The sequence below is a fragment of the Canis lupus genome, chromosome 8, assembly GCF_048164855.1.
Source record: "Canis lupus baileyi chromosome 8, mCanLup2.hap1, whole genome shotgun sequence".
In the NCBI taxonomy this organism is placed as follows: domain Eukaryota; kingdom Metazoa; phylum Chordata; class Mammalia; order Carnivora; family Canidae; genus Canis; species Canis lupus.
The window spans coordinates 68,083,880-68,155,069 of record NC_132845.1 but is presented as its reverse complement, the minus strand read 5'-3'; the positions used below and the strand labels follow the sequence as shown (position 1 = coordinate 68,155,069).

The 71,190-nt window shown below is 42.3% G+C and overlaps 4 protein-coding genes across 4 annotated transcripts; 3 read left to right on the top strand and 1 right to left on the bottom strand.

Moving 5' to 3' along the window:
* Positions 1-3,649: 3,649 nt before the first annotated feature.
* AZGP1 (alpha-2-glycoprotein 1, zinc-binding) lies at positions 3,650-9,857 on the bottom strand. Its single transcript, XM_072837032.1, has 4 exons — positions 9,699-9,857; positions 7,143-7,403; positions 4,859-5,134; positions 3,650-4,258 (listed from the first exon to the last, which is right to left on the bottom strand). Exons 1-4 carry the CDS (start codon positions 9,772-9,774, stop codon positions 3,924-3,926), a joined length of 948 nt encoding a protein of 315 aa, XP_072693133.1. The 5' UTR covers positions 9,775-9,857; the 3' UTR covers positions 3,650-3,923.
* Positions 9,858-29,412: 19,555 nt separating this feature from the next.
* On the top strand, positions 29,413-40,193 carry GJC3 (gap junction protein gamma 3). The gene is made up of 3 exons (XM_072837139.1): positions 29,413-29,511; positions 35,701-36,476; positions 36,788-40,193. The coding sequence occupies exons 2-3, from the start codon at positions 35,702-35,704 to the stop codon at positions 36,793-36,795; spliced, it is 783 nt and encodes a 260-aa protein (XP_072693240.1). The 5' UTR covers positions 29,413-29,511; position 35,701; the 3' UTR covers positions 36,796-40,193.
* Positions 40,194-41,728: 1,535 nt separating this feature from the next.
* Positions 41,729-57,888, top strand: TRIM4 (tripartite motif containing 4). Its single transcript, XM_072837118.1, has 6 exons — positions 41,729-42,199; positions 46,973-47,068; positions 47,722-47,952; positions 52,487-52,509; positions 52,746-52,843; positions 56,250-57,888. Exons 1-6 carry the CDS (start codon positions 41,807-41,809, stop codon positions 56,834-56,836), a joined length of 1,428 nt encoding a protein of 475 aa, XP_072693219.1. The 5' UTR covers positions 41,729-41,806; the 3' UTR covers positions 56,837-57,888.
* Positions 57,889-68,890: 11,002 nt separating this feature from the next.
* On the top strand, positions 68,891-70,664 carry OR2AE1 (olfactory receptor family 2 subfamily AE member 1). The gene has a single exon (XM_072833988.1). The coding sequence runs from the start codon at positions 69,071-69,073 to the stop codon at positions 70,028-70,030; it is 960 nt and encodes a 319-aa protein (XP_072690089.1). The 5' UTR covers positions 68,891-69,070; the 3' UTR covers positions 70,031-70,664.
* Positions 70,665-71,190: the final 526 nt, after the last annotated feature.

Genomic DNA, 71,190 nt, shown 5'->3' with positions numbered 1-71,190 from the left:
CCTTGAACCAGAGCAGGTGAGAGCGAGGAGTATCGAGTCAGGACTGAAGAAGGGAGCAAATCAATTTTGGGCAGTCACGGGCAGGAGGAGCAGATCCAAGGATGCTTCAGGGAAGCGTTCGGTTGGATCTTTTGAGCTTGGGCCACCTGGGTTCCATCCTCTCCCTAGCCAGCTCTTAGTTTAGGAATGATCGAAAGCAGTTATTCACCTGCCAGGTAGAAAGCATTTCTGCTTCCTGGAGCTCTGCTTTTTATCGGGGATGTAAATCCAGTGGCCTTAGCTTCCTTGGTTCCAGGGGAGCGCGTGCATTTCCTGGCGCTCAGGCGGGAGGAGACCCCGCCCAGGTGAGCACGATCAGCCTGCACCTTTGCCTTTGGACCACGATGGGGGCGCGCGGGGGCGCCAAAGCTGCGTGGGGAGGGCCCCGGAGGAGGGTCTGGAAGGACTACCTCCTCCGAGGGTGGGCAGGCACCGTGGGGCCAGGTAACGGGAGGATGCGCAAGTGGGGCGTAACTGAGACCCTCGCTTGAAGCTCGGGCTAGAGGGAGAGAAGGCGGAGGTCTGAGCTGTGAGAGCGAGGAAGGACACAGAAAGGAGTAGGGCGGATTGGTTTGGAGGCTGGTTCTGGGTGGGGGTGGGAGTGGGGGAGCTACCCTGGGAACCAGCGCAGGGACTGGGAGTACCAGAAATACTATTCTACTATTCCGGGTGGGTCATCTTGAAAATTCTTCCTCGGATGAGAAGCAGGAAGCTGCCAGGTGCTCCAGCAGTAGGGATCAGTGGGGCTGAGGCTGGGGGCCTGTGTGCGACAGGACAGCCTGCAGAGGGGCGTGCTGCCGGGAAGTGACTCAGATCCACTTGGGATGCGAATATGAGTCGTGTCCCCCTCCCCGCCTCCCCCCCGCCACCCCCCCCACCCCCCCCCACCCCCACCCCCCCCGCCACCCCCCCCACCCACCCCCCACCCCCCCCACCCCCCCCCCTCCCCCGCCCAGCCGGCCCCAGCTCATATCTCACCCATCAGCAAGCTCAAGGCTTATCAGGTCCATCTACAAGTCCTGGAGGCTTGATCTCCAGAATACACCCTGAACTCTTGCTGCTTACTACCTTTGCAGCTGCTACCATACCAGTCCAAGTCCTTCCCTAGACTTGTATCTAGTCTTATTTCCGCCCTTGTGTCATCATTGTCCCTTCCTCACAAAGCAGCCAAAGGGATGTTTTAAAAACCTAACACAGGGATGCCTGGATGGCTTAGTCGGTTAAGCATCTGACTTCTGCTCAGGTCATGATCCCAGGGTCCTGGGATCCACCCCTACATGGGGCTCCCTGCTCAGTGGGGAGTCTGCTTCTCCCTCTCCCCCTCTCCCTGCTCTTGTATGCTCTTTCACAAATAAATAAATAAGATCTTGGAAAAAAAAACAAACCTAAAGCAAATCCTATCACTGTCTTGGTTAAAACTTACCAGGTGTTGTCATTTGCAGTAGAAACTCCTCCCCAAAGCAAAGCCCTGCACAGTTAGACTGCTATCTGCCTTTTCAACATCTTCTTTTATGACTCTTTTCCTGTTCATGGCGCTCCAGCCCACTGGTCGTTATTCTGCCTTTTAAACACCATGCCTCTTCCTGCCCTGGGGACTTGGCATTTGCTGTGTCCTCTGGCCCAAATGCTCTTCCCCTAGATATTCCCATAATTGATTCCTTTGCTTTCACATGGAAAGGAACAAAGAGGAGAGTGGTCTGGGATGCTGAGGTAGCGTGGATGTTGGCTTCATTCAGTTTCTTTCTGGAAATCTTCCCTGATGTTCCTGAGAGGCATCTCAGCATGGAAGGAGAATATATTGGAATTAGTGATCACAGCCGTGGTCACAAGGAGCAGGTAAGGTCTGCGTTGAATCTTGACAGAGGGTATTGTTTCAATAAGCAGAATTGGGGTAAACTCCATGCAGAAAGCAGTGGTACCTATTTGTTCTGCTTGGTCTTCAGTGCTTATGAGAGTACCAAGCAGAAAATAAATACTCAATATAAAATTCTGGAGTGAATGCACTAATAAATGAATAAAGGAAATAGAAAGAAAACTCTAAATGTATCTGTTTGTCAAGTTCTAGTGACAAGCCAGGTTGAAAAAGCAGCATTAAGCCAAACTGAAGAGGCCCTTAACAGAGACTAGGGTTAAGTCTTGTATCCCATTGCCATCTCTCCTGACTAAATCTGAGCCCTCCATCCCTGCAGTCTTGCTGGTGAACTATCCCCAGAGGAATCTTCAAGAGAGACAAGGTAGTACTAAGTGACTGAGGAATTGCCAAGAAGGGGACAGTCTGTGGCAGTGAGGTCCTCCTGGGGTGAAGCATCCTTAGAGTATACTTGAACTTGGTACTACCGGCAGGAGAATATGTTGCTGGTTCTCTGTTGGGTGGGCAGGAGGTGCTTGTGGACAGATCCATGTTTGCTCTCCTGGGCCCTTATACTCCCTGGTGTGCCTGGTAATGCCCACAGCACAGTCCAACCCTCAGTCGTGTCCCTTGTCAGGCCCCTGTGGCTCTCCCCTCAGCCATCTCATGCTTGACTGGTCAGGAACAATCTTTTTACCTCTCCTTGGCCAGCTGTCTTGGCTTTCACTCCTTCTCTGGAATCTGAATCCCTCCAGAAGTTTCTGTGAGTGTCTGAGTGGCTCTGTGTCCCTCTCCCCCTTCCCCTCCAGTTGGGCAGGACTGGGGTCTTCTGAGGTTCCCTCCTCTGGCCCAACCCTAACCCATGTATCCTGTCACAGGGGAACGGGAATCACATTCTCCTCATCCTGGCCTGTTCCTGTGGACTTTGGGTTTCCTTATCGATCTGACATTCTTTTGCTGTCATGTGGTTTTCCTTATTTGTTCAGTGTCATGTGTTTTGAAATATCACTGGGTATATTTTTCCCTCTTGACTATCTGGATTGTTTTCTTCTGCAGCTTCTACTGTTCAAACAGGCCTTTTTTTTTTTTTTTTTTTTTTTTTTTTTTGGTCCCAGAAGAATGGAATGGAATGTGGATTTCACATAGACTTTCTCAGCTTTGATTTCCAAACTGGGTCAAAGTATCAAAAATAAAAAGTAGAACCTTTGAATTTAGGCTTTCAAGAAAGATAAGGGTCAGCTCAGAATTCTGAATGCTGGGGATGATTTCCTTAAGGAGCTCAGCAGGGAAGGGAAGGGAGTCCTGATCATGCAGATGGGCTTCATAGGAAGGTCAGGTGTGAGAGCTCTGCTCTGTCCTTTGGGTTTGTTGTTGTTGTTGTTTTGTTTTAAGATTGTATTTATTTATTCTTGGAAAGCACAGAAAGGCAGAGACATAGGCAGAGGGAGAAGCAGGATCCCTGTGAAGAGCCCAATGTGGGACCTGATCCCAGGACCCCGGGATCATGACTGAGCCGAAGGCAGACGCTTAACCACTGAGCCACTCGGCAACTGAGGCACAGAAGAGGCATGGGTTTGTATTAAAGAGGTTCTATGACCTGATAAAAGAAAGGACATCCATAGTGGGCTCCTGAGCAAGGCCCAAGGGACCAGATGATCCAGGCCACACTGCACTGGACACCCCAGTGTAGGAAGCCCTGTAAACGTTGCCTCAAGTCTATAGCAAGAATTTCAGATGAATCAAAGGCTTCAGAGCACAGGATGAATGGTAACATCTACTCATATTTTTTATATGATCTCAGTTTTAAAATACCTTTCTACATTATGTGCTAGGCAAGGTGATTACTGTTGATTTGATTCGACAGATTAGATGATGGGGTTTTGCAGTTGCTTCCAAAAGCTGTTTGGAAGTGAGTCATCTCAGTGGCTTGCACTCAAGTCTTCCAGCTCTGAATCCACCACCTGATCCCTGGCCTCACTGGTAATGCAACAGCAATTTCTAGAGCTCATCTTCTTAGGTCTCACAGGAAGGGTGGCTACTGCACCTGAGTGTCCTCAGAGCCTTCCGCCCTCACTGCTCCCTGCCTCTTGTCCCACAGCACAGTGAGGGGCTGGGACAGGCTGCTGTGCTTCACGAGGCAGGAGTAGGAGAAGGAGGCTAAGTCCTGAGGGGAAGCTGACATCACCACCCAGGCCTGGTAAGTGTTGTTTCCACTGGGAAGAAGGGCTCCCCCCGACTTAGTCTCCTGTGTATCATCCGCCTGAATCCAGTGCAGATCAATTTCTTGTGGGTAGAAGCCAGAGACCCAGCACTTGAGTGTCTGAATTCCTTCCGGGGTCCCATGGCTGGTGATGGACACGGAGGGGGGTTCTGTGGGTGGGGGCAGAACATGGATATGGAGGGCCTGCCCTCGATGGCTCCCTGCTCATATCCCTTCCCTCCCACTTTCTGGGTGTCAGTGATGAACAGAACTCCAAGCTCTGTATCTGCCTCCCCAGGGAACTTCTATGAAGGTCAGGGAAGCCAAGGGTTCCCATGAGCCTCCCCTGGGCTTTCCCTGTCCCTCCACTGTGTATTGACTTCTGATAACAAGAAATTGTGAATGCCCCTATACATTTTTATATTTTCCCCCCAAACTTCTGAGTGAGCTTTGGGGCTCCCTCCTCCCCCAGTCTCAGCTCCATGCCTTGGTTCTGCCTGTGGCTCTATCCATCAGACCCATCCCTGCTCTGTCCCATAGGACCCTTGTTCTCACTGCTTCCCAAACCAAAGTCTCCACTTGTGACAACTAGGCTGTCACAGGCAGGCATTTTACACACCTGCCTCTCTCCACTGCTCAGCCTAGAGGTATCATCATAGAGACACTGCTGTGGCATTGGCCTGAGATGTTCCCCAGGCTCCCAGCTTGAGATCACCTTTGTCTTTCTCAGTGGGGTGCAGAGGAGTAGGATGTAGGAAGCAGGTGGATACCTTGTCGGTCCAGGTAGGTCTTGCCGTATTCTAAGTACCTCTGCAGCATCACTGGGCACTCCTCTTCCAGGTAAGCCTTGGCCCGCTGCACATAGACTTCTTCCGCTTCCCACTTCTTCTTGGTGTTCAGAGCTGCTGGGTCCTGGGGGACCCAGGCTGGGATTTCTTTGTTGAACTCGATGAAGTTCCTTCCATCATAGGCGTACCTCCAGAATGCTCCACTGTTTTTGTTATTCTGGAGCTCACAGCCAAACATTCCCTGAAAGGTATGAGACCCTGTACCCTCCCCAGGCCCCCAGGAAATCAGTCAGCCCAGCATTGACTGTGTTTTAATAACTTTTACTCCTCTGCAGTTTGCAAAAACAACAGGAAGAAAGGTTTTAGAAATCTAAGCATGTGGTCCCTTCATCTTGGCAAATGGGTTATGAGCCAGACATAAAGCACAAGATGGAAAGTTGCTTTGGTTTGGTATTTTAGGCCCATCTGAGCTGAGGTGCGTCCTTCCCGGCTGGGGAGGGTCAGAGAGTACAGACCATGCACAGTGTTCCCAGACACCCCCCCCCCGCCCCCCATATCATCTCATCATCTCTTTTAGTGAACTGTGGATATACTAGGAGCTCTTAGGAACCTGATACAACCCCACCAAAGTACCATCTTTGAGTTAAATAGAAATTATTTAGAGTTTTATACCAATTATGAAATTTCTCCTTTTTTCTCAGTTCTAAGGGGAGCTGATGTCACCACTTGGGTGAGCATGATGTGACCACTGCTTCCCTCTTTTCTGGGGTTTGGTATCTTCACTACAGATCTCTGAAGCCCCTGCCTCAGCCCAGTGAGCAACAAGTCTTGGAAACTGGCTTCCTCAGGGAAGGGGACACAACTGGAGTTTACCCGGTACTGGTTAGCACTCTGCACAGGCTCTGATCTCAAGCTACCTGGGCTCAAAGGCAGATCTCTCTCCACCGAAACTGGCTTGGACTTGAGCCTTTAACCCTTCTGCCCTTGGGTCTTCTCATCTTGGAAACAGCAGTGGCCACAGTGCTGCTTTAAAGATTTTATTTATTTATTCATGAGAGACAGACAGAGAGGCAGAGACACAGGCAGAGGGAGAAGCAGGCTCCATGCACGGAGCCTGATGTGGGACTCGATCCCGGGTCTCCAGGATCAGGCCCTGGGCTGAAGCCACCAGGGCTGCCCCACAGTGCTGCTTTAGAGGTTGTTGTGAGCGTTATGGGTGTTAACACCTGTGCCTGGCACCTAGTAAGTGCTCAGTAAATGTTAATTATTCTCTAACATCCGCCATTCATCTCTTTACCCTCTTTACTCATAATTACTTGCAGCATTTTATTCCAGCCAATTGAATGTCTGCTGGTGCCCTTTCTGCCCATCTTTTGATACCCTATAATGAGTTAGTATCAACAGTTCACCAACCTGTGAGTGGCTGATTTAGAGGGCGGGGATAGGGGTGAGGGTGGGTGGTGTGGCTCAGGAGAGCCAGGCCCAGGGCTCTGTGTGCTGTGGCTCCTCCTACTCCTCCCACCACAAGTCCAGATGAGCCTTCCTGAGTCTGCTCCTTACAGACAGCCTTCCTGAGTCTGCTCCTTCAGGATTCCATGTAACTCTAACAATGTGTGGCTTTGAATTCAGTCCCTACTGACCTGCTAGTATGGACCACAGTTCGTGTGAGACATTTTCTCTCCATCATTCAACAGATTTCATTTGAGCAGGTTATTATTGGCAGTCCCAGGTGATGGGTGATCAAGACAGACAGTGTTCTAACCTTCATGGAATTTACATTTGTAAGTTTTATGGAGTCTCTTGGCAATTCCAATTTTGCGATCAGACCAGATAATTAAGAACATGGTCACTGTCAAATAGCTAGGGACTGGCTGGGCCACCACGTGAACCCAGGTCTGACTGACCCCAGGATTAGCTCACTGTCTGCCCAACATCCCTGGTCAGGGGAGTCTGACACCTTCTAAAGTAGGATCAGCCTCAGAGAGGTTGGGGTGTGCAGCTTAGAGGTCACGCATGCCTGGATGAGAGCTGACTCGAATATCCTTTCCTGTGGGAGCTGAGGCCTAGGAGTGAGGGTGAGGAGGTGATGGGGCAGGAGGAGAGCAGATGCATTCTGGTCAGGGGATGCAGAGTGCCTGCATATTTCTATTCTGCTTTCCATTCCTCCTTCGGGATGGAGATTATTTCCATCCTGCTGACCCCTTCCCACTCACACCTGCGGGCCTACCTCTTGAGCTAAGACCCTCCACCCCAGCAGTCCACTGACCTTCTTTGTCCTTGTAATATTCCATGATGTCCTTCAGGGTCACCATGAAGATGTCCTCCCTTGCCTTCTGAAGTTTACTCTCCTTCTCCCAGTCCTCTATTCCTTCCATCTGGCTCCATGGGTACCGGGGTATGGCTTTCCCGGTTTCACTGTCATAGTGAAAGAAGTCCTGATCATTGAGGTAGGCAGTGGCCTGGAAGCTGGGGAAGCCATCACTGGGTCTGGATAGCCCAGTGTAGAAGAAGCTCAGAGAGTAAGGCCCTGAAAAGGAGCAGAAGACTTTGAGGTGTGCGGTCCATGCAAGGGAGACCCAACGTGGGCAGCAGAGAGTCAGGAAGGGGGCCCTGGCTCCTGGGTGTTTTCCTCCCTGGCCCTCAGCCTTATATCTCTGGAGGCTCACTCAAGTTTAAAGGGCCCTAGTTCTATTCTGGGGATGGCACTTCAGAGACCATTCTGTGTCTTCACTCCATTGTTTCTTCTTGGCAGATAAGAAGATAATATTTCTCAGCCTCCTTGTATGTGATTGAATTCTGTCAAAAGGGGATGTGAGTGGGAGCAATGTCTTTCTTCCAGTCTGAGGTCCTATGAATGGGTTTGTTCTGTCTTTCTTTTATTTATGTGATGACTGTGGAGACTTCAGGATGAAACAGGAGTCCCCAGATGCAAACAGCCTGGATTACTCAGTCACCCCAGAGAAGAGAGGAAAGTTGCCTTATTTGTATTCAGTTTATATGATAAACTGAATATATAAATTATATATTTATATATAATATATATAATATTATATATAATATAAATGTTTATATTTATATTATTTATATTTTATATAAATAAACACTTGCTAGGGTAAACCACTAAAAACTTTCTTACTGGAGCATAACCTAGTCTAATACATAGAATTTGAATGTGTAGGAAAAATTTATCATAAAATTCAGGAGATGACCTAGAATGGATTGACACAGGGTAAGATCAGGATCTGGATCCCAGAATTCCCAGGGCTGTACCTTGCATTTTGCTATAAGACAGGGGCTGGGAGAGGGGGGACATTTCCATAATTAATTCATGATATAACTCATGAGTGTTATAATGTTGGAGGTCAGATGGCAGATTCCTAATTCGAGTACTGAAATTATTCTTGCTAATTAATTTTTAAATGTGATGAACTTTTAACACTATAGACCGAGAGTAAAGCAGATTACCCTTCATAGTGGGTGGGCCTCATCTAATCAGTTGAAGGTCAGAAGAAAAAAGCCCAGTCGCCCAAAGAAGAAGGAATTCTGCCTCCAGACTGCCTTTGGACTCAAGACGGCAACATTGACTCTTCTCCAGGGTCTCCAGCCTGCAGATTTCAATTGTGCCAGCCAATTTCTTAAAATCAATCTCTGTCTCTTGTTTATACTTCCTGTTTATTCTTGTTCTCTGCAGAACCCTGACTAATAAAGATTTTGGTGTAGGATGTGATTAACATTCTAAAATAAAATATATAGGGGTGTGTGGGTGGTTCAGTCAGTTAAGCATCTACCTTTAGCTCAGGTCCTAATCCTAGGGTCCTGAGATTGAGTCCCATGTTGGGCTCCCTGCTCAGTGGGGAGCCTCCTTCTCTCCCTCCCTCTGCCTGCTGCTCCCCCTACATGGGCTCTCTCTCTTTCAAATAAATAAATACATACATACATACATACATACATACATAAATATTAAAAACATATATTCTCATAGTTTGTAAATATAATGAATTTCAGACATAAACAGTTTAGCTTACATTTCTTCAAACTGAAATTTGTGGCCAAGAAACAGCCTCATTTCCCTATTCTAGTGTTGACTCTAGTGCTTCCCAGATTCCAGCTGGCTGCTTTCCCCCTAACTTGCCTTCAGGGCTAATGGTAGAACTGTGGTCTGACAGTGGGGGAAAGAGACAGACTTCCTTCTACAACCCTCCAGTTAACTTGCCTTCACATCTGGCCCTTAGAGTTACACCCTCTTTATTCTGAGAACCAGACAGATTCATCCAGCCGCTGGAAGAAAAGACGGAACAAGAAGTTCTATCTGTGTGGCTCCTGCTCTGTCCTGGTGTGTGACCCTGACCTGTCATTTCACCTCACTGGTCTCAGCTTTGCTTATTTGTAAATTAAGGGTTTTAGATTCTGATTCTATTTAGTTATTTTTAAGATTTTATTTATTTATTCATGAGAGACACACAGAGAGTGGCAGAAACATAGGCAGAGGGAGAAGCAGGCCCCCTCATTGGGCTCTCTGATGCGGGTCTCAGTCCCAGGACCCAACGATCAGGATCTGAGCTGAAGGCAGACACTCAACTACTGAGCCATGCAGGCATCCCTAGATTCTGATTCTTTAAGGCTTCATTTAGCACGAGTCCGGAGACTCCCTCAATACTTCTAGAAGGCTATGGGCTGAGTTAGGTGACAGCCTTAGACACCCATTCCCATAGTATATTTGGGAATCCCAGATGCATTAGAGGCCCTTCTCCAACTTGCCTGTCCCATTTATTACTTCCCCTCCATTCTTCTTCTCCAGAGCCACCCTGACTTCCTCACTTACCACCTTGGGTCTCCTGAGGGACTGCAGGACCCAGAAGGAGTAGCAGGGACAGCAGGGCAGACACAATTGTGTCCATTGTGTCTAACCAGACTGGTCTGCCCTGTGTTGTGGAACTTGGAGCAGACTACTTGGAGATAAAGCCAAGTGTAGTTATGGGAATGGTTGGGCTTTGAGCCCAGCCTGGGAAAGGTGACCCCATAGCCAATGAGAGTGCAGGACAGGCTCCTCCCCTGACAGTGAGAGAGGAGGATGCACAAGCCACCCTGGGCGGACGTTGTACTCAGTGAGTTCACATATGGTGTGCAAATGGAGAGCCAAGATGGCTGATCTTCAGGCTGGGACTCTGTATCCCCCAGGTGACAGAATGCCAGTGGCTGAGGGAGGAGGAATGGAGGTGTGAAGTGGCAGATGCCTGGGGTGTGTATTGCCTTCCCAGTCTATCATGATGTCCTCACCCTAGGCTCACTGGGGGGATTTGAGTGTGGTCAGACCACCTCTGGAAAAGCTCTACACATGGCCAGACCCCAGCTAGGGTGGGACCCTCTCTCTCTCTCACACACACCCAGCACACTGGAGTTCTGCATGGAAGACATTCACATCTCTGCCTCCTTCCCTTTCTTTTCTTTCTTTCTTTTTTAAAAAAATCTATTTATTCTTGAGAGAGAGCCTGTGTGCGCACAAGCTTATGCAATTGGAGGAGGGGCAGAGAGAGAGGAGAGGAGAATCTCAAGCAGATTCCTCAATAAGCTTCAAGCCTGGCGTGGGGCTCCATCTCCTGGCCCTGAGATCATGACCTGAGCTGAAACCAAGAGTTGGACGCTTAACTGACTGAGCCACCCAGGCAATAATTAGATAAAATTATCTAGTTTTTAATGCATGAAATAAAACACAGAGGATACAGAGGAAGCCAACTACATGGAAACACAGGCCTTCTCTTGTGCCCTTGGGGGCTGATGGGCTGTTTGCAGAGAGGTCCCCTAATGTAGAGCAATATGAGATTTCAAAGTGACTGAGGAATTGCCTCGAAGGAGACAGTTTGTGGCAGTGAGGTCCTCCTGAGGTAGAATATCCTCAGAACGCACTTGAACTTGGTCCTGCCGGCAGGAGAATCTGTTACTGCTTCTCTGTTGGGCGGGCAGGAGGTGCTCGTGGACGGACCCATATTTGCTCCTCTGGGCCTCTTATACTCCCTGGTGTTGTCCACGGCACAATCCCACCTTCAGTCATGTCCCTTGTCAGGCCCCTGTGGCCCTCCCCTCAGCCATCTGATGCCCAAGTGGTCAGGAACAATCTTTTTACCTCTTCTTGGCCAGATATCTTGTCCTCTGAAATCTGAATTCCTCCAGGAAGTTTCTGTGGGCGTCTAAGTGGCTCTGTGTCCCTCTCCCCCTTCTTTCCCAGCTGGGCAGGACTGGGGTCTTCTGAGGTTCCCTCTTCTGGCCCAACCCTAACCCACCTGTCCTGTCACAGGTGGGTGGGGTCTCACATTCCAGTCTGCTTTAGCCTAGCCTGTTCCTGTGGACTTTGGGTTTCCTTATTGATCTGACATTCTTCTCCTGTCATGTGGTTTTCAGATTTGTTCAAGGGACCAGAAGTTGCTTTGAAATACCACTGGCTAAATTATTTCCTTCTGAGTTATTTGGTTTTTCTTCCATGACTAAATATCAAAGACAGTATTTTCACATATTGCACACCCAATTCGGTATGAGAAAAGCTATGAATGGGAGAGAGAAGCAAAGGACCATGGAACTTGTCCAGTCCAGTTTCTCCCTGGGAGCTCACAATAAGGACAGAATCTGAATTTAGGCACCTGCCTTAAGTCTTAGGAGTAAGCCCGCAATGTCCCTCCCTGTCCCTATTCTCATCCTGAACCCATAGCTTTTGAGAATACTTTTAGTGGGTTAAGTAGGATTCTGAGGAACACTATTTCATACTTCTAAGCCCTCTTTCTCTTCCACTGGGTCTTCATCCTGCTATGTCCCCTCTTCTCAGGGTTCCTTGGCCTTTCTTTTGCTCATTGCTGTTGAATTGAACATAGGAAGCACTGAACACTTAGTCTAGGTAGTTGGTGATCCCTCTGAACATGTCAGAGCACTCCTCTTCCAGGTAGGCCTCAGCCACTTCATTGGGTTGTGATTCCCACTTCTGATTGGTGTCCAGGGCTACAGGGTCCAAAGGCACTTGAGGCTGGGATTTTTTTGCTGAATTTGATGAATCTGTCCATTGTGGGAGGCATATTTCCAGAACACTACCCTGCTTTTTTTCCTTTGTTTTTACTCTACAGCACTCAGCCCAACATTCCCCAGAAGGTGCAAGACTTTGAATGTAGGGCCACCATACACAGCCAACTGGTCTGGCCTTTTTCCTCCTTTGTTCATGGCACATCTCTATCTCTATTTTTATAAAAAAATTTTTATTATTGATTTTTGTCCTATAAAGCTATAAAAGTAGTTTAGGGTTGAGTCAATTTTGTTTTGTTTAAAATAAATTTCCATGGGTGCCTGGGTGGTTTAGTCAGTTGAGCATCCAACTCTTGGTTTTGGCTCAGATCATAATCTCAGGGTTGGGCAGGGCAATCTGCCATAGGGACCTTGAGTTTAAGCTTCCTGCATATCCTTACTGGGAATGCCAAGTCCTGTGTGATCTTTACCTGGGCCATTTCTCAGGGTAGTGTTTGCAGTGAATAACCTTAAGAGATGATCTTTGGGAAAAGATCAGACTCATGACAGCTCACTAGAAAAGCATGCATTCCCCAAGTTAAGAGTTAATCTTGACTCTACCACAAGCCTATTGCCTATACAGCATCCACTTGGGTCCTTCAGAGTTACTGTCTGGGATTTAGGGGTTCAGGGTAACCTGGGCCCACGATGCTCATGCTGTTTGCTGTGCCGTGTCCAACAGCCCTTTGTCTATGTCTCAGAGCTCTCCTGTCGTCTGCCATCAGCATGAAACAGTAACAAGTTAATTTATGGGTTCAAGTAGGGTTAAATTTCAAACTCTGACAAGCATTTGCCTCAGGGGATGGTCCCACACCTCTCCCATCTGCATTGGGAACCCTGTTGGCAGAGGGGATTTTATATGCCATGGTGATCAACCCACCTGTGTACTACTCCAGTCTTGGTAGAGGGGAGTTGAGCAGAGAAGGCCCCTCTTGCATAGATATATTGGTGTGGTTTTGGGAAAGATGGTCTACCACTGCAGGGCAAACAGGATGATCCAGCCCTCACTGCTGACCTCCTGGAGCTGTGGCAGACTGTACACCTAATGTCCTCACTTCAGTAAGGTCCAAGTCAGACATTTCCACTTGGCTGAGTGCTTCTTGAGTCTTAGAGGTAATCTCCTATTTGTCACAAGAGGGAGATTATCCGTGGGCTGGGAGAGAGAAATAAGTTCTGCAGATGCTCCTGAATCAGTTGGACAGAATTTATTTCTTAGGAAATCTTGTGAATATTGGGTGAACCAGGCACGAGAACATTAGTAGGTATTCCAAAACCAAATAAGAATTGTTTTAAATATTATATTATTTGCAATTTTTCTTTCTACTCGAGAGTTCAACTGTCTAGTTGCATGGTTGTAGAGTGATTATGTCTGCTCCTTTATTCTTTTAGTATCCCCCCTCAAATTCTTGATGTTCCCATAACTCTCACCTATTTTCATTAATGCTCCATGATTCTCTTCTCTCTGAACAGCCACTCCCTGGGATCAATATAATCCCTATTTGGGGATGCCTCTTCCCTCCTGCTGATTATTCAAAATTGTAATCCCTAATATGGTAAAAAATTTGGTTAGTGATCCAGGTTTCATAGACAGTATGTCTGGGTTTGATCACCAGCTTCACCACCAACTGCTAAATTTATGATTTTCAGCAAATTCGTACTTAATTCCTCTGTGCTTCAATTTCCTCATCGCTAAAATGGATATTATAGGAATAGCTTTATCACAGATGTTTTTGATGAGAATTAAATAAGATCACAGGCACCTGGTACATAGCACTTACTTGATAAATGCCATTAATTATAATCACCTAGTGTCTTCCTCTTCCTCTCTTTATCCATCACCTCTGTTACTAATGACTTCTGAACACAACTTTTCTATTCCAGCCAATGTACTTCCCAGTCCTTGTGTCTTGATCACTCCTACTTAGGAGACATGGTCCAGGCTCTTTTCCTAATTCATCCTTCTGGAGATTCTCTGCAGCTTTTGGGGCATTTTGTTCTCTAATCCCACTCTTTGCCCCTAATTTTATGCCTTGGTATCAACAATTTATGGGGTCTGAGGAACCAGCCCCTTGTCTTGTTTTGCATCTTGCCGTCTGTATGATCCACAGAAATTATGTATTCTGATTCTGTTTCCTCTTATGTAAAATGGCCTGGAGGATTCCTTAGGGTTTCATGTGGCTATAACAGCAATGGAAAGGAAAACATTCAGTGAAAACCCCAAATGGACTATGAACTCTGGACTGTGCTGAGAAAGTTCTAAATGCTGAGCAATGTCCTTGGAAATGAGGGAACAGGGTGGATCAGGAGACACACCATCCCTTATCCACAGGCAGCTTACATAGGCTAGTTTTTAAATATGGAATTCTCACAATAATCATGAGAGGAGTTGTTAATGCAAAGTTGCCCAGATGATTAAGTCACCTGATTAAGCCACTATGAAATATCTAGTGACTAGCAGAGCCACCACGTGAACCATGGTCAGAATGACCCCAAAGTTGGCTCATTTTCCACGCATCAGCCCTGGCCATAGGTGAGTTGGATGCTTTCTTTCTTTCTTTTTAAGATTTTATTTATTTATTCGTCACACACACACACACACACACACAGGCAGAGAGAAAAGCAGTCTCCATGCAGGAAGCCGGATGTGGGGCTTGATCCCAGGACTCTGGGATTATGCCCCTAGCCGAAGGCAGACGTTTAACTGCTGAGCCACCCAGGCATCCCAAGTTGGATGCTTTATAAAGTGGGATCAGCTTCACATGGGTAGGGGTATGGTCAGTCGAACTTGGATAAGAGCTGATTCTGACACTACCTCCTGTGTGAAAGCTGAGGCCTGAAAGTGAGAATGGGAATATGATAGGGTAGGAAGAAAGCAGAGGAAGTATGGGGTAGGGAGTGCAGAGTGTCTGCATATTTCTACTTGTATCTTTTGTTGATCACTGGGGCTCTGATATTTCCTTCCTGCTAATTCCTGTTTTCATGCCTATTAGAGATTGCCCCTTGAGCTTGTGGAAACAGCACAGCACTCAGTCTACTGGCATTCTCTGTCCTTGGAATAGTCCATGGTGTCTTTCAAAGATGTCATTCCTTGTCTTATGAACTTGGCTTTCCTCCTGTCCTCCATCCCCATCACTTGGCTCTAGGACCCGAGGGGTTTTCTGCCTTTATTATCGTGGAGAAAGAAGATCTGACTACTGGGGTAGGCAGTGGCCTAAAACCTGAGGAAGACTTCACTAGATCCGGAAAATCTTGTATAAAGAAAGTCACAGAGTAAGGACCTGTCAAAGCGGAGGGGACTTTGAGGTATGGGTCAACTGTGAGACCCACTGTGGGGCGGCAGAAAGTCAAGAAGGAAAAACTTGATCTTTGGGATCAACAGCTGCCCATGGTCTCTGGTCTCCAGGGTTTTCTTCCTGTCAGCCTTGAGGGATTGATTGCATGCTTACACAGGCAAGAGCTTGTGTTCAAGAAGTTCAGGAAGGAGAATTTTCTAGAAATTCTGGTAATAAGCCAGATGTAATCATCATGGAATAAAACCAGGATGCTGCCTCTGTATCACCAGTTCTTTGAGTAAATTTGCTGCTAAGTTAAATTCTTGCCATACTAGTGAGAAATGCATTTGTTGACTATTTATAAACGTTATAGATTTTAAATCTTAAGAAAGTATTAGTTTATATTTTTGTTTCCTCCAGATTTTCATGTGATGATGGGTGCAGGACTAGCTTAGCTCTCTTCTCTCCAGGTCAGGCAGTATCTCGGGTGCAGTGCTGCTGCATTCAATTCTCTGGGCAGATGTCTTCCTTCTTCTTCTGACACTTTCTTTCTGCTGACCCCTCCTTAACACTTGTTATCAACCCTAGTAATCTCTCACTCTCCTCAAAACCAGATAGATAAATCCAGCTGTGGAAAAGAAGAAGGGAGAGAGAGAAGAAAGGTTTCTCTTCCCCTCGTGGTGGATACAGAAGTGCCAGGCCTCTATACTTCTTTCTCCTCCCTACTCTTGGGTGATCCCTGCATCCTACTGCTCCAGGTCTTGGCACATGTCATTAACATATGGCTGTGGGAGGAGGCTGGTCTCATTTGGTGGGAAGAGGAGAGACAAAGAGGGTACTGTTTGGTGGAATAAAGGAGTGGGATGAGAGCTCTCTTTACCCTCAGGCGCTTCTTTCCTGGCACCAATCCTCAGAAACTTATTGTGAAAGAGAAGTTTGTCTTAGTGCTTTAAGGTCTTGTAAAAAGCTTAGAAATAACTAGGCAAAAGCCCCCTCTCCCCAACCCCCAGCACCAAACTTAACCTCCTCCCCTGATACCCACACTGACCCGGGCACTGAGGACATTTATAAATGGAGCCATTGAGGAATCTGGAGAAATTCATCAAACTTTGAAAAGTGTCCCTATTCCCTGGGTTCTGTGTACCTCCCCACTTTCCACCCCCACTTCAGACATTTAGACAAGGACTTTGGTCACTCTGACTGGACCATCTGCATAGTCCTGAATGTGGGATCCTAGCTCTTGGTTTCCAAGGAGATGATCACATGCCATGAGCAAAGACACCTAACTCCGTGGCTCCTCCTTGAGAAGCGGTTTGGTAGAGGGGGAAGAGTCTGACCCTAAAGCCATCTTTAGTTCCTATCCTGCCCCCTTCCAGAGCAGAAATAAATTAAATAGAGACCAGAAACACAATAGAAAAGATCAATGAAACTAAGAGCTATGTTTTTTTAAAAAAGATAAACCAAATTAACAAACCTTTAGCTAGGCTTACCAAGAAAAAAAGAGGGAAGATTCAAATAAAATTACAAATGAAAGAGGAGATATTACAACTGATACCACAAAAATACAAAGAAGCATAAGAGACTATTATGAATAATTATACATCAACAAATTGGACAACCTAGGAGAAATGGATAAATTCCTAGAAATGTACAACCTACCAAGTCTGAATCATGAATAGAAAATATGGACAGACCAATGATAAGTAAGGAGATTGAATCAGTAGCCAAAAAACTCCAATAATAAAGCCCAGGACCAGATGGCTTCATGGGTGGATTCTAGCAAAAATAAAAAAAATTAATGTCAGTTCTGCTCAAACTCTTCTAAAAAAGAAAATGAGGAAATACTTCCAAACTCATTTTATAAGGTCAGCATTACCTTCATATCAAAACCTTGTAATAAGGATATTACAAGAAAAGAAAACTATAGGGCACCTGGGTGGCTCAGTGTTTGAGCATCTGCCTTTGGTTCAGGTCATGATCTGAGGGTCCGGGGTCAAGTCCTGTGTCTCTGCCCCTCTCGCTGTGTCTCTTATGAATAAATAAATAAAATATTTAAAAAACTATAGACCAATATCCCTGATGAATATATATGCAAAAATTCTCAACAAAATACTAGCAAACCAAATTCAACAGCAGTTTTTAAAAAATATTTTATTTATTTATTCATGAGAGACATAGAGAGAGGCAGAGACAGAGGCAGAGACAGAGGCGGGACTTGATCCCCTGATGGGATCACGCCTGAGCCAAAGACAAGACACTCAACTGCTGATCCACCCAGGCATTCCAAAACAGTTTTGCTTCCACCTTTCCCACTTGGATGCCCTTTATTTCTTTTTCTTGCCTAACTGGTCTAACTAGGATTTCCACTACTGTGCTGAATAGGACTGCTGGTATGGGCCTCTTCTTTTTGTTCCCAGTCTTAAAGAGAAAGTATTCAACCCTATCACCGTTGAGTATGATGTTAGCTATGGGTTTATCATATACAGCATTTGTTATGTTGAGATGTGTTCCTTCTATATTCAATTTGTTGAGAGTTTTTGTCATGAAAGAATACTGAATTTTATCAAATGCTTTTTCTGTAACTATTGAGATGACTATGTAACTATATGATTTTTGTCTTTCATTCTATTAATATGATTGTATCACATGTATTGATTTGCATATATTGCACCAACCTTGCATCCCAGGGATAAATCCTACTTGGTCATGGTATATAATCCTTTTAATTTGCTATTGAGGGACGTCTGGGTGGCTCAGCGATTGAGTGCCTGCCTTTGGCTCAGGGTGTGATCCTGGGTTCCTGGGATGGAGTCCCACATTGGGCTCCCTGCGAGGAGCCTGCTTCTCCCTCTGTCTATGTCTCTGCCAATCTCTGTGTGTCATGAATAAATAAATAACATCTTTTAAAAAAGACCTGAAACTATAGAACTCCCAGGACAAAACATAGGGAAAAATCTCATTGACATTTATCTTGGCAATGATTTTTTTTTTGGATGTGATGCCAAAAACATAAGCAACAAAAGCAAAATAAATAAGTGGGAACATTAAAACGTTTCTACACAGCAAAAGAAACAATCATCAAGATGAAAAGGTAATCTAGGGAATGGGAGAAAATATTTGCCAACTCTATCTGACAATGGGTTAATATCCAAAATATGTAAGGAACTCATATAACTTACTGGCAAAACACCCCCAAATGCAATTTAAAACTGTGCAGAGGGAGGTACCTGGCTGGTTCAGTCAGAAGAGCATGTGATTCTTGATCTCAGGGTCATGAGTTCAAGCCCCATGTTGGGTGTAGAGATTACTAAAAAAAAAAAAAAAAATAGATAAACTTTACAATATGCAGAGGACTTGAACAGATATTTCTTTCCAGAAAAGATATACAAATGGCCAACAAATATATCAAAGGGTGCTCATTATTACAAATCATCAGGGAAGTACTCATAAAAACCATAATGAGATATCACCTCACATCTGTTAGAATGGCTCTTCTGAAAAAGACAAGGGATAAAAATGTTAATTTGGATGTGGAGAAAGAGAACCCTGGTGGACTCTTGGTGGGAATTTGAATTGGTACAGCCACTATGAAAAAAAAGTATGGTCTTTCTAAAAATATGAAAAATAGAAGTACATTATTATCTAGCAATTTCACATTTGAGTATATATCCAAAAAAAAAAAAATGAAATCAGAATCTCAAAGAGGTATCTGCATTCCCATGTTCACTGCAACCTTATTTACAACAGCCACGGTATGGATACAAGTGTCCATCTATGGATGAATGAATAAAGGAGATGTCACACACACACACACACACACACACACACACAAACACACTGGAATATTATTCGGTCATAAAAAAGGACATCCTGCCATTTGCGACAGCACGGATGAACTTTGATTTCACTTGATTTCGCGGATTTCACTTTGCCAAGTGAAATGAGCCAGACAGGAAAAGACAAATACTGCATCTCTTACAAATATGTGGAATCTAAAACATTGAACTCATAGAAACAGAGAGTGGAATGATGGCTGCCAGGGGCTGAGGGGTGAGGGATACGGGGAGATGTTGGTCAAAGGGTCAATCAGTTGTAAGGTAAGTAAGTGACCACAGTTAACAGGATTGTGTACTTGAAAGTTGCTGTGAGGAGGACTTTAATGTTCTTGCCGTAACAACAACAAAAATGGTAATTCTGTGAGGTGAAGGATGTGTTAACTAACCTTATTGTGGTAAACATTCTGTAATATATATGTGTATTAAGTCATTATGTTGTATACCTTAACGTTATACAACATTATATGCCAATTATACCTCAATAGTTGGGGGAAAAAGTGCTGGCAAGTATACAGAGAAAGTGAAACCATCTACATTGCCACTGGGAATGTCAAATGTTGCCACCATTTTTGTTTTTTTATTTTTATTTATTTATTTATTTTTATTTTTTTAAATTTATTTTTTATTGGTGTTCAATTTACTAACATACAGAATAACCCCCAGTGCCCGTCACCCATTCACTCCCACCCCCCGCCCTTCTCCCCTTCCACCACCCCTAGTTCGTTTCCCAGAGTTAGCAGTCTTTACGTTCTGTCTCCCTTTCTGATATTTGCCACACATTTCTTCTCCCTTCCCTTATATTCCCTTTCACTATTATTTATATTCCCCAAATGAATGAGAACATATAATGTTTGTCCTTCACCGACTGACTTACTTCACTCAGCATAATACCCTCCAGTTCCATCCACGTTGAAGCAAATGGTGGGTATTTGTCATTTCTAATAGCTGAGTAATATTCCATTGTATACAGAAACCACATCTTCTTTATCCATTCATCTTTCGTTGGACACCGAGGCTCCTTCCACAGTTTGGCTATCGTTGTTGCCACCATTTTTGGAAACAAACTGGCAATTCTCCAAAAAGTTGAACATAGACTTTATAAATATGGAGACATGTGTCCACATGAAAGCTTGTACATACATATTGTGGCATTATTCAAAAAGGAGCACAACCAAAATGTCCATTAACTGATGAATGAATAAATAAAAATGGTACATCCATGAAATAGAATATTAGTTAGTAATAAAAAGGAATGAAATCCCAATACATATTACATCCTGCTTGAACCTTGAAAACACTATGGTAAGTGAAATAGGTTAATCACAAAAGGCCACATATTATATAATTCCATTTATGTTGAAAAACCTAGAATTGGAAATCTATAGAGATGGAAAGTAGGTTAATGGTTGCCCTGGGATAGGGGTGAGGGATGGGAGATGAGGAGTTATGATCAGTGGGTACAGGGTTTCTTTCGCTGTGATGGAATTTTCTAGATTACATAGTGGTGATGCACAATATTTTGAATACATTATACCTCAATGAATTGGAGACTTAAATGTGATTCATAGCTCAATAAGGTTATTATAAAAAAGATAGGTGGACAGCCAACAGTTGGATATTCTGTAGTAAGTACAATCAAAAGAAATCAAATCCAAAGGCCTTCATGTAAATCCAAAGGCCCTCGACAGGTTTCTGAACTGAGTTAGTTCTGAGCACTGTTAGTTTTAAGTACGGTAGACTGAGAGTCTATCGATTGAAGATGCAGTTGGATCTCCATGTGGAAGGAGTCTGCAACACCATGTCAGGTGTATGTAGTAGTGATTCCTTGAGTTCTTTCTCATTGTAATCTACAGCCATTTACTCAAAAAAGCCACATAACAGGGAAGGGGGATACCAAAATCTTTTGGGGATGGTTGGATACATGATTTGACTTGGCACTGACAAGCTGAGGACACTCCATCATAATGCATATGGCAGTTTGGCAATAAGTAGAGCCCTGGTCCAGCTCCCTTTCCCAGTACATCTAATTGTTGCTGGCTCTCCAGACCCATCCGGTAGTCATTTCCAATGTTTCAGAATGTATAATAAGAATGTATAAGCTTAGCATGTGGCTGAATTCCACATAGATTCCTTACCAATGGAGTAAAGCTATTATGGTTGACCCTTCAAACCCATGTTGTTTGAATTTGAACTGCACAACCAAAATCTGCATATAATCTGCATATAAGTAACTTATATGCAGATTTCTTTCAATAAATATATTGGAAAAATTTGGGGGAAGATTTGTAACACTTTGAAAAGAGTCACGGATGAATCATGTAGCCTAGAAATATTGAAAAAATTAAGTTAAAGGTATGTCATATATGTAGATGCAATCTATTTTATCATTTATGACCATAAAAATGCACGAATCTTTTTTATTTTTTATTATTTTTTAAAAGATTTTATTTTTAAGTAATCTCTATACCCAACATGGAACTTGAAATCACAACGCTGAGATCAAGAGTCACATGCTCCATCGAGTGAGCCAGCCATGTGCCCCGATAAATCTTATTTAAAAATATTAAAATTTATCAAAACTTATGCACATAGTTACAGACTGTACATGGTGCCATTTGCAGTCAAGAGAAATGTAAACAGATGTAAAGATGCAGTAATAAATCCTAACTGCATGAAATTACCTGTAAGTACATATTTTACTGTAATGATTTTCATAGCCACTTCCTGTTGCTGCTGCGGTGAGCTCAAGTGTGAGCAACAGCTTAAAAATCAAATGGGAAATCAGCGAGGGAGACAAACCACGAGGGACTCCTCGTGGAAACAAACTGAGAGTTGGGGGAGGGGACGCGGGACTGAGGGTTGGGGGATGGGGTAACTTGGTGATGGGCATTAAGGGGGGCACAAGGATGTGATGAGCACTGGGTGTTATATGCAACTGGTGAATCCCTGACCTCTGCCTCTGAAACCAATAACACATTATATGTTAATTAATTAAATTTAAATAAATTCTGTGGTATGAAATGTGAGGAAACATGATTCACATTGCCATTTTTTTGGTCTTTGATTATTGAACATTTGGCAAACATTTTTGTTTCAATAAAATCTCACATTGACATCGTCGATATGGTAAATATTTGCAAAACTCTTCTTCCATGGCTCAACCAATAAGCATTAGCAAAGAGCACAAGACCATTAAATTCATTCTATTTTTTTAAAGATTTTACTTACTTATTCATGAAAGACACAGAGAAGGCAAGAGACATAGGCAGAGCGGGAAGCAGGTTCCTCGCAGGGAGCCCGACTTGGGACTTGATCCCAGAACCCCGGGATCACACCCTGAGCTTAAGGCAGATGCTCAACCTCTGAGCCACCCAGGTGTCCCAATTCATTCTATTTCTTTCAGCAGTTCTACAAACGAGTGATGACTTACAGTATTTGCATATATATATATTCAATTAATTTATCAACCATATTCATGATTTTCTTAGAGTCTACTTCAGAACTGAACATAAATGTTTTCAATATACTTCATATGGTGGAACAAAGCAGAATGAAAACATCTAGAGAACTGTCCATCATGATAGAAAATATTTTTAAAAATTTCTAGCTGAAAACAAAGGGCTCCTTGAGGAAGGGGAGGTGATGGGGTAACTGGGTGATGGGCACTGAGGAGAGCATTTGATGGGATGAGCACTGGGTGTTACACTACATGTTGACAAATTGAATTTAAATTTAAAAAATGTAAAGAAATAAATAAAAATAAAGCCTACAGTAAATATCATAAAAAATAAAACTTCTAGCTGAAGTTCTTCTTTGATAGTTGTAAAAGATTACAAAATATCTATGCTATAAGTATGATTTTTTTAGGCCATGAATTGACAACATTTATTTATGAGTTTGGAAGTATACTGAGACAAAATGTACTCAAAATATTAATTGAGCAGTATCTCTTATCACATGATTCATCTGAGGCTGAAGAAAAGTTCTTATAATTTTTAAATTTTGGTTCAATTCATCTTTGGGATTATTGAATTCTATGGGTAATTGTGTGGTGGCTTACTGAACTTTCATTGTTTTGGTAAAATACAGTGTTTTTAGTCTTCTTCATAATTTTGTAATGAAATTCCTATAGTTGAAATAATTTATTTTATCATCTCTCCATCTAAAAGTGGTTTCCAAAAAAAAAAAAGTGTGCATGTACAAGAATTCAAGCTATTTTATAGCTGGCCAAAGTTACAGGTGCAGATCACATTACAAATGGTTTAAAGCTTTTGTTGAACATGTAATTCTGATTTTAGGTGGCTAATTTGTTGATACTTCTTTGACTACTTCAAGGAAATTTCTTTTTTTTTTCTTTTTAAGATTTATTTGAGAGAGAGAGAGAGAGAGAGAGGGAGAGTGTGTGGATGTGTGGGGTAGGTAGGTGGAGGGGGAGGGACAGAGGTAGAGGGAGAGAATCCCAAGCAGACTCCCCATTGAGCTCAGAGCCCCATGTGGGGCTCAACCTCTCCACCCTGGGATCATGACCTGAACTGAAACTAAGAGTCCGATGCTTAACTGACTGCACCACCCAGGTGCCCCATGAGGAAATCTCTTGTTTTTTTCTTTCTTTAAAAAAAAAAAAAGATTTTATTTATTTATTTGAGAGAGAGAGAGAGAGAAGGGAGAGAAAGAGAGAGAGAGAGCATAAGTGGTTTGAGGGGCAGAGGGAGAAGCAGACTTACCACTGAGCAGGGAGCCTCATGCAGGGCTCCATCCCTGGACTCTGGGATTAAGACTGAGCTGAAGGCAGATGCTTAACCAACTGAGCCACCCAGGCACCCCATCATGAGGAAATTTCTTATCAAATTCACTATTTACTGAAAGTGTTTCTTACTATAGTCAACTATATTGCCTTAATTTATTAGAAAAACAAACAGCTTTTTAATTTTGCTCTGCCTCAGCGAATTCCAGCTGCTGATCATTGTGAAACCGAGACATATCTTTTTCCCCTTTTCTTTTCCAGTCACAGTGCTAGTTTTTACTTTTTTTTGCTTTTATCTAAATTCCAGTTAATTAACATACAGTGTTATGTTAGTTTCAGGTGTACAATACAGTGATTGAACACTTCCATACAACATCTGGTGCCCATCCCAACAGACAAGTGTGCTCCTTCATCCCTATGACCTATTTCTCCCTTCCCCTCACCTTCTTCCCTCTGGTAACCATCAGTATGTTCTCTATAATTAGGTACAATGCTAGCTAGATTCTTTTTTTTTTTTTTTTAGATTCTTTATATCCATTTGATTTTGCATCAGTAGGGTGCTTTATTTTAAATTTAAAAATCTTTCCTATTTTAATGATTTTATTTTATTTTTTTTAAGATTTTATTTACTTATTCATGAGAGACAGAGAGAGGCAGAGAGACACAGGCAGAGGGAGAAGCAGGCTCCATGCAGGGAGCCTGACATGGGACTCGATCCTGGGCCCCCAGGATCATGCCCTGGGCCAAAGGCGGTGCTAAACCACCGAGCCACCCAGGCTGCCCAATTGATTTTATTTTTAAGTAATCCTTACACCCAAACTGGGTCTCAAACTCACAACCCCAAGCTCAAGAGTTGCACATTCCACTGACTGAGATAGCCAAACACATATTTAATTTTTTAAAAAACTAGTAAAAAACAAACAAACAAAACAAAAACTAGTAAATAATTTAATTGTTATAATTAAAATAAGAAAGCACTTCAATTTAATTACCACTATAATTTACATAGGTATCACTGTATCTCATGGTGTCTGCATAAGATATTTAATAAATACATTGTAATGTTACATTGGTAGGTAGGAAATTAAATAATTGAACTGAAATCAATCTATTGGCACTGACCAGATCAGTAAGAAGTTTAGTGAATTATCAGGAACAGTGCACATGCTTGACACTTGCACTACAATGTAACAATAATATCTTATGCAATGCATGGTTAAAGACCATGTTGTCCTACCGAAATAGCAAAATTGTCAGGATGCCTGGGTGGCTCAGTTAGCTAGGTGCCTGATTCTTGATTGCATGGTCTCGGAGTTGTGAAATCAAGTCTCATGTCAGGCTCCACTCAGGGAAGAGTTTGCTTTAGATTTCTCTTTCTCCATCTGCCCCTCCCCATGCTCTGTCTCTTTCTTTCCCTCTCAAATAAATAAATCTTTAAAAAAACAAGCAAACAGAAAAACAAAAGTTGTATTTAACAGAAAAAAACTTAATTGGGTTTCAGTTTTTAAATTTAAATAAAAATTAATTGTACTTAGATGAATTTAAAAATCCCTTTCCTCAGGGATCCCTGGGTGGCTCAGTGGTTTAGCACCTGCCTTCGGCCCTGGGCGTGATCCTGAAGTCCCGGGATCGAGTCCTGCATCGGGCTTCCTGCATGGAGCCTGCTTCTCTCTCTGCCTGTGTCTCTGTCTCTGTCTCTGTCTCTCTCTCTGTCTCTCATGAATAAATAAATAAAATATTAAAAAAATAATAAAAATCCCTTTCCTCAGTTGTCCCAGCCACATTTCAGATGTTCAATAGCTCCATGTGGCAATGGTTACCATATTGGATAGTATTAGACATAGGGTGAAATATAAGACTAATTTAGCGATCTTATAGATGACACTGTTTCAGTAACCAAAGGAAAGCATTATTTTCAAGCATACATATGGAGTACGTAAGAACACTGAGCTCATGTTAGATCATAGAGTAACAATATTAAAGGGCTGGAACTACAGAAATTATGTTCTTTCAGACCATGATGCAATTAACATAAAGACGATAAGAAGAAACTTCCCATACATTTAGAACTTTAAAAACATACTTCTAAACATTCCATGCAATTCAGACAAAATAATGATGGAAAATTAAAAAATATTTTAAGCTGAATGATAAAAATTCTACATATCAAAACTATCATATCCGGATAGGGAAGGATATCCGTAGACAAAAAGGACATACTATCAAAGAAAATAATTGGAAGATTTGACTGTGTAAAGAATGTTTGTTATCTAAAGCCTCCATGATAAGAGTGAAAAATCAAATCACTACCTGGGAGAAGATATTTGCAAAATATAGAACTGACTAAAAAATAACATATACAAAATAGAAAAGTCTCCTACAAATCCTTAAGAAAAAGGAAAGCAGGCAGCCCAGGTGGCTCAGCAGTTTAGTGCTGCCTTCAGTCCAGGGTGTGATCCTGGAGACCCAGGATCGAGTCCCACATCAGGCTCCCTACATGGAGCCTGCTCCTCTCTCTGCCTGTGTTTCTGATTCTCTCTCTCTCTCTCTCTGTGTGTGTGTGTCTCTCATGAATAAATAAATAAAATCTTAAAAACAAAAGAAAAGGAATCCAATAAAACAATTGGGCAAAAATCAAGAACAGGCATTATGCTGGTTTCCGATGGCTGCTGTAACAAATTGCCACAGATTTAGTGGCTTACAACAACACAAATATGTTCTCTCACAGTTCTGGAGGTCATAAAATAAAAGTTTCTTTTTAAAGGTTTTATTTATTTATTTGAGAGAGAGAGCGATCACACGAGCATGGGGGTGGGGTGGGGCAGAGGGAGAGGGAGGCTGATGCAGGCTCAATCCCAGGACACTGGAATCATGACCTGAGCCAAAAGCAGATGCTTAATTATGTGGTCAACAGAAATGACTTATAGACCCGCTAGATAGGAGAAGGCAGTTAAATAATATCTTTAAAGTTCTGAAAGAAAGGGGTGCCTGGGTGGCTCAGTCAGTTAAGTGTCTACCTTGGGCTCAGGTCATGATCCTAGGGTCCTGGGATGGAGCACCATGTAGGGCTTCCAGCTCAGCAGGGATCCTGCCTCTCCCTCTGCCACCCCCTACACTTGTGTGTGTTCTGTCTCTCTCAAATAAATAAAATAATTTTTTAAAGATTTTATTTATTTATTCACAAGAGGCACACACAGAGAGAGGGGCAGAGACTAGGCAGAGGGAGAAGCAGGCTCCATGTAGAAAGCCCCACAGGGGACTCAATCCCAGGACTCCGGGATCACACTCTGTGCCAAAGGCAGCCGTTCAACTTCTGAGCCCTCCAGGTGTCCCTCAACCAAGTGTTCTTAAGCCAATTAAATAACAATTCAAGATTGAGGCTCAAATGAAAGCACTGTTAGGCCAAAGAGAATGAAAAGAGTTTACCCCTGGCAGTTCCCCAGTGGAAATACTACAGAAGGTTGTGTTTCCAGAAGAAGAAAATTTGGAATACCCATGTTCACAGAAGCACTATTTACAATAGTCAAGAGGTGAAAGCAATCTACATGTCCATCAGTGGATGAATGAATGAACAGAATTTGATATATACATTCATACACACAATGAATATTACCTGACCTTTCAAAAAAGAATAAAGTTCTGATGGATAACTACAATCTGGATGAATCCTGAAGGCATTAAACTAAGCCAGTCACATAAAGACAGATGCTGTATGATTCTACCGACATAAGGTATCTAAAGCAATCGAATTCGTGGTAACAGAAGGTACAGTGGTGTCACCAGGGGCAGAGGGGAGGAAGAAATGGGTACAAGGTTTCAGTTTTGCAAGATGAAAGAGTTCCAGAGATCTGTTGCACAGCAACATGAGTACATATAACATTACTGAACTTCACACGTAAAATGATTAAGATGGTTTAAAAAAGGAAGAAAGGAAAATGTAACCCAGATGGAAAGTATGAGATTCAAGAAGCAACACTGAGCAAAGAAACTGTAAATGTTGGTAAATTTAAATAAGAATTGAGTTAAATATTCTGTTTGCAATGCACAGAATGAATTAGAGGAAAACAAATCTAGGAGTGGGGACACTAGGATGGTGTTACAGTAATTCATTCTTGAACTACAACACCATCTTAATTTAAGGGACAGAATCAGTACCACCAGTCAGTTGAGAAGATGTGGTCAATGAAGGAGAGGCTGTCAGTGATGATGCCCAAGTTTTTGATTGGGGTCCGGGGCAGATGGTGAAGTTAGTCATTGAGGTGTAGAACATGCAAGCAGAGGATTTTAATTTTCTTGATGGTACAAAATAACAATGGGTCTACAATCAGAAGCTCTTTCAAAGATGCTAATTTGAATAACAGGGAAGCTGGCCATGTTGTAGTGTTTAAGAGTTTGCCATCTGCAGCTAGACTGCCTTTTCAAATCCCAAATTCTCCAACTCACTAGCTGGTTAACCTTGAATAAGTTATGTAACGTCTCTGTTCTTTATCTCTCTTTTCTGTAAAAGAGGATCATAATAGACTTACGTCATGAGGTTGTCATGGGGGATAAGTAAATTACTAGCCATCTAGCACTTAGAATATTCATCATTTATTTATTAAGTACTGAATAAATGTTAGTGTAATGGGATATTAAATTGGAAAATTTGGGATTTCAAGATGTAATGTTTTAGAAAATACAACATGTATGACACTCTGAAGTGACTTGCTAGTCTGAGATGAAATATTTCAAATAACAAAAAAAGCCCCAAATAAAGAAATAATGGTTATGCCATTCTTAAGCCCCATGCCCACATCAGAGTCATATGCTATGGCAAAAATTGTTGGAAATTAGAGAGAGGATATCTTTGGAAAGAGATATGCTGTTAGTTCTCCTCAAGGGTAAGGGGTGAGGGTGCTGCCTCCTGCATCTCAAACCTAGAGAGAGGGACCATCTAGAAGATGGTTGAACAATGCCCCAAAGGCCCACAGGGGCAGCATCTGGAACTCTCTTCCATGGAGAGTGCAGGGTTAGCTCTGGTCAAGACTCTGTGGCAATGAGTTAGTTACTCTCTCACCCACCACCTGCTGACCCAGCCTTGCCCCTTCCTTCCTCTGAAGGAGCTCCTGCTCTAGCAATGGGGCCGGGAATGGGTTGTCAGGCAGGTGTCACAGGTCTCACTGGGCCTGGTGGAGAGGGGCTTTGGCTCCCTGAGTTCCTGAGGGACATGGAGCAGAGGCCCATCAAGCAGTTTTACCCAGACACACACACACACACACACACACACACACACACACACACACTCACATGCACATTCTTTTGTGTATAAACTTGTGCTTTGGGTACTTTGGCCAAAGTGGGGGACAGTGGAGGGCTTCATAGAGATTTAAACTTAAAGAAATTTTATCTGTTGTTGCCTGTGTACTGACTCTCCCCAACCCCCAACATGCAGAGGCCACTGCTCTCCTTTCAGATGGTTTCCAAAATCCCTGTTTCAGCGCACTTAAGAGAGGTACCCCTCACCCCCAACAACAGAAGGCTATTCTCCAGAGCCCATTCTTCAATAGCAGGGCTGCCGGCTCCTCCAGCTGCCCGTTCTGTTACTCTTCACTAAGGCTGCCAGGAATGAAGAGGGGAGGGGGAAGACGTGGGTGGTGGCAGGAGGCAGGGCCTGGGGGAGAGCTGGGACCCTGCTGGCTCCAGCCTGAGGACTTTGCCTGGCCTCTTTTCTCCGCTGTTGGTGCTCTTGCTCAGTGCTGCCAGGTGAGTGCTGGGCAGAGAGCAACTGGGCTGGCGCAGGGGCCTGGGGGCAGTGGGGGTGGGGGCTGCCTGGGTGCTAGACTGGGTTTCTCTAACTCATGCATATACCAGGGACCTGGGGCGGTATTAGTACAATTCAGATTTGATTTGCTAAGCCTGGGATGCAGCCTGAGATTCTGCAATCCTGGTGATGCCTGTGCATCCAGGGGTCGTATTTTGGGTGCAAGAATCTAGAACGTTTTCCAGGCCAGATGGGGCAACACAGGAGCAGTGAGCCGGGTCCAGCACTGCCCTTGGTGCACGTCCCTCCCTCATGCCTTAATTGGCTGGGAGGGTTTCTGAAACCAAGGGGATCCTGAATTTTTTCTTCCAAAGAACAGAAATGCTTAGAAACATTCTTACCAAAATCATGATGGAATTTTTAAAAATCTATTTACATATTTGAAAATCCCCTCACATTCTGGGCTTTCCACCCTCCCCCAAATCTTGAGTTCACGGGTATTGCTTCATTAAGTAAAATCATTATGCTGAGTGAAATAAGTCCATCGGAGAAGGACAAACATTATATGTTCTCATTCATTTGGGGAATATAAATAATAGTGAAAGGGAATAGAAGGGAAGGGAGAAGAAATGGGTAGGAAATATCAGAAAGGGAGACAGAACATAAAGACTCCTAACTCTGGGAAATGAACTAGGGGTGGTGGAAGGGGAGGAGGGCGGGGGGTGGGGGTGAATGGGTGACGGGCACTGAGGGGGGCACTTGATGGGATGAGCACTGGGTGTTATTCTGTATGTTGGCAAATTGAACACCAATAAAAAATATATTTATTGTTAAAAAAATCTTGACAGGGCTCAAATACTGCCAACTCCTTCCCAAAAGATTTATTTTTGAACTATTTCTCCACTTCTAGAAACAGAATGGTGTCCCTTGAGCTGAACTTTGAAAACAATGCTGAGCCCTAAGCTCCCTTAGTCCCACTCTAACTTGGGGGCTCTGGGCTCATGAGCAAAGCTGTAGATGTGTCTGTAGGAGGGGAATGAGGGAGACCAGAGGGCTGGGGATGGCTAGAACAAATGGGGGAGACTACAAGCTCCCAAGAATGCAGGAGATGAGGGAGGAGGAAGGCCTGTATTTAGGCCCTGGTTTTTATAGAAATTGCCTTTGGTCTCTAGACTTTGGGAGATGGAGCAGTTTTGTGTGAACTTTCCAGGAGGTCCCAGGATTAGTTTTTGGTGGTAACAGCCACAGTGCAGAGGGTCAGAAGAGTGCTCAGAATTAGATATGGAAGCTCCAAGCCATGGGGTTCTTGGGCAAATCCTTTTGTCCTGCTTTTTCTGTTCTCTCTCTCCCAAATCTCCAAAGCTCTGGAGACCCCAGTTCAGTTCCTAGAGCCTCTCAGAGGACATTGGGTGTCTGGCTACAGGTCTGGAGTGGGCACAGGAGAGAGAGAAAGAGAGAAGAACCAGGGATAGGGCCTCCAAGAATTACTAAAATTCCCAACATCAGAATATGCCAAGCCTGCTCTGTGTTAAATTCCAGGTCTGCTGGGAATGTGCTGGAGATGTGCTTAGAGCATGTTGGGCCTGTACTTTGAAATGTGGTGAGGCTGAGAGCCAGACTTGAGAATTTACCAAGTTAGCTTTTAGTTTGGCAATGCTACAGGAGAACCAGGGCAGAAGCCCCCAGAGCCTTCTGCCTCCCTGAAGTGCAAGGACCCCACAGCCTCACATAAGACAGGGAGAGGCTGCAGGCTTCCTCATAGATGGGGCTTGTTGAATGACGATGTGCAAGCAGCCTGGAAATGGGCTGGTCACTAAATAAAACCCCTCCGAGATGCTCCACTACAGATGTCTTGCTTTACAGAGCTGAAGTGGTAATGGTCAGTGTCCTCCAAAGGTGGTAGTTCTCAACCCGGGAGCATCTGACCCCAGGGGACATTTAGCAGTGTCTGGAGACATTTGGGGGTTGGACATTTGGGGAGAAGTGTGCTACTGGCATCTAGTGGGCCAAGGCCAGGAATGCTGCTAAACATCTCAAAACACACATGCCAGCATTCCCTACCCTAAATAAAATGATCAGGCTCCAGATATCACTGTTGCCAAGGCTGAGACCCACGGCCAGCCGTGGAAGCTGATCTTCCTTCTGGTTCTCTGTGGGACTCAGTATCCCTCCAAATCAAAACTTGGTTGAACATTTACAGAGCAACTTCTTTTTTTCCCCCAGGCACTCCACTAAGTGTTTTCTCATCAATAAGCAAGCTAGTGATTTTGCTTTGTTGTGGTCTTGATTTTCAAATTAGGAAACAGATTTTCAATGACTCATTTTTCTTCCTCTGCATTCTGGAAGAATTACCCAGTGTGCTTGCCAGCACCACAATCTGATTTGCCTTCAAAGTGGATTTTTGTTGTGCCACTGGTGATCTTTCTCCTCCTTTGTAGTGGGTTTAAATACTTAACGATCCATCTACTCTCATTTTCTCGGAGTCTTGGGAATTAGAGGGGGTAAATCTCTATCTTCAGTCTGCCATCTTTAATCATGAGGCCATGATATTGCATCTTTCTAAGGACTGAAAGTAGATTTCCTCTAAAAATCTCAACTCAGTTTTATGGAGAAGAATCTTCAGTGGCCTGATTTACTCTGAGTCTTCACAGTCTGTGACAGAGATAGAAACATAGGGACTGAGTGGCAGGTAGAAGAGGTTCTGACTCTGATTGCTAGTGGCTCCAAATACGGTTTCTCACAGCTCGTGGATAATGATATGGTTCTCTGGTCAATTAAGCCCCTTATAACAGTCGCTTGGAAGCAACTCATTCTATCTGTTCTGACTGCACAGAAGTGTTCATGCTGCCTAAACTCTGGCGTAATGGCCTGTTCTTATCTATATACGTCACACTTGAATAACACAAATTTGAACCCTGCTGGTACACTTACATATGTATTTTTTAAAGTAATCTCTATGCTCAATGTGGGGCTCAAACTCGTGACCCTGAGATCAAGAATGGCATGCTCCTAGCCCGCAAGATGCCCCAGCAGATTTTTTTTTTTTTAAGGAGTTGACAGCAAAAGCCACAATAAAGGCATTTATTTACAACTGCCCACTACACTTCATGGGATGGAATGGAAGGCTACTAGGGCAGGAGTTGAGCCTTAAGTTCCCCAGGGAGGAATTGCTAAGGACGTTGGCAGGGCTGTAGGTCATCCCGTGTGCTGTTGGGGTGGTCAGGTCGAACACCTAGGGTTTGGTGCTGCCCCAGGGCAGCTGTGCACCTAGGCTTCTCCCTGCTGGGCATCGACCCCTCCTCAAGGTAGCTTCCTGGAGGTGGGCAACTCATGAGTGGCTGCAGCTGTCAATGGCTTCAGGCTGGTGGTGCACGTCCAGGCAGATGGGGCAGCTGTGCTGTGCTGCTGGACAGCTGTCCTTGCCTGAGGATCCACCTGGAAGCTGCGTCCATTGAGTTGGGGTCATCAGGCTGTGGAACATCACTATCCTGGAGCCAGGCCAGGCCAGTAGCTGCACCTGCTCCTATCCCTGCCTTCCAGCCTATAGATGTTTTTTTTTCAATATACATAAACTAGTGTGAACATATTTTCTCTTCCTTATGATTTTCTCAGTAACATATTTTTTTCTGTAGCTTACTTTTACTGGAAGAATACAGTATATAATACTCATAACATACAAAATGTGTTAATTGACTATGTTGTTGGCAAGACTTTTGCTCAACAGAAGGCTTAAGTAGTTAAGTTTTGGGGAGGAGCCAAAAGTTATATGTAGATTTTTGACTGTGTAGGTGTCAGTGTCCCCTAACCCCCACACTGTTCAAGGGTCAGCTATAGTTTATAACATGAGTACCCATTTAAATTGCCTTGTGTGTCTTTTTAGGTATTATAATTGGGAAGCTGATATGAGGCAAAATAGGGCATGTCTCATTTGCTGCCATGTAAAAAACTTAGAAATCCAGGTTGTTACTATTACTGGAGTTGAAAGGGAGGCACCTAAGCAAGTGCAGAGAGGAAACAAGGGTGGATAAGTCCTTGATGCAGCTGGCAGGGGGCCAAGGACATAGGTCTGGGAGGGAGAGTGGACTTGGGCAAGTGGAGAGCCACTTCTCTAATATCCGACAGGAATAAGTGGCATGACATGAGGGGGGGCTGCGTGGCTCCCCATCAAAGAGTTTCTATTTTCCTTGTGGAATAAAAGGTTTTCAGGATCTTCTGAAACTGAAGGGATCCAGTGTATAAGAGTTTGGGCTGATTAATGGAAAAAAGATGTCATTTCCTAATTTTGATATCACATTATAGGCATTTTTTAATGTGGGTCCCACAGATTGCTGATTTTATTTACCACTATTTCTTAAAAATTTACTATTATTTAGAAAGATTCAAATGCTTTTAGGGCTAATGTAATTTAAAAGGATGCTTACTTACATTTTAAAATGTTATTAGAATTATGTACTTAAATCTATAATTATTTAATTACTGTGGAAAACTCCAAGTCATTAAATTATATTGGCTGGGTTTGAAAATTTGAAAATCATCACCCTACTGAACTTATAAAGTAACTTGAAAATTTGAAAAAGAAATCATTTAAAAAGATGAATAAACTGTAATTAAGGGTATAATTTTCAACTAAAAGGATCAAATATATGTAAAAAGTAAAAAGCACAAACTAAAAAAGCAAAACATTACAGTAAGTGGTGAACTGATCTAAAAAGCATTACTTGTACATTCCTTTAAACAGTTATTATTAGAGGACTCTTAGGTGGCTCAGCGGTTGAGCATCTGCCTTTGGCGTAGGTTGTGATCCTGGGATCCGGGATTGGGTCCCATGCCGGGCTCCCCATGGGGAGCCTGCTTCTCTCTCTGCCTGTGTCTCTGCCTCTCTCTCTGTGTCTCTCATGAATAAATAAATAAAATATTTAAAAAAATAAATAAAAGCCCCACTAAAAAATTAGAAGCAAAAGAGTAATTTAATTATCCTCAAGGGAAAAAAAAAGAGTTTGGGCTGAACAGGGATGGTGAGAAACAGTGGCTGGGCATTGAGGAGGGCTCCCTGTTGTGACAAAGATAAAGAGCATGAGGGCTGCAGCAGGGTGCTATTCTGTCTGGAGAAGTGACAGATTTCTGAACCCTGTTCCTGACCATGGTCACCTCTCACCATGCAGGAGAGATGAGCCCAAGGAACAATGACAAAGCAGGGCCGAATTTCAAATTTTTATCCAGACAGCTCTGGCTTTAGCCTTATACCTCATTGCATTCCCTTAGTAGACTCTTCTGGGTCTTTTTTCTTCCTTTCTTTCTTTCTTTCTTTCTTTCTTTCTTTCTTTCTTTCTTTCTTTCTTTCTTTCCTTCCTTCTTTCTTTCCTTCTTTCCTTCTTTCTTTCTTTTTTTAAATTTTTTTTTTAAAGATTTTTTACTTATTTATTCATGAGAGAGAGAGAGGGAGGCAGGGACACAGGCATAGGAACCTGATGTGGGACTCGATCCCGGAACTCCAGGATCACATCCTGGGCCAAAGGCAGGCACTAAACCCCTGAGCCACCCATGGATCCCCTTGGTTTTCTTTAAAATGTTCTCCTTTTCCAAAGCTGGTTAGGTCTAAGGAACACCAGACTAAAGCGGGCCTTGACACTCACTCTGTTCACTTGATCCACATTGAGCCCCCTACCCTAATCGCATCTCAGTGTACTACCTTGATGAGAGTGAAGGCCAGACCCACACACCTGTGAGCAGCTGAGGCATGGTGGCAGAGAAAAGCAGAGGGCAAGAGAATGCATGTTCCCCTGGGGTCGTGTTCAGGTGCCACTGACAGTAGTAGCACCAGGCTAGGTGGCCATCAGCTGGGGAAGTGACTGTTTTCAGAGGGCTCTGGACTCTGACTAGCCTTTGGGAAAGGGACAGAGGGAGGGAGGGAAAGAGAGACAAAGATAGACCTTAGTCTTCTACCACACTGTACAGAGGGGGGCAGGAGAGAGAGCCATACCCACATCCACTCACTATTTTACATAGATGACTCCATTATCTGTAATTAGGAGCCATCAGTCTCGGGAATAAATCAACCAGACCCTTGGAGAAGAGCAAGAAGGATTGCTTTATCTATCCTTGGATTAACAGGAAAGAGGTGGTCTTGCCCTCCTCCTAAAGGACAGGGAGCAACACACCCACACTCATTATTGTCCTCTGGTCCCTAACAGGATGCGTGGCAGTTTCCTGAGGCAGCTGTTGGCTGAAGACAGCAGGCATTCCACTGCCGTGGGGCACCTCCTACTTCCCGTGCTCCTGGGATTCCGTCTTGTGCTGCTGGCTGCCAGTGGGACGGGGATCTATGGTGATGAGCAGAGTGAATTTGTGTGTCACACTCAGCAGGCAGGCTGCAAGGCCACCTGCTATGATGCCTTCCACCCCTTCTCCCCACTGCGCTTCTGGGCCTTTCAGGTCATCTTGGTGGCTGTGCCCAGCACCCTCTACATGGGTCTCATTCTCTATCATGTGATCTGGCGGTGGGAAGAATCAGGGAAGGTGAAGGAGGAGACCCTGATCCACCAGGGGGAGAAGAGCAGAGACGCCTCAGGGGCTGGAAGCCCCAGGCTGCTCTGGGCCTATGTAGCACAGCTGGGGGTGCGGCTGGTCCTTGAGGGAGCAGCCTTGGGGTTGCAGTACCATCTGTATGGGTTCAAGATACCTAGCTCCTTTGCATGTCGTCGAGAACCTTGCCTTGGCAGTATAACCTGTTACTTGTCCCGCCCCTTTGAGAAGACCATCTTCCTAAAGACCATGTTTGGGGTCAGTGGGCTCTGTCTCTTATTTACTCTTGTGGAGCTTGTGCTCCTGGGCCTGGGGAAATGGTGGAGGACCTGGAAGCACAAATCCCCTTCTAACTACTCTTCAACTTCAGAGAGTACCAAAAAACACAAGGATCCAACTGATAACTTCCCAGCGGTGGAAGCCAAAGAGCAGTTCCAAGAAGCAGGTGAGAAGGCACTGGCGTCCCTCCTTCTTCTTGCTTCTGATGTCTTTGTCCTGATGATCTCCCACAGCAGGTCCCTCTACCTCTGGGAGGCACAACTCCCACATGTTGCAAAACAGAAAACCAGGTTCTAGGCAGATGTCTTCTGACCACTGCTCCCATTTCATCTCCCAATCCCCATCTCTCTCAGTTTGACAATTCCTTCCAATGAATCAGGACCAGGGTACTCAGTCTGTTGTACCTCCTGCCTTTCCACTTAGTCCTCTTCCTACTTAGAAAAAGTCTCAGGTCCCATTTGGTTTTCTACTTTACAGAGTTATGAAGCTACCTGACTCACTTCTGAAGGGAACCCTATGATTGGATCTTCTTCCGAACATCCAGTGAGTGGGGATTTACTTCCATGACAAATTAGAGGCTGTTGAAGCATCTCTAAGGGCCATAGTGGCGACGCTGCCTGAAGCATTTCCTGGGACAACTCTCGCTTATGCCTTCCTACCAGAACCTTCTGGTGTCAGCCGCACAATTTTCACGGGCTTGGTTCCAGAGTCAGCCAGCAGAAGCCTCCATAAAACTGTGCTTCTCCCCTGTCCTGCACAATAATACTGCTGCTTTTGGCATTCCTGTTGCTGAATACGATTTCACTGTCATGGTGACTCTACTTACCCTTCCTCTGTTGTTCCATGTTCTCTGCTCCCCCCAACTTCAAAGGCCTGTAACCTATGGATGTCGCCAGCCCCACAGCATTTGTCATATTCAGATTGGCCTTCTGCACATATATAACCCAATGTCCTTGAACATTCAGATTTAATTTATCCAAACACTCAGCCATATCCCTTAGGCAGATTACTGTGAACTCAGAGGCTTATGTCGACTTGAGGCCACTGCCAGCTCGGACTTTTGCTCAATACTTGTTCTCCACTGGACAGAAACTATCCTCTTGTCTCCAGACCAGCAGCAACTCACATCCAGAGCCAAATTTCTACTTTTTAAACTCATATCCCTCATTTCACCCAGAAAAGATGGTAGAGTTTTGCTGCTGATTCGGGGTAAAAGGAAGGGAGGTTTATATCACAGTGTGATTTAGCAGATAATTTAAAACTAAATATCAAGCTTCTCTTTTCTTGAGCCTCTCCATCCCATCTGTCTGAGGGTGTTCCAGCCTCTTACCTTCCTGTAGAAACATCTTCCCCCTCAGATCTCCCTTGCTCTCAAATTCTCAATGACCTGGTTTTGTTTTCTCCTTCTGAACCCAAAATTATCCCTGGGCAAATCAGGAAGGCTCATTCCTAAGGAAATACATTTGGTCCCCCCAAAAATCAATAACTAGAAAATTAATAATTTTTCTTTCTGCTATGCAAGTATTTTATAAAGAATCCCTCATCTACTGTAACCAGAGTCCAGCCAAGTAACCAAGGATGGAAAAAAACATGTCATTTGGAATTCCCCTGATAACCTTTTAAAATAGCTTTATTAAGATACAGTTTCATATGTCATATAATCCATCCACTTAAAGTTTACAATTCAATGGCTTTTAGTGTAGTTACAGAGTTGTGCATTTATTAATACAATTTTAGGACTTTTTCATCAACTTGAAAAGAAACCCTACAACTCTTAGTTTTTACCCCCAAACTTCCATGCTCCTTCCCCCCAAATAAGCAACCACTGATATACTTTCTCTCCATATGTATATTTATTTCCTCTTGTATACAGATTTTCCTGTTCTGGACCTTTCCTATAAATGGAATCAATCATAGAATATGTGGTCTTTGTGACTGGCTTCTTTCACTTAGCATGCTTTTGAAGTGTATCTGTGTTGTAGCACATATCAGTACTTCATTCCTGTTTATGGTTTAATATGATTTCATTGTATGGCTTACCACACATTTTGGTCCATTTTTTGGTTGATGGACATCTGAACTGTTTCTACTTGTTGGCTATTATGAATAATGGTGCTATGAACATTCATATACTAGTTTTTGTGTGGATATACGTCTTCAACTCTCTTGGGTAAATACCTAGGAGTGGAATTGCTGGGGCATATGGTTACTCATTTTAAGGAACTACAAAACTGTTTTCCAACAGCAGCTACACCATTTACATTCCCAGCAGCGATGTATAAATGGGTTTCAATTTATCCACATCCCCATCAATACTTGGTTATCCTCTTCCTACCTTCTTCCTTTTTCTTTCCTTCCTTCTCTTTTTTTCCTTTCTTTTTAAAAATTGTAGCCATCTTAGTGGGGTGAAGTGTTAGCTCATTGTGGTATGGTTCACATTTCCCTAATGATGTTAAATATCTTTTCATGTACTTATTGACTATTGGTATATTTTCTTTAGAGAAATGTCTACTCAGATCTTTCGCCCATTTTTTAATTGGGTTGTTTGTATGTTTGTTGTTGAGTTCTTTACATATTCTGGATACTAGGTCCTTAACTATGATTCCCAAATATTTTCACCCATTCAGTGGGTTGTCTTTCACTTCACTGATCATGTCCTTTGATGCAAAAATTTTTAATTCTTTTAAAGAACTGAATACATTCTTGTTTTATTATTTTTAAAGATTTTATTTATTCATGAGAGACGAGAGAGAGAGCGAGAGAGCGAGAGCGAGAGAGAGAGAAGCCAGAGGGAGAAGCAGGCTCTCTGCAGGATCCCAGTGTGGGACTCAGTCCCGGATTCTGGGACCATGCCCTGAGCCAAAGGCAGCTGCTCAACTGCTGAGCCACCCAGGTGTCCCAAAAGTTTTTAATTTTGATGAAATTCAAGTTTTTCTTTTGCTGCTTCTGATTTTGGTGTTAGGTTTAAGAAACTGATACTTAATCCATGACTGTGAAGATTGACACCTATGTTTCCTTCTAAAAGTTTTATAGTTTCAGCTTTACATTTAGGTCTGATTGATTTTGAATTAATTTTTATATATGGTATAAAGGTTCAATTCATTCTTTTGCATGTGGGTATCTAGTTGTCCCTTCACCATTTGTTGAAAAGCCCATTTTTCTTCTATATAATGATTTTTGGCATCCTTGTTGAAAATCTGTTGCTTTTCCATATATAGCACTATTTCTGGACTCTCAATTCTATTCCATTGATCTGTATTTTTACTCTTACCCTAGTATCACATGTTTTGATTGCTGTAGTTTTGTAGTAAGGTTTGAAATTGGAAAGTATGAATCCTCTTACTTTGTTCTTCTTTTTCAAGGTTGTTTGGCTATTTGGGGTCCCTTGAAATTCCATATGAATAAAACTGCGACTTAGCAATCCTCAGTATTTTCAGTAAAGAAGGAAGTTCATCTCAGAAGTATGGCAGGATAGAAAAAAAAAAAAAAAAAAGAAGTATGGCAGGATAGAAGCCATAAGGACCTTAAGGTGTCATGGGACATTGTTTGCCACTCAATACATAGGCAGACATACAGACACATACACACTTACATTACATTCATGGTAAAAAATCAGTAAATCAGTAACTGATGAGACCACTTCTTCCTGCTTAGTCCATATTAAGACTCAGATTCTTCTCCTTACAGTATTCCATAGAATCAGTATTATTGTAATAACTTTGTACGGGGACAGATGGTGATTACACTTCTCGTGGGGAGAGCTGAGTAATGTACAGAATTGCTGAATCACTAAGCTGTGCCCTGAAACTAATGTACCATTGTAAGTCGGTTATACTTGAATAAATACTAAAAAATAAAAAAAATAAAAAATACAGTATTCCAATTTTCAAAGAATATGCATTTATTAGTTGTATAAAAACCCCGAAAAGTAGATATCCTGTCGGACTTTTGTCAAAAACCCCAACACAGAGATCACAGGAACCCCCTTTTTAAGTCATTTAACTGGACATTCAGTAACTACTTACTGAGCATATTATGGAAAGGCAGTATCTGATATTGAGACACAAGAAGAATTTAAAAATTTCATTCATAAGAAAAAGGATAGAGTGAGAAGAGGAAAATAAAAAATCCTATGAAGGGAAAGAGACAATTCTCTGAAAAAGGGAAGCATGTTGTTTGTTGAAAGCCTCCATGGATGTTTCTTGAGAGCAAAATGCTTACTCTTCACGTTGGGTATCACAAAGGCTATAGCCATGCTTCGGAATCTTAACCATTCCCACCCGAAACAACTGATTTCCTTTCCTGGTCCTATCAGACTGTTCGTGATGTCCTCCTTAGGACAGGTGCAGCTCCACTCTCCAGGCTATGTTCTGGCACCCTGGTCTTCACCTCCTCAGGTAGGAGGGTCGAGAATGCTCCAGCAGCTGGGGCTGCAGCTAGACCTGCTCCTTTCCAGTATGTTAGGTAGATCCACTCAGCAGGTCACCCCTAGTTGGCTTAGAGCATCCCATACACACAGACCTACTGCGAGTTGAACCACCGAACTGGTGGGAAGTCTTCTATCTGGGTAACACCATCTAACCCAAGATTCTTGACCCTGACAAGTGTTAGAAGCCCTATTTGCGCTAGGTGAGCGTGTTCCATGCTCTAAGAATGAACTTCTTTGACCTGGTGTTTGTCTCCTGTGCTTGGAAAGAGAGGGACATCAGGCTGAAGCGGGGTAAACAGCCATCTCCCCACGAGCTCGAGGGGGCTAAACACTCCCTTTCCTGGGGGCCTCTCCGAATACTGGCTCTTCAGTTCACCTGACCCCTCCAACACCTGGAGAATATGTGGGCTTCACAGTAGAAAATCCTGCCTTTCCAAGAGCTCAACTAGCCCTTGGGGCTGGACACCGAGAACCAAGGCTGACTGAAACGAACGGACTTCAGGGAGCGCGAGCTTAACCGCCCAGCGCCTCCTCTGTCCCCACTCCAGGCCCAGCTGCACAGATCCCTGTGGTCCTCCAGGCCCGGGGCTGCAGCACGCCCAGAGAACCCGCCCGGGTTGCCGCTCTCCGAGGACGTCGGAACTTACGCCTCCCCGAGCCGGGGGCAGACGCGAATCTCATCTCCCCGACGCGAAGGAAGGAAAGACCCGTTAGTGCCTCCCGGCTCGGCTCTTCCGGCTGCGGCTCGCCAGGACTCCGCGCGTCCGCTCTAGGCGTTCCCGGAGCCAGTTCCGCATCTCTATGGTTGGCCCGAGGGCAGCCAGCATCCCGTCGTGCCCCGCGGCCAGGCCCGGGCAGCCCTGCACCGCCCTCCCGTCGCGGAAACACCGCCGCTGCCAGGCTCGTGCCCAGGCTCCGCAGCGGGCGCGCACGAGGGAGGGCGGGACCCGAGCCTCGAGCGCGGAGCTCCCGCACTGCCCCCTTCCGGCCGCCCGCAGCCAGCCGGTCGCGCCCGCGCCCGCCCCCGGCGTCCGACACAGAGCCCGACCCCGGGACAGAGAGGCGACATGGAAGCCGAGGACCTGCAGGAGGACCTGACTTGCTCCATCTGCCTGGACTATTTCGAGGAGCCGGTGTCCATCGAGTGCGGCCACAACTTCTGCCGCGGCTGCCTGCACCGCAGCTGGGCGCCGGGCGGTGGCTCGTTCCCCTGCCCCGAGTGCCGCCATCTGTCGCCGCCCGCCTCGCTGCGGCCCAACTGGGCCCTGGCCCGGCTGACGGAGAAGACGCGGCGCCGCCGCCAGGGCCCCGTGCCCCCCGGCCAGTGCGGCCGCCACCGGGAAGCGCTGCGGCTCTTCTGCGAGGAAGACCAGCGGCCCGTGTGCTTGGTGTGCAGGGAGTCCCAGGAGCACCAGGCGCACACCATGGCGCCCATCGACGAGGCCTTCGGCAGCTACCGGGTGAGCCGGCCGTGGCGGGGCTGCGGTAGTCTCGGGAACGCTTACGTTGACCTCGAGACCCGCCAGGTGGCCGCTATTCCCGCTGAATAAGGACGACCCCCTCCCGCCCCCGGGTGCAAATTTAAAGCGATTGACCGATCGCAGAGCTGGGCTTGAAACTGGGATGGGGAGGGTCTGCGGAGAATTTTCAAGGTACTGGCCCCTGGGAGCTTCTAGTTGAAGACAGTCATACCGGGAGGGTGTAGGTCAGTGTCGCCCTATAGAACCAGGATGCGAGCCACGTTTATAATAAAACTTTCCTAGTGGTAAAAAGAAACGGGTGGTGCTAATTTTAATAATATACTTTATTGAACCCAATTATCCAGACTGTTATTCAACAGTAATCGCTATGGAAAATTATCGTTAAGATATTTTACTTTTGTTTTTCATAATAGGCCTTTGCAGTCTGTGTTTATGTTGACTGTCCACATTTTGGGTGCTCACCTGGCTAATGGGTATTGTATTGGACAGTGCAGATGTATAGCTACAGGTGTTAACAGACAACTGATGTTTTGGGAAAAGCCAGGCTTGGAATGATGAGGCGGGGGTATGTTACGATCTTTCTTTCATCATTTGGGAAAAATCACTTAAATGTTTGAATTTGAGGATTATGTGTCCTGCCAATTTTATGGGTTAAGGAGTTTCAGTTGGATCAATCAGTTTATCTTAATTCTGCTCCAGCCACACTGCCTTTTTGCTTTTGTTTCAAGCCTGTTCTCTTTCTCTTACCTCCACCTTCCGCCCTTTACATCTTTTTAGCTTTTAGCTTGAAGACTTTCCTTGATCATCCTTTCCAGAGTAGTCCTATATCCTTCTATGCTGTAACTCCAGTGGTCTCCCAACAGATTTGGTATCTAGTAAGTACTGCTTGAATATGTGGGTTGAATGAAACAAGTGTTTTGTAAACTATAAAATGCTGTACAGTTTTATCAATTGATTACAAACAGGAGATATGCCAAGTGGCACTACAAAGTATACATCCATTCCTTCACCCAGTAACATTTATTTATGCTTACTATATGCCAGGTGTTGTTCTAGGATCTGGACATAAACGGATAAGAAAGACATAGACCTTGTCTTTTAGGGGACAGCAGCGTGTAGACCAAAAATTTCAGTGTGTGAATGAGTTACCCCAGTTTGTATCAAGTGGATCAAAGGTCTGAGGTTGATCAGGGAAGAGTGGGAAATGGTTTCACCAAGTTGAACAGAAACTCACTCTTGGAGGGTGAGTACAATACATAGGGGAGAGGATATTCAGGCGAAGGGAACAGCATATTTAACTGTGTGGTGGCTTGGAATGGCTTGTGATGAATCTAAGAGGACTGGAAGTTGCTCAGTATTTCTGGAGAGTAGAGGGAGGGAGGACGCTTGGAATTTGGGTTGAAGAACTTCTTGGTGTTGCTCTCCTGCCACTTCGTGGCAGTTTCTGTTATTGCAGGGGACGAGTTTTCTAATCCTGGAATTCTTATTTTTATTTGGGGGAGTGGGGGGAGGCTGTTCATATTCCAGCTGTGGCAGGATTCAGTCTTGGAATAGAACCAATGATACAGGATAATTCGTGCATGCTGGAATTGTTAAGGGTTTTTTTTAAAAAAAACTGAAAAATGCTATTTAAAAGTTTTTTTTTTCATTATTAAACAAAAATGAAAACTTAAAAAATTCTTGGTCATATTCAAAACGACTGATCTGATTACGGACCTCCCATGTACATCAAATTTGATAGTAATCACAAAATAGCAGTTACATAATTGATAAATGAATACAATTATTTGAAATAGCTTCCCAAATAGCAGGTTATATGCCTATTTAAGTTAACAATTAGGGATGATAAATAGATTACATAAGGTTAGAAAGTGTTGTATTAGAAAATAGCATAGGTGATTTTGTGATGTATAACAGAACTATATAAATCCCTTTACAACCTAATCTCATCCCCTCTCAACATTTTAATATGCAAGTTCCAAGCAAATGTGAAAGTTGGAGGAATTTTATAGTAACACAAGTATACCCGCATCTACATTCTGCCACTAGCATTTTACTCCATTTATCACTTGTCTATTCATCTGTCTTTTCTCTGCATCCATCAATTCCTATTTCCTTTTGAGGCATTTAAAATTAATTGCAGACTTCCTCCTGTACTTTAGCATGCATACTGTCTACCACACTTAATGTTTGTGGTGTTTTTTGAAGTAACAATACAATTAAATATGCACATCTTTAGTATATGTTTGCTGAGCTTTGACAAATGCACACACTGGGCACCTTAAATCCTCAAGATAAAGAATGATACCGGGGTGCCTGACTGGCTCAGTTGGTGTAAGATGTGACTCTTGATCTTGGGGTTGTAAGCTCGAGCCCCACATTGGAAATTACTTAAAAATAAAATCTTATATACATAGGGCAGCCCCAGTGGCACAACAATTTAGCGCTGCCTGCAGTCCAGGGTGTGATCCTGGAGACCCGGGATCGAGTTCCACATCAGGCTCCCTGTATGGAGCCTGTTTCTTCTGCCTGTGTCTCTGCCTTTCTCTCTCTCTCTCTCTGTGTGTCTCTTATGAATTAAATAAATAAATAAATAAATGAATAAAATCATATATATATATATCAATAAAAGACCATATCATCACCCCAGAAAGCTCCTCCACCCTCTTTCCCAGTTAATCTCTGCTCCCCCCCCCCCCCACGCAACCACAGTTCTAATTTTTTCCACTGAAGATTAGTTTAGCCTGTTGTTCTGGAACTTCATATAAATGGAATAATATTGTCTGTACTCCTCTATATAGGCTCCTTTTGCTCAGCATTAGTTTGATATTCACCCATTTTGTGTGATCAGTAGCCTGTAACTTTTTGCTACTGAGTCATATTCTGTTATATGAACATACCACAGTTTATCTTTCAATCACTGCATACCTGGGCTGTTCCCAGTTTTTAGCTCTTATGAATGAAGCTGATATATTCTCATACAGGTCTTTTTGTGGACATACACGAAAGGGAGAGGAGCAGAGAGAGAGGGAGAAGCAGACTCCCCATTGAGCAGGGAGCCCCATGCAGGACTCGATCCCAGCACTCCAGGATCATGACCTGAGCCAAAGGCAGGCACTTCACTGACTGAGCCACCCAGGCGCCCCTTAGATCTCTTTCTTGACCCTTAACTGCTAACTGTACCGATTCGGATGTCCCGCACACAGCTCAAACTCAGTTTATTCAAGTTGAATATAATTTTTCACCTTCTATTTACACACCACTCATTTCCCCGTATTACCTAATTTGGTAAATAGCCCACAGTCCTAGGGGTCAAGCCGGAACCCAGGGGCTGAATCTGGACTCCTTTCTCCTGCAGCCCTTTGGTAGCCAGTTCCTGCTGGTTTTCCTCCTGTGTGTGCACGCCTTGAACCTGCCTGCTTCTGTCTTCCGGGTGCTGCCCCTCCATAGCCCATTTGGTTAATTCCTTTTATTTTTTAAAGCTCCCTCAGGTTTTTAAATTACAAAATGGTATATGCCTTTTGTAGAAAATCAAACAAAACAAATTTATAAAAATTTTAGTCCTCCTTTGCCCCAATTTCCAAGCCATTTCTATTCCCCAGAAATAACCAGGGTTAATAATAATTAGATATATATTTTTCCACATTTCTATTTAAATACAAACACACACACACATAGGGGCACTTGAGTGGCTCAATCATTGGTTGAGCGTCTGGCTCTTGATTTCATTTCAAGTCATGGTCTCCTGATAGTGGCATTGAGCAGGGTGGAGGGCTCCATGCTCAGTAGGGCGTCTGCATGCCCTTCTTTCCCTCTGCTTCTTTCCCTGCTCACACATGCCCCCTCTCTCTCAAATAAATAAATCTTAAAAAGATAAATACAGATTTCTATGATACTATTGTCTTGCAGCTTAGTTTTGTTTTGTTTTGTTTTTTTAACATAAGATAGCATAGCATCAGCCTTAATGGGATGAGCACTGGGTGTTATATCTTGGCAGGTCGAACTCCAATAAAAAATATACCAAAAAAAAAAAAAAAGATAGCATGTCAGTATATAGAGAGCTGCCTGAGAGTGGTATAGAGTATCAATATGCCATAATTTATTTCATAATTCCCCATTGATGGATAATGAATAATGCTGCAATGCATGTTCCTATACATACTGATTATTTTTACCAGTGTTTCTTTGGACAGATTATTGGAAGTAGGATTATGCACATTTTAAATGATTCTAAATCCTGCTGGTTGCCCTTCAAAAAGATGGCAACTTTTGGGATCCCTGGGTGGCGCAGCGGTTTAGCGCCTGCCTTTGGCCCAGGGCGCGATCCTGGAGACCCGGGATCGAATCCCACGTCGGGCTCCTGGTGCATGGAGCCTGCTTCTCCCTCTGCCTGTGTCTCTGCCTCTCTCTCTCTCTCTCTCTCTCTGTGTGACTATCATAAATAAATAAAAAAAAAAAATTAAGATGGCAACTTTTTACAAAAATCTCATACTATTATAGTGTCAGAGGCCTCCCTTGCCAATATTAGATATTTATTAATCCTCTAATAGTTTTCATTTTTTGCCAGCTTAGTAGGCAGACTCTATATAGTGTTAGGAAGATTTCAGACCAGAATACTTTTTATGCCTAAGTCTGTAACTGTCTTCCACATTTTCTCAATTTCATTTCCTGTTTGTATTAGGTGAGTTTTAGCTCTTGAACAGTCAGGATGCTGGGGGAGATGATTTCTCTGATATGTGTTTCTGCCGGCAGGACAAGCTTTGTAAGACTCAGTGTAGTCTGAAGGACAAGATAAAGAAAGCCATGCATTTACAGGACATGGAAGTGAAGAATGCTGCTGAGTGGAAGGTAATAGCAGAAGCTGTTGGGCATTTCTTGCCCCTGGGGCCCTTTGGTATTGTTGGGAAGAGTTGTGAGTCTTCCTGAAGATAAAGTGATAGAACAGAAAGTGTCTGTCTCTGCTGACCTGTGGCTTTGGGCGATGGGAGTTTCACATACTTCATCCCCATGTCTCTAAGGAAATGTTTTCTCCTTCCCACTTTTTCCTAAGTATACTCCCTAGGTTGTAGTTGGTTTGGGTCCACGGCACTGTGGAAAGGAAATTGGCTTTGCTTTCAGAGATACTAGTCTAGTTGGGAGGCACGAGGTGCATGCATACATGCCCACCTAAAGTTTTAACGAAACTAAATTGTAGGTGTTCTGGAGGCTAAACCAACGAAGAGATGCAAAAGTGTATTTTAGTTTACAAGGTATACAAATAAGGCATTGCCACCAGCAGTAGAGACTCAAAGGTTACAAAGAATGAACTAATACTATACAGGCCAGTCCAAAGATGCCAAGTAGGGTATAAATAGATTAGCAGAAACTTGCAGAGGGCGGGCAGGAGCTTTCTGGAGGAGTGATTAGGATGCAAGCGCCAGGGATGGTTGGGGAGTCGCATGCATGGAACTGAGGAGCAGGCCAGACAGAATAAGGACTGAATGAATCTCATGTGGCTCTAGGAAAAGGTGAAGAGTCAGCGAATGAGACTCAGCGTGGAGTTTGCAAAACTGCACCTCTTCCTGACTGAAGAAGAACAACAATTTCTTCAGAGACTAAGTGAGGAAGAAGAAGAGATGAATAAGAAACATGATGAGAACATGTTAAAGCTCCATCAGATAATCACTTCCTTGAAGCAGCTCATCTTAGAGATCAGAGAGAAGAGCCAGAGCTCCACCCTCGTGTTGCTTCAGGTGAGACAGGGGAGGGTTTGGTTAACATTGCTCGCCCAGCTGCCCTGGTCTTTAGAGCAGAATGTCTTTCCTGGTGAGTGGGTTTAATAGAAGTGTATTCTCACTGTTGATAATTGCATTACTACTGTCATTGTACAATTAAAGAGTTGAAGATTTACCTTGCAAAGGAAATTAACATGAAAGGTATGCTGAGCTCAGGTATTATGAGATGCCTACATTCACTTGGTCTAATAGTTTGCGTAGGATCTGAGGCACATCTAAGACTTTTCATTCATCTTATTTATACATTTATTTTTTATTTAAGATTTTAATTCTTTATTTGACAGAGAGAGCACAAGCAGAGGGAGCAGCAGACAGGAAGAGAGAGAAGCAGACTCCCGGATGAGCAGGGAGCTCAACGTGGGGCTTGATCCCAGGATCCTGGGATCATGACCTGAGCCAAAGGCAGATGCTTAACTGACTGAGCCACCCAGGCACCCTTTTTGTGTACATTTATAATTCTTTGTTAAAATAGTAAAGCAAAAAAACCCTAAAATCACAAAGTAGATAACTGTGTCAACAGATTTTAAGATAAATTTTTCTTACTAATTTTTAATCATTCTATCATAGCTTGACAATATCTTTGCTCTTAGCTCCAGATTTTGATTGATATATTCATTTATTATTTTGTTAATTAATTTATTTATTTTTGGTATATTCATTTAAATAATTTCTAATATCTGGCAACCTTTAAAAGGTTATAATTCTAATTCATTAGCACTCGGGTGTCTGGCTGGTTCAGTCAGTAGAGCATGTGACTCTTAAGGTTGGGAGTTCAAGCCCCACATTGGGTGTGGAGCCTACTAAAAAAAAAAAAAAAAGAAAGTAAAAAGTAATTCATTAACACTTAGATTTGGGATATTAAGCCAGTTTATTATCAGTAGTCCTTCCTTGGAGTTAATCTTTATATCCTCGGCAGGTCAAGTGTCCTTATAACTATTTCAGTTTTCAGATAGGATTCAACATTTGTGACCATCTTCTTTTTTTACTGCTGAGATAATTCACCTTTGGTCTTAGATCCCTCAGAACCTCTCCTTTCTCCATATGATGTCTCTGAAGAGGAAAGAACTGTTGAAGGACCCTTCAGTCTATGATTACTTTTTTTTTCTCTCTCATTAGGAGACAATGTTCTACCTTTAAGAAAGAGAGACACATGGACCCACTCACCAGTTATTTTCAGCAAGAAATCACTAGCAGGGTGTTATATGTCATCTAAGTGTAATGATTTCCAAGAATTGTCTAGAACTTTTGTAACTTGCCTGAGCTGTGAAGTTCCAGTTACATATCCAAACATATACTCTAGGATAACACATGTAAACATTTTTTTTTCAATATAGGTTTAATATCTACTCAGAATCTGAAACCTCATAGGTACACATGAACGAGCAGAATGCTTACCAAAAATATATCAGCCGATATAAGGGCAAGGTAGGGAAATGATTAAAGAAGATAGAACTAGATGATAGAGTCTCAGGGTCTAAGAGAACTTATTTTACCAATTCTTTCACCCATCTATGTATTTATTCCTTTATTCCTTAATTTTTAGCCCATTAGTTAATTCCATTCTTAGAATTATAGACACAAAACAAAACAAAACAAACAAACAAAAAAACTATAGGAACATCATAAAAACTATACTGTTGTACCTAATTTTTGTCTTTTTATTTGAATGTGTTCTTGTATAATACACAGTATTGCTTTGGTTTACGTATTTTTAATTTATGCAACAATTTAATCTTGTTGCATTGGATCTCTTGCTTTTTTCCTTAGACACTATGTTTCTAAGATCCATTCCTGTTGTCATATATACATTGGGTTTACATGTCCATCTACCACACTTTGCCAGTTCCTTCTTCCAGTGATAGAAATCCAAGTTGCCCTAGCACTATTACCACTATAAGTAATGCTGCAGTTTAATCATTAATACCTGAAATTCTTGTTTTTATTATTATTTTATTAGTTCTTGGGTTTGCTCCATAGCTCTAGCTCTTTCTCAGCCTCTGAAGCTGGCCTGCTTAGCTTATCTACATTGACCCTTTCATTTGCTGGTAAATGTTTTTAAGCTATATTTTCACCTTTAAGTATTGTGTCCACAGATTCAGACAGCCTTGATTTTATTGTCGTAATACAATAAACATGTTTAAAAACATTTTAAGTATAATATCTGTAGAGAAAAATGTATAAATCATAAACTTGACAGATTATCACCAAGGGATCCATCCATGAAACCACCAGCCTAGTCAAGTAATAGAACACGAGTAGCCTGCCAGATGCCCTGCCCTCCACCCCTATGCTTCTCTGTGAGGGTGCTCTTCCTCCAGACTTCTCACATGGTTTCATTTTGCCTGTTTTTGAATAAGAGTTTCAGTATGTGCTGCTTTTGCTTACCATTATGTTGTGAAATTAACCCATGTCACTGTAGATGGCAATTTGTTTCCTCACTGTGTAGTATTTCCCAACCAGGAGTGATTTTGCTCCTTCAGGGCAGTGCTGGAGACATTTTTGGTTGTCACAACTTGGGGGGGGGGTGGGGACTCCTACCAACATCTGGTATGTAGAGGCCGTAGATGCTCCTAAGCATCCTATAATGCACAGAACATGCCTCCCATCCAGCTCCCAGCAAAGATTTATCCAGCCCAAAATGTTAATAGTGCCAAGGTTGAAAAACCCTGCTGTATAGTATTCCATTGTATTAATATACCAAAATCTACTATTCATTTTACTGTTAGCAAAATTTGGGTTGTTTCTAAAAGTTTTTACTGTTAATTAAAAAAGCAAGTTATGAACATGACTTTTTGATGCACGTATGTCCACATTTCTACCAGTTGTGTATCTTTGAAAGCAATTCCTAGTCACAGGGCATATATGTTGGTTCAGCTTTGCTATAACAAACTATTTTCCAAAGTGGTTGCACCAGTTTACATTGTGACTTGCAATATGTGAGAGATCCAGTTGCTCTCTATACTAGGCAGTTCTTAAAATCGTCAGTTCTTTAATTTTGGCCATCCTGGATGATGTGTAATGTTATCTCAGGTCCTCAGTCAGCACCCTTTCTCTCCCCCAGAAAAGGTAGATGCATTTCCCTAATGCCTAATGAGGTTGAGTATTTTTTCATGTGGCAATTAACCATTCTCATACTTTTTTTTTAAAGCTTTCTTGAGGTATAATGTACATACCTTGTAATTCATCCCCTTTAAGTGTACTTTTTATAATTAAATAAGTGATTTTTTACAACTTTACCAAGTTGTGGAAACCTTACCAAAGTCCAGTTTTAGAGTATTTCAAACACCCCAATAAGATCACTCTGTGCTTGTTTATTTTTTATTTTTAAAAGATTTTTATTGGGATCCCTGGGTGGCGCAGCGGTTTAGCGCCTGCCTTTGGCCCAGGGCGTGATTCTGGAGACCCGGGATCGAATCCCACGTCGGGCTCCCGGTGCATGGAGCCTGCTTCTCCCTCTGCCTGTGTCTCTGCCTCTCTCTCTCTCTCACTGTGTGCCTATCATAAAAAAAAAAAAAAAAAAAAAAAAAAAAAGATTTTTATTTATTTATTTATTTGAGAGAGGGAGAGAGAAACAGAGGGAGAGGGAGCAGGGAGCCCTGCTGAACAGGGAGCCTATGTGAAGCTCTATCCCAGGACACCAGAATCATGACCTGAGCAGAAGGCAGATGCTTAACTGATTGAGCCACCCATGCAGCCTACTTTGTGCTTGTTTATAGTTAATCTCTGTTCCTACTTCCAATCTCAGACAACCTACTTTATGACTCCATAGAGTACCCTTTTCTAAATATATAAACAGAGTCATACAGTGTGTAGTTTTTTGTCTATGGAATCTTTTATTTATAATGTCTTTGAGGATCATTCATGTTGTAGCATTTATTAGTATTATATTTGTATTCCTTTTTTTATTCCTGAATAGTATTTTATTATAGTATATACCACATTTTGTTGATTGTTCACCAATTGATGGACATTGGGTTGTTTCCACTTTTGGCTATTATGAATGATACTACCGTGAACATTCACCTGCCATTCTTTGTGTGGACATATGCATTTATTTCTCTTGGGTAGATGGTAGGAGCAGAATTGCTGGGTTGTATCATGTATTTATATTTAATTTGTTACACTGCCAAACTGTTTTCCAGTGTGGCTGTATCATTTTGTATTCCCACGACATCCTCACCAACACTTGTTACTGTCTGTGGTTGAAAGAGAATAGATGGAGAAGTAGGCAAAAGCCAGGAGAGAGTTAGCATCATGATGCCAAAGGAAAAAGAATAGTTTCAAGGAAGGGATTGGTTAATAATGTCGAAACAGTGCAGAGAGGTCATGTGAGAAAAAAGACACCATGTGTTCAATGCATTCGTTTTGGCAGCATGAGGTTATATGTGACATTAACAAAAGTTACTGACAGAAAAGTGTCCACTCATAGAGTTGAGTACTAGATCTCAAGAGGAGGGGATGTAACTTAATTATATTTTTATTCTCTTCACAGAATCCAAAAGATGTGTTGAACAGGTATGAGCTGCTGCTTTCTCATGGTGGCCTGAGTCGGGGGGAAATAGGCCTGGGCTCCATAGATTGGTGTGGGTACACCTTGAGAGTCTGGGTGGAGGAGTTCTACCACTAACTTTCACAAGGGGCGGGTGGGAGAGCAGTGATCTGAGCTTTGGGCTTGGAACCTTCAGTGGGAGTTGGGGCCTTGGCTGCCCGAGTTTTCTCTGAAGAAGAGCAGGCTTCTATGCCTTCCTTAGGAGTGAGAACCAGGATGTGAACTATTCCCCTGAAATTCTAAAGATGAAGACTGTGTGCCAGATACCAATGATGAAGGAAATGCTGAAGCAATTCCAAGGTAAGCATGGTTGGAGCTCCCAGAAATCTTTAAAATAAGAGAATAAGCAATGAGAAAAATCTAGAAAAGAGAGGAAACAGAACATGCAGCCAGCAAGAGGGTCATGAGGAATGGTGGTAACTAGAATACATGGGTATATGCTTCATTCAAGAAGCATTCACTTAACATGTTACCCTGTGTTGTAAGGTGTTTGTGATACAAAAAGGAAAAGACTGATTCTAAGAATTTAAGCAAACTAGAAAGACAGACTCCTATCACTTACTGTGCCATTGTGGGATCTACTGTTTATCATGGTATAAATAAAATATGGAAGTCAGAGAAAGAACTCTGTTGCAGGGGAAGTGGGGAGTTTTCATACAGAGGTGACATTATTCTGAGATTTGAGGGATGAATAGGTGTTTGTCAAGTGGAAAATGGAGGTACACTCTTGTAAGTAGAGGGAGCAGCATGAGCTAAGGTGTGGAGAAAGTGGAGAGGAGGGTATCCAATGTGACTAAGCCATAAGGTGCATTGTGGGGAAAGGCAGGAGCTGGTTGAGATGGTGAGTACAGGAAAGTCTGAAGATAAACTTATTGGATCTCCAGGGAAGTGCCAAGGCGTGTGGGTGTTGTAAAAGCTACACAGGCACATCCACATCCCTGATGAAGAACCATATGGTGGATGTCTACTTCCAGCTAAGATGACGTATTGGGGACTGGATTTACTCTTTAGCCTGAAACTTAGCTAACTAAAAAAACAAAAATAAAACAGACACAGTATATGAAACAACCATTTTCCCAAACCTGGATATCAAGCAGTACAGGACAAAGAAATGTGAAACAAATGAAATGAACTGTATGATTTTCTCCAGCCTCCAGCCTTAAGAGAGCTTCCAGGCCATCACAGGGAGTGGTAGGGGAGGTGGAGCCAGGTTGAGGAATGGAACGGCGTCCAGGGAGAACAAAGCAGTGAGAGCTTGCAGAAGACTGGCGAGGAGAGAGCCATCCAGAGGGCGATGATCTACAGAGGTGCCCCCTGAATTTTCAGCAGAGTAATGACCACTGACCAGCAAATGATTTTGAAGAACTATCTTAGACTGAGCAAGGACGTTTCAAAAAATGATTAGAAGGAATAGTTCCTGGTGCTCCCACAAGGCCTAAACAAAGCCTGTTCCTAGCAGCCATACTAGAAGACTCTTAATTCCTGGGAAACTAGAAGACTCTTAATTCCTGGGAAAGTCTTGCCTCCTTAGTGGTGAATAATTAACCCTACACTGGGCACTGCTTTGGACCCACCTTATAAATCGTGAATACTAGATCCAAAAGGATCAAATTATTTCAAAGTAACTGCATCCCAGGACAAAGCTCAAGAAAAATTTTAAAAACGAGCACCTAACAATGTATATTTACAATGTCTGGCATCCAATCAAAGATTACTGGGGATGCAAAAAGGTAGGAAAGCATGACCCATAGTGAGAATAATTGAAACTGACCTAGGATTGACCCAAATGTTAGCATAAGCACAGAAGGACTTTAATATAGTTATTATTGCTATCCCATAAAGAAGTATTTGGAGACGTGGGAGATCTAAAAAATCCCAAGTCAAACCTCTGGAGATAAACTACAGTGATTGAGACTAATACATTGATTGGGATTAACAGGTGATGAGATGTTGCAGAAAAAATGGTTAGTGAATTTGAAGGTGCATCAGTGGAAACTACAAAATGAAACACACAGGAAAAAACCTTAAGCCATGAAAAGAGTGTTGGTGAGCTGGGGGATAATCTTATGCAGCCTTATGTGTGGTAAGTGGGATTCCTGAAGAAATGAGTGGGATGGGGATGAGACAGGAAAAATATCTGAAGAAATAGCTCCAAATTTTCCAAATTTGGTAAGTACCATAAGTCTATAGATCCAGTAAGTTCACAAGCCCTAAGCACAAGAAATATGAGGGAAACTATACCTAAACCAGTGTAAAGAGAACATTTTGATGCAAGAAGAGGAAAAAAAAAGAACATGGTACTTAACAATGGAAAAAAAGGATGATGTTCCATTTCTCTGAATTCACCAAATACTTAAGAAAGAAATTTCAAAAAAAAAAGAAAAGAAAAGAAAGAATTCTCCATTCTACATGAGCTCTGAACAAAAAAAACTGAAGAGGGAAGAATGCCCAATTCATTCTACCTGGCCTGCATTATCAGGATACCCAGATCAGACAAAGAGATTATGAGAGAAAAGGGCGATAGATAAGTGTCCCTCATGGACACAGAAGAATTCTGAAGATAATTTTAGCAATTTGAACCTATCTACATATTTACACATAATGCATCACAACCAAATGGGTTTTTTTCTAGAAAAGCAAGATTGGTTTAACATTTGAAAAATCAGTGTAATTCACCACATTACCAAACTAAAAAAAAAAAAAAAAAAGGAAAACTATATGAACACCTCAGTAGATGTAGAAAAAGCATTTGTCAAAATCTAACATCCATTCCCAATTAAAAAAAAAAAAAAACTCTTGGGACACCTGGGTGGCTCAGTGATGGGAGCCTGCTTCTCCCTCTGCCTGTGTCTCTGCCTCTCTCATGAATACATAAATAAAATCTTTAAAAAAATTCAATAAACTGGAGAGACATGGAGAGTCTGGGAGGAAAGAGCTTTGGGAGGCAGGGAGGCCAGGGAGGAAACTAGAGACACAGTTCAAGTGGAGGATGTTGAAACTGAATGAAGATGGTGGCAATGGGATGGAGAGGAGGCAAAGAACTTGAGTGGTATTTCAGAGGTGAAATTGATAGGACTTGGTGATGAATAAGCTATCCAGGGTCAGAGGGAAAGAGGAGTCAGAGAACCTTAAGATTTCAAAGTGTAAGTGTTTAGGTGGAGGTAGTGCTCTTATAGCTCGGAGAATACAGAAGACAAGATATCTGCATGTAAGGGCTAGGAGTTCTAAGAGGATGGGAGGGGACTTAGGATAGTGAGTTGCGTTTTGAGTGATCTGTTATGTGCCTGTGGAGATGCCCAGCGAGCATTGAGGGGAAAACTTGTCAACAGTGCCACCTCCATGTCTCAGTGCAAAGCCCCAGCCTATCAGCCATCTCGGTCTGGTCTGATTCAACAAGGCAGAAGTTGGTAACATTTCTCCCAATTTAATGCTGTTTGTGAAGACTTGGGGCCATGAAATAATGAGCTTCCTGTTTTTAGGTCTTAGTGGTTTAGAGCAGAAGGGAAATGAAGATTTTACTGTGCATAAGGCCACCTCGTGGCCTGCTAGGCCCAGCTGAGGGTGAGCTGAGAGGCAGTGGGGAGTCTCATCCTTGACAGTTCTTGTTAGGAGAAGTTCTGAACTGAAGCTGGAAGAGGGGCATTTCTGGAGGAGGGTTGGTGGTAAGCTATTGCATTATAAATCACTGCTCTCGTTTTCTCTGCAGTGGCTGTAAGTGTAGCTGTGGATACAGCTCATCCCAAACTTGTCTTCTCCCAGGATGGGAGATACGTGAAGAATGGAGCATCAGCCAGTTCTTGGCCATTGTTTTCTTCAGCGTGGAGCTACGTTAGTGGATGGAGGAACCCTCAGAAGAACGCAGAGTTTGTGGAAAGATTTCAGCACTTACCCTGTGTTTTGGGAAAAAACGTTTTCATTTCAGGGAGGCATTACTGGGAAGTTGAGAACCGAGATAGCCTGGAGATTGCTGTGGGGGTGTGTCGGGAGGACGTCATGGGGCTTGCAGATGGTTCAAAAATGTCCCCCCATGTAGGAATCTGGGCTATTTGTTGGAGTTCTGCTGGCTTTTGGCCCCTAACAAGCTCTCCTGTAAGTCCTACCAAGCAAGAGCCTGCTCTTCACCGGGTGGGGGTTTTCCTAGATTCTGGGGCTGGGGACATCTCCTTCTACAGTGCTGTAGATGGCACGCATCTCCACACCTTTTCTTGCCCTCTGGTCTCCCGCCTCCGGCCATTTTTTTGGTTGAGTCCATTAGCATCTTTAGTCATCCCAGCAGTGACTGGTGGGAAATGAGGTTGTTCTTCTCTTGCCCAAGAATCTCCTCCCGTACCCCAGCCCAGAGACATACATCCCTTGGCCCTCTGCTCTCACTTCCCACATACTGGTCCAGGGAGCACATCAGTACTGTCCATTCCATTTCATGTTTTGTTCACTCCCTGTGTGTGTGCTGTGCATAGACAGGGATGGCAGACCCCACTGGTTGCCTTCCCAGCAGCCACTTGCTCCACTTCCCTCCTTCTCTTCTGGTTCTTCCTAATTGAACTGTTTGATGGGCACCCTCCCTGCGCTTCAGGAGAGCCAGTCCCACATGAGGCAATTCTGGCCAATGAGCCTGGATGAGAAATTTTCTAAGGTGCTTCTGGGGAAAGATTTTATAGCTTTAAAGAAGAGGTGTTTGAGGAGACACAGCCCCTTTTCTGATATTAGCAGGTGTCTTGGAACTGCGGAGAGCACAGTAACAGTGGAAAGGAAGAAAACATGGTCATTGGCATCGCTGGACTATTGGAATTTCCTTAATCTGAAATTTCTTATTATAGGAGATGATTGCTCCCTTATTGTATAAGGCAGTCCAGGTTGCCTTTTGGTATAGGATTATTTCACTGTCCCTGAAATTTGACAAATTTGTAGACTCTGCTTTTGTTCAGTCATGTAATTCTTCTCTCCAGTAAGTACCGATACCCCTCACTTTTCTGGACCAGAAAGTTGAGATCTTCCCTTACTCTGCCTGCGTTTGCTGTTACTGTTCTTCGCCCACCCACGTCTGTGCCCTCAAGTATTCATTATGGTATTCATCTGTCAGATTCTTACATTGGATATGCAAGGTTTTAATGTCACACCTAAAATGTTGGGAGACACTTGCTAAGTATTCACACTGTGGTGCTGGCCTCTTCGGTAATGCTCTCACACAACTCCTGGCGAAGCTCAGTGTAAGATGGAAATTAAAATCCTCTTTCTACAAGTAAGAAAACAGAACTTTGGAGGAACTCAGTACTGTTTAGCTGGCAGATGAGAGTGTTGGGATTAAATGCAGATTTGTCTGAAATAAAAGCCTGTGCTCTTTTCTAGTCTGTGTTTATTTTATTTTATTTTTATTCTGTTTATTTGTAAGTATTTATTGAGCGCAGATTATAGGTCAGCATCACCTTTATTTTAGGTTTTTGTTTTGTTACATGTTTTTTTCCGTGTATATGTACTTTCCTGCATTTTAGCTTTCTTCCCTACATTATAAGCTCTCAGCAGATTATAATAGATGCAGGGTAGTTATTTTTAAAACAATGATTATTTCTCTCTGGTTGGGTAAGTCATGTACTTATAAAATTTGGAACATACAAAAAATATAAAGTTGAAAGTTACTGATAATCTCACCACTTCTAATATTTTAATATATTTCCTCCTAGACTTTCAGTAGACTTTCTGGCAGCGACTTAACAGGGTTTCTTACAAAACCTCCAACATCTTCCCTAACCTCTCCTCCCCTCTTATGTTCCTATCCATCCTGGCTTGTCTTCCTCTTCGCCTGAGCAACCCCTCATTTAATGATTTCTGTTGAGTTCTCCTTAACTTTCCAAGGTACTTGCTGTTAGGAGTTGAATTGTGTCCTCCAAAAAGATATGATGAAGTCCTATCTGTGAATATGACCTTATTTAGAAATTAAGATAAGGTCATTAGGGTGGGCCCTGATACAATATGACTGGGACTGTGATAATTAGAGGGCAATCTGCAGGTGTGCATGGAAATGCTGTGTGAAGACACAGAGGGAAGATGGAAGAAAACAGATGAACATATGGGAAGAGGGTAAAGAAAAAAAGGAGAGGGACACCTGGGTGGCTCAGTGGTTGAGCGTCTGCCTTTTGCTCAGGGTGTGATCCTGGGGTCCAGGGATTGAGCCCCGTATTGGGCTTCCTGCAGGGAGCCTGCTTCTCCCTCTGCCTATGTCTCTGCCTCTCTGTGTGTCTCTCATGAATAAATAAATAAAATATTAAAAAGAAAAAAAAAGGAGAGAGGGAACTAAGCCATAAGTGAATCTTGATAGAGAACAAACTCAGGCTTGAGGTGGGCAGGGGATAGGCCTGGTAGGTGATGGGTATTAAAGAGGGCACTTGCTGTGATCAGGAAAAAAAAAAAAAAAAGTTACTGTTCTTTCCAACCTTGGTCCAGCAGAATGGCTCCCTCAAAGAAGGGTAGTGAGAAGAAGGGCTGTTCTGCCAAAGAGGTAGTGGCAAGAGAATATACCGTCAACATTTACAAGCATCCATGGAATGGGTTTCAAGAAGTATGTTCCTTGAGCACTCAAAGAAATCTGGGAATTTGCTATGAAGGAGATGGGAATTCAAGTGCACATTGACACTAGGCTCAACAAAGCTGATTGGCCCAAAGGAATAAGGAATGTTCCATACCGTATCTGTGTGTGGTTGTCCAAAAGACATTGGATGAAGATTCACCAAATGAGCTCCATATATTTTAACCTATGTATTTGTCACAACTTTCAAAAATCTGCAATTAATGTGGATAAGAACTAGCCACTGATGTCAAATAAAGGTATAGAATTGCAAAGAAAAAAAAGTTTCTGTTTGATATAGTTGGACAAAAATATATTGTTTTGCTAGTTTTTTTTTTAGTTTCATTTTTCCTGTTTTCTGCCGCCTCATTTTATTATGTTTTAAAAAATAAAATTCATTTCGTTTCCTCTACTTATATATACTTCTTTTAAAAACATCTTTAGTCATTGCCATAGAGTTTGCATTGTACATTTTGAAAAATCTGAATCTACCCTCAAGGAACATGTCATATAATGCATGGTGAAAGACTTTATAATAGTAGACCTTGTTTTCCAGGCAATAAATGCCCAATACATTGTTACCTTTAATGCTTTAAACACTTACTTGCTTTTAAACATCTCGTATGTTGCAAGTGTAAGGGGGCATGAACTGACACACACAAAAAAGGTGGAAAGGAGACAATGAAGAATCCAAGGTAACTGAAGACTCCTAAGAGGTTTTGGAAAAATGACTTCTAGCAATTGACTCCATTTTTGGAGCCAAGAGAGACTCTCCGGAAACAGAAAGTCACAACTCCTCTGGAATCTGGATATCGACAGTTTACCCTTCAATTCTTCATGATCTGGAGTCTTTTCAGGGCTAAAAGAAAGAATACAGAAGATAGATAATTCTGAAATAGAAAAGATTTCCAGAGTCAAAAGTATCAGGGTCCTTTGAAAAACTTGAAGGTACAGTTTATCTGCCTTTCCTCAGTTTTACCATTATCAGTGCTATGGTGGATATACAGAATACTTGTTGACAGATCATCCCATTTTCAGTTTCTCATTTAGCATGACATACACTTTCAGGTCTTGCTTCTTTACCCATTGTAAGAATCTCTGGCTTTTAGTTGAAATGTTTAGTCCATTTATACTTGATGAAATTATTGATATAGTTGAGTTTAAATCTACCAACTTGCTTGTTTTTGATTTCCCCTTTCTGCTTTTTTTTTTTTTTTTGTATTACTCTCTTTGTGCCTTCTTTTGAGGTAATAAGATATTTAAAATTTTTATTTCATTTCAGCTTTTGGGTCTCTTTAAAGCTATACTATTAAAAAAATAAAGATTTAAAATTTGACATTTTGGTCAATTGTTCTTCAACAAGGGTGCCAGGAATACAGAATGAGGAAATTATTGGCTCTTCAATAAGTGGTTTTTGGGAAATTGGGTCCTTACACAAAAAGTCAAAATGAGGGGATCCCTGGGTGGCTCAGTGGTTTGGCGCCTGCCTTTGGCCCAGGGTGTGATCCTGGAGTCCTGGGATTGAGTCCCACATCAGGTTCCTGGCATGGAGCCTGCTTCTCCCTCTGCCTGTGTCTCTGCCTCTGTGTGTGTGTCTTTCATGAATAAATAAAATCTTTAAAAAATAAATCTTAAAAAAAGTAAAAATGATTTAAATATTAAATGTAAGATCTGAAACTGTAAAACCCCTAGAAGAAAACAGAGAAAAATCTTTTTTTTTTTTTTTTTAAAGAGGACATGAATGGACAACGGGTACATAGAAAAAGTGCTCAACATGCCGAATCATCAGGGAAATGCAAATCAAACCTGCAATGAAATACTGCCTCATTTATTTGGATGGCTATTACCAAGAAAGCAAAAGTTTATGGGAAACAGTATAGAGGCTCCTCAAAAAATTAGAACTACCATATGATCTAGAAATCCCACTTCTCACTATGTATCTTAAAGACTTGAAATCAGTATCTCAGATATCGTGCCCAGCACAGAGCCTGACATGTGACTTGATCCCATGACCTTGAAGTCATGACCTGAGCTGAAGTCAAGAGTTGGACACCTAACTGCCTCATGGTCCTGCTATGTTTGACAACATGGATAAATCTGGAGGACTTAGCTAAGTGAAATAAATCAGATGCAAAAGGACAAATGCTACATGATACCACTTATACATATAAGGAATGTAAACTAGTCAATTTCATAGAAGCAGAGATTAGAGTGGTGGCTGCAAAGGACAGGATGGGGAGAGAAATGGGGAAGTATTAGTTAAAGGGTATAAAGCTTCAGTTATACAAGAGGAATACGTCCTGGAAATGTGCTGTACAGCACAGATCCTATAGTTAACAAAATTTTAAGTATACAATACAATATTGTTAAGAGTGAGATCTTATGTTAAGTGTTCTTATCACCAAAAAATAATAAGGAAGGCAGCAGGAAATTTTGTAGGTGATGGGTATGTTTATGACATAGATTAGAATGATGGTTTTGTGGATGTACCTTGATCTCCAAACTCATCACGTTTTATTCATTAAATATATACAGATTTTTGTATGTCAGTCATACCTTATTAAAGTGGTTTGAACAAAATATCTACTTATTTCTCTTCTGATTTCTCCTTTGATATGCATTAGAGTTATGCTATTTAGTTAATATTTGAGATTTTTCTGATATCTTTCTAATTGTGATCTGAAAAAATACTTTGACCTAAATTCTTTAAAAATTTAATGATGCTTTTATTATACACAGTAGTATATGGTCCATCTTGATAAATGTTCCATATGCACTTGAAAGATGTGTACTATTCTTTTGTTGAAGGGGGTGTTCTACAAGTGTCAATCAGGTCTATTTAGTTCATAGTGTTTTTATTCCTCAAATATTTTTTTCTATCCTTTCTGTCTCTGCTATTTCAGGACTCCAATTATATGTATATTAGACTATTTAAGGTTGTCCTAAGGCTCACAGATGCACTGTTCATTATTTTTTCCATTTTTTCCTGTCTTGTTTCATTTTGAATAGTTTTTATTGCTGTCTTCATACACCAGTATTTTCTTTTGCAATGTTCAATTTGCTGCTAATTACCCTGGATTATTTTTCATTATAGACACTGTAGTTTTCAATGCTATAAACATGTATGTGTATGTGTTTTATTTTTCTTGCCTCTGCTAACATGCTTAATCCTTCCTTTAGCATTTTGAACAGATGGAATACAGTTTTTTTAAGATTTTATTTATTTATTCATGAGCGACAGAGATAGAGAAAGAGAGAGAGGGAGAGAGACAGGCAGAGGGAGAAGTAGGCTCTATGCAGGGAGCTTGATGTGGGACTCGATCCTGGGTCTCCAGGATTGCGCCCTGGGCTGAAGGCGGCGCTAAACCGTTGAGCCACCTGGGCTGCCTGGAATACAGTTTTAATAAGTGCAATGTCTTTGCGAATTCTGTCTGATCTAAACAACATAATCAGTAAGATACCCCAAGTTGGTATATTATCAGTTCTGGGTGGTTTCAAGTCACAGATTTTTCTATTTATTATGGGTAATATTTTCCTGTTTCTTTGCATGCTTCTTAATTTTTTACCGGATGCTAGACATTGTGAATTTACCTTGGCATGTCCTGGATATTTTTGTATCCCTACAAATATTCTTGAGCTTTGTTCTGGAATGCAATTAGGATATTGTTATTTGAATCCATTTAGATCTTTCTTTTTAGGATTTGTTAGGCAGAACCATAGCAGTGTGTGGTCTAGATCTAATTATTCCTCAGGACCCTTCTGCGTATCACACCAATACTCTGAAACAGATTTTCTGATTTTTTAAAAAGATTTTATTTATTTATTCATGAGACACACACAGAAAGAGAGAGAGAGAGAGAGAGAGAGAGAGGCAGAGGGAGAAGCAGGCTCCATGCAGGGAGCCTGACATGGGTCTCAATCCCAGGTCTCCAGGATCAGGCCCTGGGCTGAAGGTGGCGCTAAACCGCTGAGCCACCCGGGCTGCGCAGATTTTCTGATTTGATGGTGGGAACAACCACTATTAAATTGGAGTGGTAGAGTATTGGATGTGAAGCCATAAGTATAGCATCAGAGCTTCCAGATGTATGTATTCCCTCTATATAAAAATGCCTGAGAGAATATCAACAGAGAGACCCAAGCCAAGATGAAAGATAGGCAAAGAAGACAAACATAATTTTGGCAAACATAATAGGCAAACATATTTTTATGTTACTGAATCTAGCTGAGATCAGTTCTATCCCATTCATTGCTATGATTCCATACCCTTCCCTTAAGATAGTATAAGTTTTGTTTTATGTCACTTGAGTATTGTCACAAGAGTATTGATTAGTGCAAATTCTTAGTTGAACATGATATATTTATTTATTTGCTTTATTTGTAAGTCCATGGGGGAAGGGACTATGCTTGCATGTTAATCACTGTCCACATGCTACCCAAATACAGTGCTTGGGACACAGCAGATGCTTATCAAATATTTTTCAAAGAAATTAATGAATTGTATAAATGACATACTGCCTTAATTAGAGATTACATTCTGGTGAGAAAAAGAGCACCAGGTAAAAGTATTAGAAAGTAGGTTTTAAAAAATATTATATTTTTAAGTAATCTCTACACTCAATGTGGGGCTCAAACTTAAGAATTCCAAGATCAAGAGTTGATGCTCTATTGACTGAGCCAGCCAGGTGCTCCAACAGTGGGTTGTGAAGAAAGTAATGATACATTGGATCTACCCAAAGAATAAACCACAAGCTAAAATCCATAAAGTAGACATTTTAGTGTCTCAGTTGAGATAGAGAACAGAGAATAAATAGCTCAACATATCCCTATAATGGAAGAGCATGGTATGAGAATGAAATGGTAGTAAATAAAAAGAAGATGTACAGATATGTCATTTTCTTTTTAAACTTTTGTATCTGAAATCTTTTCACATATTAATGTAGTCTATAAAATTGGAGTTTGGCCCACAGTCAGGGTGGGAAAGACTAGTGGTAATTGCCTGCCTTCATTCTTTGACTTCTTTTCTATGATATGGCACATGGGGAAACCCTCAAAAGTGTGTTGTGAGCAATAGGGATTAGATCTTCCCTAGATTGTGCTCTCAAAAGAGTTGGATAGAAAGGGGTTAGAGAGATTTGGGTTCTAAGATGAAAAACAAGCCAAGACTCTAGGGATTACTTGACTTCATGGTTAATTGGCCCTTGGAGAAGATATTCCCATGTTATCTTCAGACTTACACTCCTCAAAATATCTCATTCCCCAGACCCCTACAAGCAAACTCCAAGCAAAGCCCTTTGGGAATGCTTATTTCAATGCATATGGCAAGTCTAATTGGCATCTTGAGTAATGGTTTCCAGAAGAGATTCAGGATGTGTCTTCTGGGCTGGGATCCCTGATGCCATATATTTAGTGTCCTCAGTTTGCCTCAGCTGACATCATAGGTCCTCTGGGTTAGAGGGATGTTCTATTTTTCGCAGATGGTACTCCTCCGTCCTCAAGATTGGTTCATGTCAGGTCAATTTTATTCTCATTATAACCCCTATGATTCCTGCTGAAGAATCATTTATGCAGTTAAGAAGGGGCCTATTCTAAAAATGCCAGTGCTAGGAAAAAATTCTTATTTTATCAAGCAGGAAAGGAAGTATAAAGGAAGAAGAGAGTGCCTTGAGTTATTCAAAATAGGAGAAAATCCCAAACAGATTTTCTTTTGATTCTGGATTCATTGATGATTATGCTAGTATTAAATGTAGTTTCTTAATCAGATCATATTAATGCAAATTCAAAGTTTGCATTACCATTTTGGGATGGAGCAGTGCTTCAGATATATGTTTAGAGGCAGATGAAGCATATGCATGATTCAAAGGCCCAACTGGTAGAGGTTAAAGAAGTTTAGTTATGCAATCTGTCCTGATGTGTACTGGAGTGTAAAATCTGAGTACTGATTGCAGGAGCATTACAGAATTTCATTTACTGTTGCTCCTGGTAATACTCTGTCACTAGGATAATTAATGTCAACAGTGGTGACTGTATAGGGCAATATCTTCTCTACCATTCCACTGGTAAATGGAGATTTCCAGGATTAGATAAGGAAGTCTGATGAACACCTCAGAAAAAAAAACCTGTTTGAATGATCAGTAGCCAGTGTGTGAGTCAGTGTGGACCTATTCAGCCTTCTCTATTCCACTTCTATACTTGTTCTGCCCACAAGTCTCTGCAGAGGGAATTTCAGGTAAGGTAAGGCTGGGACTAGGAAACCTTTATTAGAAACTAGGGCATCCTAAAGCATTGTCAGCTTATTTCCTCATCTCTTTAGCCTAAGGGTGATATTTGGTCAGTTCATGAAGAAAGCTGCCAGAGAAGGCAGAAGAAAAAATCACTTGAGGGCTACAAATCAGAAAGGGAAATTATTAGGAGAGTTGTCTAAGAGAAGAAGAGAGTCATGAATCAGGTGATGGAAAAGCTTACACTATGGGGCCTTACAGAGAAAGATGGAAACTGAGGAAGGAAATAGGAGAGCATATGGATACCTAAGTCAAAGCAAAATATGTGGGTGTTTCACTGCGTTGGAGTGATTGGAGGGAGCATGGAGAAAGTTTATTTTTTTTATTTTTTTATTTTTTTAGAAAGTTTAGCTCTTAGTCCACAAGAGGCTAAGTTTGAAATAACAATGTGAGGTGGTGGTCAAAAATAGTCTGTATTAATATGGAGAGAGAGAATAATAAATGGGACCTCTTATTGGTCAAATTATACTTTGAAGAACACATTGGGTTCTGAGTTATCTGCTTTAAAAATGAAGTAGATAATCTGGAATGCATTAAAATCTAGGGAAATGTTCAGGGAGGAAAAACATAAAGGGGGATGGTGTGGATATTCTGGGTATCAATTTGGACTATTATTCTTTTGAGTTGGGCTTCACCATGCAGACTAAGCTTTCATTATGATCAGCATTCATGTAAGAATTAGATAAAGGGCGGATCGGAAAATCTGGCTGGTTAAATGTTATAATCCTACTTTTATCAACCTGGATTTGAAGGCTCTCAGGCCTATCCAGGTAATATCTCCCTCTTATGTTCAAGTATATAAATATGGTGGCTTTGTTTATGTCCACTTGGCACCTATACACAACTCTTTAAACCATACTTAATTCCAAATAAAGACAATACCAAGTTGCATCTAACATGATACACCTATCCCATGTACAACCAAAAACATATTAAACTTTTCCTAAGAAGGGGATACAAAACACACCAAGTATTTTCCCATAAGATGATACAGAATCCCCTTTTTACCTTTAGATGAGTATTCATTCTACTCCTATCTCATTCATACTCCCCTTTTATATCCTATAATTTTAAATACTGAGATATGAAGTTAACTATATTAATATATCTTATGTTAGGAAAGGGATGACCCAGGGGAAGAAAACCAAAACATACAGGTAATGCACATATACAAAATGTTCATATCAAAATAAGGAAGAAATGCCTATAACTATTACACTTTTTGTTTCTGCAGCTGTTCCCATGATCATGGCAGGTGTTTATAACTATCTTCTTTTACTACTGATTCCATATTCCCTTTTTCCACAATTGGTCATGGTTCCCTGTCTGTGGAGTTACCCAAATCTTCATTCCTGAAGGCCATTAGCAGTCCTGTTTGAATTGGGTTGTTGTAGTTTTCCACTGACTTTTATCACAGGACATTTGAGTACAGAGAGGAAGCCTAGAAAATATCCTACATTCCTGACATACTCTTTATCCCTGCGGTGTGGTAGAAACTCAATTTCTCCTTACAAGTCAGGATCAATCACACCAAATCAGTAGAATAACCTCCTTTGCTTGTTGATTCAATGATATGAGGAGCCCAAAGTGGCAGGGTGGCAGTCTCAACTCTCAGTAAATGGAATCATTGTTGTTACCTGTGGAAGACTTTCTACCTTTGGAGCTAAGATCTTTAAACCAGCAAAGGCTAAAAGTCCAGAGATAGGAATAAAATGTTTGCTGGTGGATCATCGTTATAGATGTTATAGTGAGAGGACTCATTTCCATTTCCACCTCTTGATTCCCGGTCCTGTAAACCCTTGTGATGGGAGAAACAGCACCAGAAGCTGGATGCGGATTTAAAGCATATAGCACATCCTGGAGGACATTGCTCTAGCAATGGGAGTGTTGCCAACTAACTGTTGCTGTAACTGAATCTTCAAAAGGCTGTTCTACTGTTCTATCAAGACAGTTCTTTCAAGATGATAGTGTGGTAAGACTATTAGATTTCATGAACATGGGCCCAATCTCACACTTCATTTGTTGTGAAATGAGTTCCTTAGTCAGAAGCAATGGTTCTTGGAATACTATTATGGTGAATAAAACATTCTGTAAGTCCACAGGTGGTAGTTGTGGCAGTAGCACTGGAGGCAAGGAAGGCAAAACCATACCCAGAGTAAGTGTCTATTCCAGTCACAACAAAATTGTGTCCCTCCCACGATGGAAGCAGTCCAGCATAATCAGTCTGCCACCAAGCAGCTGGCTGATTCCCCTGGTGAATGCTGCCATATCAGGGACTCTGTGTTGGTCTCTTGTTGGCTGACTGGGCACCAGAAGTGTCTGTAGCTAGGCTGGTTTTGGTGAGTGGAGGTCCATGTTGCTGAGCTGATTCCTGCCACTTTGGCCACTTTGCTTATGAGTCCATTGGAATGAACAGGAGTGACTGAAAGAGTGTTAACTGATGTCACAGAATGCGTTGGCACTTAGGATGACTTATTTTATGGACAATAGTAATGGGTATTTCTTCCTTGTTTGTTATAGGAATATTTTGCATATTTTTTGTTATATGCAGGATAGTTACGTTAGGCAGAAGGATGACTTTGTTGTGTTTGTTGGTTTAAGGAGATGTGTATGAATGCCAAACTAACAGGGGATGGGCTCTGGTGGTCTTGAAATGTGTCAGCTTGCCTAAGGTGAACTTCACTTCTCAGAATTCCCATTTTTGTACAGTTTTGTTGAAAGAGGGCTATAGGAGAGATTCTAAGGGAGATTAGAGGGTGGAAGGGAAGCCCTATTTTGTAACTTGCATATGTTGTTGCTGATCTGCTGACTTACCTCATTGGTATGAGGCAGCAACTGGGCCTGAGTTGCTCTACCTCCCCCTGGATCCTCCTCTAGTTTCTCTGACTTGTGGGCCAAGTGTGCATGGTTAGCCTCACTAGGAAGGGCCCCAGCTTCAGCAAGATAACCATACCACCAATTCCAGAAGCAACAAGAGCTGATGTGAGTTTTAGTCTGCCTTTGTGGGTTTATTTAAGTTCATGCTTGTGGGTTCCAGCCTGCCCTTGATCTAATGCACTTCATTTCCATTTCCCTTCTTTACCACTTGCCCGATGGACTTCAAGTTCCACCATCAGACACTAAGGTGAGAGCCTTTTATATAGACTGCTTAACCAGCTTTCACAATTGTGTAAGGCCAAATTTCTGAACAATCCATTAAGTGCATATGTATATACCTTTATACTTACAAAAAATTGTACACATATATACTTATAAAAAAGTATATATCTAATATATATAAAATTTAGTACGTATATAAAGTATATATATACTTGTAAAAGTATATATGTGTATAAAGATATACACATATATGTGTGTGTATATATATTTCTTCCTTAATGAGGAGAGGCTTTTGTTTTGAAGTTTGGCACTTAATAGAATCTGTTCTGGAATTTCAGACTTACATTTGTACTGAGAGATTTGAAGTTTCTTTCTTTCTTTCTTTCTTTCTTTCTTTCTTTCTTTCTTTCTTTCTTTCTTTCGTTTACTTTAAGAATTAGAGCTGTTGAAGAATGAGAAATAGAAAAAAATTCTCTTCACAGATTCTTTGGTAGATCAAAAGGTGCTTACTGTCTTATTGCTGAACCCCAGTATTTCTGATATCACATTTCACCTCTGCTTCCTCTTCCCCCAGAGACTGAGAAAGGGGAGATGTGGCAGAGGAATCAGACCTTTCTGGCAGACTTCATCCTTGAAGGCCTCTTTGATGACTCTCTCATCCACCTTTTCCTTTTCTCCTTAACCATATTGGTCTTCCTTATTGCAGTGAGTGGCAACACGCTCACTATTCTCCTCATCTGTGCTGATGCCCAGCTTCACACACCCATGTACTTCCTGCTCAGTCAGCTCTCCCTCATGGATCTAATGCATGTCTCCACAACCATCCCAAAGATGGCTACCAATTATCTATCTGGCAAGAAGACCATCTCCTTTGTGGGCTGCGCTACCCAGCACTTCCTCTATTTGTCTCTGGGTGGTGGTGAGTGTCTTCTCTTAGTTCTCATGTCCTATGACCGCTATGTTGCCATTTGTCATCCACTTCGTTATACCATTCTCATGAACAGAAAGGTGGGATTGATGATGGCTATCATGTCATGGTTGGGGGCATCCATAAACTCTCTAATTCACACAGTGATCTTGATGCATTTCCCTTTCTGTGGGTCTCGGAAAATCCACCACTTCTACTGTGAGTTTCCAGCTGTTGTGAAGTTGGTGTGTGGAGACATCACTGTTTATGAGACCATAGTGTATATCAGCAGTGTCATACTTCTCCTCTTCCCCATTTTCCTAGTTTCTACATCTTATGGCTTCATCCTCCACAGTGTCATTCAGATGCATTCAGCTGGGAGTAAGAGAAATGCCTTTGCTACTTGTAGCTCTCACCTCATTGTGGTTTCTTTCTGGTTTGGGGCCTGCATCTTTTCATATATGAGGCCCAGGTCCCAGCGTACTCCATTGCAAGACAAAGTTGGTTCTGTGTTTTATAGCATCATTACTCCCACCCTCAATCCTTTGATTTATACTCTCCGGAATAAGGATATAGCTAAGGCTATGAGAAGAGTACTAGGGAGAGATATTCTCACTCAGAGACAGCAATTGCCATTGCCCTGAATATAAGAGTGGAATGGGATAAGCTCCCTGAGTTGATCTGCATAAGCCTCTAAGATTTTCAAGAGTCCAGATCCCTGATGACTGACTACTGCAAAAATGAAGTGGTTAACACACAATTCCAGTATTCTAATTTGCTCTCAGTCATCTAAGTACCGTAGAATATTATCGTAGTCCATTTGGGCTGCTGTAACAAAAATACCATAGGTTAGGTGGCTTAAACAACAAACATTTTATTTTCTCACAGTTCTGGAGGTTGAGAAGTCCAAGATCAACCACTGAAATTACTAGACACTCCCTTATTTCTTTTTGATTTCTTTAAAAAAACCTTGCCAAAACATGTTTCCCTAAGTGAAATAAGTCAGATAGAGAAAGACAAATACCATATGATTTCACTCATATATGGAGTTTAAGAAACAAAACAGATGAACATACGGTAGGGGGAAAATAAAGAGAAGGAAAAAATCATAAGAGACCCTTAATTATAGAGAACAAACTCTGGGTTGATGGAGGGCAGTGGGTGGGGAGTGGGATAGATGGATGATGGGTTGTAAGGATGGCACTTGTGATGAGCACCGGGTATTGCAGTATGTGATGAATCACTGAATTCTACTCCTGAAACCAATATTGTATTGTATGTTAGCCAGTTAAAATTTAAATAAAAATTTTAAAAAAGAAAAAAACCCAGCACTCTACATCTTCTGTCCTCTGCTTCTATTTTATAATACTATTTTGCACAATGCTACATATTATATTATATTATATTATATTATATTATATTATATTATATTATATTATAATATGTCTTACTAGGATGTGAACTGTTGAGGGCAAGGACCTTACTTTACTATTGTCTCACCAGAGTCAAGAAAAGAGCCTGACGTGAAAAAAGTACTCAGGAGCTGTTTGTTGCATAGAACAATAAACAAAGGAACCTAGATTGTTTTACTATCCCACATGACATTAATGACATTTAACTCAAAAAGGGGAAGAGATATAAAAATGAATAATATAATAGATGGCTTGGCAGATATCCTTGATCTCAGACAGCCAAATGTTAATCCCTTGCAAATGCAGAGAGGTCTGATGTCTCAGTGAACTTTTCTGGGGTCTAATGGTTTGAGGGATTCCAAAGTAAAGACAAATTTCTATATCTTGCTTCT

Excerpts from the sequence above, each read along its gene's own strand:
- AZGP1 (XM_072837032.1), bottom strand. The coding sequence starts at position 9,774 with ATGGACACAATTGTGTCTGCCCTGCTGTCCCTGCTACTCCTTCTGGGT. Across the intron at positions 7,404-9,698 it reads CCCTCAGGAGACCCAAGGTG|GGCCTTACTCTCTGAGCTTC; the intron begins GTAAGTGAGGAA and ends GCTCCTTTTCAG. Across the intron at positions 4,259-4,858 it reads GACCTACCTGGACCGACAAG|AACCCCCCTCCGTGTCCATC; the intron begins GTATCCACCTGC and ends CCCCACCCACAG.
- TRIM4 (XM_072837118.1), top strand. The coding sequence starts at position 41,807 with ATGGAAGCCGAGGACCTGCAGGAGGACCTGACTTGCTCCATCTGCCTG. Across the intron at positions 42,200-46,972 it reads AGGCCTTCGGCAGCTACCGG|GACAAGCTTTGTAAGACTCA; the intron begins GTGAGCCGGCCG and ends TTCTGCCGGCAG. Across the intron at positions 47,953-52,486 it reads CCACCCTCGTGTTGCTTCAG|AATCCAAAAGATGTGTTGAA; the intron begins GTGAGACAGGGG and ends TTCTCTTCACAG.
- GJC3 (XM_072837139.1), top strand. The coding sequence starts at position 35,702 with ATGCGTGGCAGTTTCCTGAGGCAGCTGTTGGCTGAAGACAGCAGGCAT.
- OR2AE1 (XM_072833988.1), top strand. The coding sequence starts at position 69,071 with ATGTGGCAGAGGAATCAGACCTTTCTGGCAGACTTCATCCTTGAAGGC.